The sequence below is a fragment of the Enhydra lutris genome, unplaced genomic scaffold (assembly GCF_002288905.1).
Source record: "Enhydra lutris kenyoni isolate GAN:26980312 unplaced genomic scaffold, ASM228890v2 scaffoldscaffold38, whole genome shotgun sequence".
NCBI classification, from domain to species: domain Eukaryota; kingdom Metazoa; phylum Chordata; class Mammalia; order Carnivora; family Mustelidae; genus Enhydra; species Enhydra lutris.
In genome coordinates this window covers 8817714-8883313 of record NW_019154122.1, presented here as the reverse complement: position 1 = coordinate 8883313, position 65600 = coordinate 8817714, and the positions used below count along the sequence as shown (strand labels likewise).

Sequence of the window (65600 nt, the reverse complement as noted above, 5' to 3'; positions counted from 1 at the left end):
CTGGCCCCGTCGGTGAGGGAGGGAACCTTCAAGACAATGCAGCCCAGTACACACCCCCCCCAACCCCGCATGTGTCTGTCACTTCCTGGAGACCCAGAGTGAGAACCGCCCACTTGAGCCACTCAGTTTTAAGTCATTAAGTTTGGGGGTGATTTGTCACCCAGCAGTACGTACCTAGGAGGGTGACACAGGTGGATAGGACAGATAGTGACGGTCCTTCATGCTGATGGGCTTCTCAGTTTTGTTTTGTTTTTTTTTTAAGATTTTGTTCATTTATTTGAGAGAGAGTACATACAAGCAGGGGGAGCAGCAGAGAGAGAGGGAGAAGCAGGCTCCCCACTAAGGAGGGAAATACAAGGGAAATACAGGGAAATACAAATCAAAACCACAATGAGATACCACCTCACACCAGTCAGAATGGCTACAATTAACAAGTCAGGAAACAACAGATGCTGGTGAGGATGCAGAGAAAGGGGAACCCTACTACACTGTTGGTGGGAATGCAAGCCAGTGCAACCACTCTGGAAAACAGCATGGAGGTTCCTCAAAAAGTTGAAAATAGAGCTACCGTACAACCCAGCAATTGCACTACTGGGTATTTACCCTAAAGATACAAACGTAGTGATCCAAAGGGGCACGTGCACCTGAATGTTTATAGCAGCAAGGTCCACAATAGCCAAACTATGGAAAGAACCTAGATGTCCATCAACAGATGAATGGATAAAGAAGATGTGGTATATATACACAATGTAATACTACGCAGCCATCAAAAGAAATGAAATCTTGCCATTTGCAACGATGTGGACAGAACTAGAGGGTATTATGCTGAGCGAAATAAGTCAATCAGAGAAAGACAATTATCATCTGATCTCCCCGATATGAGGAATTTGAGAGGCAATGTAGGGGGTTTGGAGGATAGAGAAGGAAAAAATGAAACAAGATGGGATCGGGAGGGAGACAAACCATAAGAGACTCTTAATCTCACAAAACAAACTGAGGGTTGCTGGGGGTAGGGAGGTAGGGAGAGGGTGGTTGTGTTATGGACATTGGGGAGGGTGTGTGCTATGGTGAGTGCTGTGAAGTGTGTAAGCCTGACGATTCACAGACCTGTACCCCTGGGGCTAATAATACATTATATGCTAATAAAAGTTAAAAATTTTTTTAAAAGCCTACTGATGTCCAAGTGGAGAATTACGATACTACGAATCCTGTCATTTGTAGCAGTGGTACTCGTAATGGAGGTGATGGTGACAGTGTCATTGGGGCCACTAGGGAACCTCACTTTCACCTCACTAAAACATCTTTCCCAACTGGGGGCTCCTTCACGTACTGCCTGACCAGCCTCAGGCAAGTCACAACCTCTGAGGGTCTGTTTTTTCCTCTTCGGTGACACAGGGATGCTCACAATACTTACCTTCCGGGGTTTTGTGACATTTAAATGAGATAAAGCATATAAAGTGCCAAGCTCCGTTCCAGGCACAAAGAGAGAACCAGTGTTCACTCCTGGTCATGATGGCGTCGCCTTGAGCTATGACCGCACTGGCTGGCCTCAGGGAACATGACAGTCCAGGTGGAACAGGATATAAATTCGCTGCAAACGTGGGAAACACGGGGCTCTCATGAGCAGCCCCCTCCCCTCCTATGGCCCCACAAAACTCTTGGGATCCTCCTGACAAAACTGTGGCTTTCCTCAGGGGGACCATGGCAGGCCACCCTACTACTAGAGGATTAGTGGCCAGGGGGAAGCGTATGGCACGGTCAGCTTCGGGGCCTCCCTCCGCTGCAGTGACTACCACAAGCCCCCAGTCTTGTATTCACACGGCTCTCCGGCTTCATGAGTGGTTCCCCTCAGTGAGAACCAGAGAAGCCCGGAGCCTCCTGGGCCCTGTCCTGCTCACCTGGCGCCACAAGAACAGTGCCCTCCTGGGGTCTGAGAAGCCCCCTCCTTCCTCCTGAGAGCTAGGCAGGAGCCCCCTGGAGGAGGCTGCCGATCTAGGCAACCCTAGTTGGGTCCCCCTCCTTGGGCCCCCGCAATCTCTGGGAGTCAAAGGTGCCTAGAGGGTGGCCTTGTCCAGAGAGCTTGAAAACAAAGGATACTCCTCAGGCATTAAGAGTGGCTTCCTTAGGACTCCGAGGGCATTTTATCTTATTTTTGCTTTTTTTCTGCATGTAGTCCCTACCCTCCAATGCTATAAACATATTTATCTGCAAAGCCCAAAACCTGATCACTGGAGACCCCTGCACCATGAATGATTAGAAATGACTCCCTTTATTTTATTTTTTAAAGATTTTATTTATTTATTTGACAGACAGAGATCACAAGTAGGCAGAGAGGCAGGCAGAGAGAGAGGAGGAAGCAGGCTCCCTGCCGAGCAGAGAGCCCGATGCGGCACTCGATCCCAGGACCCTGGGATCATGACCTGAGCCAAAGGCAGAGGCTTAAGCCACTGAGCCACCCAGGCACCCTAGAAATTACTCCCTTTACAGGGTCCGCAAGCTACTCTGCAGTTTGCCCTGGGCTGAGAGGTTTCCCAGGATGCAGGACTTTCCATTTTAGACGGGGAGAGACCAGGCAAACCAGGACTGAGTTGGTCCCACTGCTATTATGAATGTATCCCCAGAGAGCGGTCTCCTGTAAGCTCCACGCCAGCTCTGTTTCTATTTTTGTAAACAACGGACACACATTTGTGTGTAAAGAAAACCATCAAAATTATTAAAAAAAAATAAAACCGCAAAACCTGGCACCAATCAGGGGAGCAGCCACAGATATAATCAGCAGCAGATGGAAGCAACCAGAGCAGGGAGACCTCATGGGAAAGGCCGGCCTGGGAGGGGTGCCTGGGGGGGCCCAGGGAGGAGGAGCAGGCATGGGGTCTGGTGATGGCTCCTGGGAGGGACCAGGAGGGCTCCACGCTGATCGGGGCCATTTTTTTCCACCTACCTCCTGGCACGTTCACTGCCTTCTTGCTCTTCTGTAAAATGGACTTGAACCAGACCGGGACCCCCTCTACAATTTTATAGAAGCCTAGAACACGGGGGAGTTGCATGCGCTGTTCATGACTGCGCCCGAAGCGAGGGAAAGCTGGCACGTGATTTCAGCCTTTTAAGTTTATTTTACAGAGAACTGTTCACCTGAATCAAACTGATGCTCTTATTTTAAAAGCCAGTGTGAGGGGCGCCTGGGTGGCTCAGTGGGTTAAGGCCTCTGCCTTCGGCTCCGGTCGTGATCCCAGGGTCCTAGGATCGAGCCCCGCATTGGGCTCTCTGCTCACCAGGGAGCCTGCTTCCCTTCCTCTCTCTGCCTGCCTCTCTGCCTACTTGTGATCTCTGTCTGTCAAATAAATAAAATCTTAAAAAAAAAAAATCCAGTGTGAAACCACAGCCATGAGCATGTGGTCGCAGGAGGGACACCGCACTGCCAAAGGAGCAGGTGGCCCTCTCTGGGACTCATCACCGCACACAGGCTCTCTGTCCATTTGTCTGTCTGCTGGCGGCCCTTTGCCATCAAGGGGTCACGGGCACCGGAGATTCCAGAGAAGATTGCTGGAGAAAAACGTAAAAAAAAAGAAGGGTGTGGCTGTTAAATTCACTGTGGTTTGTGTTTGCTCAGTTCTGGGGAGGGGGGTGGGGGGGTTAGGGGTGCAGGAGCCGTGATTCCCTTGGGGCAAAGAAAAATCCAAGCCCTGGACTGCAGGCTTCCACCAGGATTTCAAAGGAGCCCGGCGCAAGACCGCCTGGCGGGAAGGTGAGCTTAGGGACGCTTCCCCAGCCAAACCCCGGGGCCCTTTCCAGCACAGCTGCTGCGTGAGTCACCACCGAGCAGCTGATCCTGGCAGCACCTTGGGGACCCAAAGAAGGGGCTGGGGGGCAACTGTCCTTTTTTATCCCAGCATCAGCTGTCCTGAGCCAGACAGAGGCACCACAGAGCAGGCCACAGCTGAAAGCATGGCCAGATGTCAGAGAAGGTCAACGGGGAAGGCAAGCTTGGGGAGGCTGGGCAGAGGCCCCCCGCAGCTCTCGGGACAGCAGCGGGAGCAGGTACACGTGTCCAGTAATGGGCTCCAGGACTGGCACACTCGAGCAGGCAGCTGTCTTCTGGTGCAGGTGGCCCCAGCAGCTGCAGAGGCCCCGCTGAAACCTTGTCATTCTCCCGGCCTGGGGTGTGCCGCGTGCAGCCAGGAGCACCTGCCACACACGAGCAGGGTGGGGACAGGGGACAGGTGGCCAAGGGCATTCATCCTTTCAACAAATGTTCATGGAATGACAGCAACGCTCGCATTCTCAGCAGCCACCAGCTGAATGTTTATTTTTATTTGAGAAGGTAATACACAGTCTTTGTAGGAATATTAGAATACAGGAGTGTACCCAGTAAAACAGGAAAGTCTCCCTCATTTTAAGTCTCTGATCCCACCTTCCAGAAATAATCACTGTTAAGAGCATGGTGGATGGTCTTCCGGACTTTACGTACATGACTATATCATATACCTGTGTACGTTCATACAGAATATCTTCTAGCCAAAAATAGCATCTCACTCTTCATGCCGTCACTGAACATGGTATCACATTTTACGTCTCAGTCCATCCCTCCAGGTCGTCCTTTGGGACAGCTCAGTAATATTCTTTATTATGACCATAACGAGTGATGTTGTCATCTGTCCCCTATCGTCCCCTCTCCCGTGGCTGCCATGAACCCACCGGACACACACTCTCGCACGAGAGCCAAGTCCCTGCGCTGTGGAGCTCCAGCAGCAGCACTGAGAGGCAGGGCTGGCCTGGTGAAGGGTTCCACGGACACTGCTAACCGGACACCGATAGCCAGCCTCTGAAAGCAATGCAGCACAGTGCCTTGCAAATATGCCACCGCTGGCTTAACCCTTTCAGGGCTCTCGATCCCCCTGAGAAACAAATGAAATCGAAACACCTGCCCATGCACACATTCGGCTCCTGGTGTTTGGGTGTTCGTAGGCCCGTGGCCCTGAGCCCCAAACAGCAACCTGGGCTAAGAAACCCCCCAGGTCCGTGAAGAGCTGTGGTAACATCCCGTTCTCCTGAAGGTCACCAGGGATCCCCAAGAGAGGGCCACCTGATTCGCCTGAATTTCAGGAGGGAGAAAGCCAGAAAATGCCAAGCCCCACTCTGCTCTGCTGGGTCAACCGGGTTATCTGCTTGGATGTGGCCCGCAGGCGACTGCAAATAACGAACTACCACAAGTCCCGGCGACTAGTGCAGACTTGGAAGGGTCAAGGAGCTAAATAATAATGAGGTGACAACTACATGAATCCCTATCTCGGTGAGTTTCAGCAAACAAGACTCACACCCACGCCCTGAGAGCTACGAACTGGCCACGGTCTGGAGAGCTGGCAAGACCTCAGGGATGGTGCCTTACCTGTGACCTCACTGCCCTGAGGACACAGCTCCCAGCCCAGTCACCTTCCTGAGATGGGGTGGGGTTCAAATAAAGTAAGAGATGGGGAGACTTTTTTTTTTTAAGATTTTATTTATTTATTTATATGACAGAGAGAGAAATCACAAGTAGGCAGACAGGCAGGCGGTGTGGGGGGTGGGGAGCAGGCTTCCTGCTGAGCAGAGAGCCCGATTCGGGGCTCAATCCCAGGACCCTGAGATCATGACCTGAGCCGAAGGTGGAAGCTTAATCCACTGAGCCACCCAGGCGCCCCGGGAGACGTTTTTTTAAAAAGCCAAAATCTGGGGCACCTGGGTGGCACAGTCAGTTGAGAATCTGACTCCTGGTTTCTGCTCGTGATCTCAGGGTCATAGGATTGAGCCTGGAGTTGGGCTCTGCACTCAGGATGGAGTCTGTTGGGGACTTTCTCTCCGTCTGCCCTTCCCCTCTCTCTCTCTCTCTCTCTCTCACTCAAATAAATCTTTAAAAAAAAATAGAAATAAAAAGGCAAAAAACTCCTTTATAAGGAAAAACAAACAGTTGGAACAAAATGAGGGGGGAAATAGGCCAAAAAAAAAAAAAAAAAAAAGAAGAAGCTGTCCATATTCACCTAAAAATTTTTTTTAAGAATACTGGAACATAAGAAAAATTGGTAACTTAGAACTTCATTTAGGATTCGCAGACTCCAGCTGTCCAGACTCCAGTAGCCCCAAACTTGCTGATCTAAGAGATGCTGGTTTGTTTGTAGCCAAAATTTCCTACAGATCAGTGGTTCTCAAGCGGGGTCCCACCAGGGGACACCTGGCAATGTCTGAAGACATTTTTGGTTGTCGCTACTCAGGGAGAGGCGTACAGGCGTCTGTGGGCAGAGACCAGGGACACCACTAAACTCCCTCCAGCACCCAGGATGGCCCCACAACAGAGGATTATCTGGCCCCAAATGTCAATAGTACTGAGGCTGAGAAGCCGTCCTCTAGTGACGACAGTGGAGTGACAGGCCCCAGCCACTGGTTGGAGAAAGGGCCGCTGGGAAGAGCCTGTGGTGTCCTTGGCCATCTTCCGCTCCTCTTCCTCTGTCTCCCGTCATTTGTCTCCAACGTGGAAGCTGCTAAGAGCCTGTCGGCCACCAGTGAGGAAAGAGTAGACCCACGACAGGCCACAAACCCCTTTAAAGAATGACAGCCGTGGCTGTAGGATAGATGGGGCCTCGGCTGCCGTGGGCCCAGGCCACTTCCTCTGTGGGCAGGAAGGTTTTGGTGTGAACGGTAAAGCAAGGTGAGCAGGGGAGGGGCCCTGGCCCTCATCACACTTTAAAAAAGAGTTTTTTCCGGAGGAAATTGAAACAACCGGGAATCTGTTTGTAAAACCCTTTCTGCGAAACAGCATTAGCGACCTGTGAAAACATGAGCACGGGGAGGTCTGTGAGCGCTCTCGATGGAAGTAACATGGCCCATGGGTGGGAATGGCCACTGACCCAGCCCCGTCTCAGTGCCAGCTTGTACTCTGTGTCTAGGAGTCTGTTTCTGTCTGTTGGTTTTATCTTTTAGATTCTATACACGAGTGAAACTATACTATTTGTCTTTCTCTAATTTATGTCACGTTGGGGGCCTAATACCCTCTAGCTCCATCCATGCTGTCCCAAACAGAGAGCACGCATCCTTTTTTACGGCTGAGTAATATTCCGTTGTGTATCTATACCTCGTCTTCTTTATCCACCCATCTGTGGATGGACGCTTGGGCTGCTTCCGTATCTTGGCTGTTGTAAATGATGCTCCAGGGCCGGGCAGTGGGGGGATGGGCAAAATAGGCGAAGGGGATTAAGAGGTAGAAACTTCCGGGCATGAAAAGTACGGCATAGAGAATATGTCGATAATATTGTAATAACTTTGTATGATGACAGAGGGCGACTACACTTATCATGGTACACACGGCATGATGTACAGAATGGCCAGCTCCTATGTCGTACACCTGAAACTCACAGAACATCGCTACGTGTGTCAACGACACTTCAATAAATACATACGTCCATACATAAAAGCTTAAGAACTACTTTAAAAACCTGCAGTCTCCTCAAGTTGGGAGGGAGGGTGTTTAAAGAAAAATATCTCCACTGTAAGTTTAGAAAACTCAAAATTCAAAATTTCAAACTTCAAAAATTCACATAGTTCCAATCAGATTGAGGGGTTCGCTTAAGGACGAGTTGAAAGAAGGGATCAGGCCCCGAGGGACTCCCAGCCTGACCCCGCACGGCCCCCCACTGCCTCTGAGGTCACCGGCCCAGAGCCACGGCACACGGGGCCCCCTCAAGTCCTTCACTTGCTTTTCCTTTGTCCTTGGTTCTGCTCTGCAAAGCACAGAGCCACAGCCTCCCCAGGAGGAAGGCATGACCCCAGCCCTTCTAGAACCTTCTCATGACACAAAACAGCTGAGCAAGTGGGAGAGGCCCACGTGAGCTCTGAGAACCGTGGAGGAGGCAGCTGTTCTGAGCAGGATTCCACGGAGGGAGGCTGGGGACCCATCAGGCCATGCTTCTGCTCTCTCACCAGGCCCCCTGCCCTGAGAAGGGCATATATTGAGGAAATCATAATTCTTGAGCGTCAAGCCTGAAAGAGTACATGGTGGGGTGAAGGGTGCAGGCCCCATGACCGCCTTCAGGAATGCCATGCTCTGGCCGCTGCGCCATCCTGCCCTGCCCTGAGGACTGGCCCTGCCATCGGGGATCCCAGCGTCAGCCTGGGACCTCTGAGGAGCCAGGAAGGCAGCCCTCTGAATGGGCCAATGTCACCATAACAGTAACACCTTGCAATTCAAAAGAAGCAGAAGCACCAACTCTCCCGGCAAGCCAAGGTGCACGAGGACCCTCTGGTGTGGGCCCGGGGCCCTGCTGGACCCTCCCGCCTGCCCAGAGGACGACTCACGCGCCTCCCAGCCGCCTTCCCTCTCCTCCCCCAGAGGGAGGCCACACTCACCCTGAGCAGGAGGGTCTGCAAATCTTCAGAGTGAGCCCACTGCTCAAAAACACCATCCAACGTCTCCACGTACCAGGAGCCGCTCTTGGTATCCCTCCAGGAAACAAAGCCTGCAGAAGCAGACAGGCTGAGCTTTACTGGGGAGCCCTACCCCCCAACCATGTGTGGCCTCTGGGCTTGGGCCCATTCACACTGCCCGCAGGAGCGGCCCACATCTCTGCCTGCGGTCCGGGTCAGGACCTAACCTCACTCTCACCACCACCTTGGGACTCCGGTCGTGATTCCTGCTTTCCCGGCAAGGAGAACAAGGCTCTGAGAAGTCACATGACTCACCCAAGGGCTGAGAAAGGAAGGAGACTAATGTGTTCACACCTGCTACATGCCAGTCACCATTCTCAGCGAGGCACTACCCACCTCGAGAATCCCCAGGACGCCCATTGAAGTGTGACTGCTATTCCCATTTTAAAGATGAGAAGACCAAGACAGGACCAAGACAAGAGAGAGGCAAGTGAGGCCTACAAATCCAAGAGCAGGTCCGCCCTTAAATTCTGCCTCCTCAGCGCCTTGCCTGCACCGAGCTGAGGCTCAGAGAGGCCAAGGAACTTGCTTAGGGTCCCTCAGCAAGAGGGAGAGCCAAGACTCACACCCATGTCTTTCCTTCACAGCACAGCTGCTTTGAGGGCAAAGCAGGGGACCCACCAGCTGGGAGGAGGTACTCTCCTGATGCACTTACCTGGGAAGGTGGAGTAGGACACAAAGATGTCACTGGGTGTGGGCAAACTAGACACGGCATCCAGCTGGTCAAAGGGGCCTGGGCCTTCCTGGAATGGGACAGCGTCTGACTCGGGGTCACTGCCTAGGGTCCTGTCTTCGGGGGAAGCAGAGGCCACCTCAAACCCATGGTCTTTCTGCTCTGCAGGAACCAAAGACAGACACACCACTCATCACTGACACCCACAGGCCAAAGCTCCTGCTCCTCGCTTCCTGGTGACATCCGGCCTGCCCCAGCCTGAGACCATCGGATCCCCTCTGGAACCAGGGTTCCAGGGCTGAGCAAACCTCAGCAAGAAACAAAAACAGAAGCTTTGCCTTTCTTTTAATTTGGGGAGGGGCAGAGGGAATGGGAGGGAATCTCAAGCAGACTCCTCACTGAGTGTGGAGCCCGATGCAGGGCTCGATCTCATGACCCTGAGATCATGACCTGAGCCAAAATCAAGAGTCAGATTTTAACTGACTGAGCCACCCGGGTGTCCCCCAACCTTTACTTTTTACTATGACAAAAGTTGTACACATTCATTAGGAAAAATGGGGGGGGTGCAGAAACTTTTTTAAAAAGCTTTAAAAACAAGTTACAAGAGTTACACCCAAGAGAACTGAAAACGGTATTCCAACAAAACCTTGCACAGCAACCGCATTATTCACTCACTTCCCTCACTTCCCCGTAAGAATAAACACACAGCAGGCACCTGGGTGGCTCAGTGGGTTAAAGCCTCTGCCTTTGGCTCAGGTCATCTAAGGGTCTTGGGTGCGAGCCCCACATGGGGCTCTCTGCTCAGCAGGGAGCCTGCTTCCCCCTCCCACTCTTGGCCTGCCTTTCTGCCTACTTGTGATCTCTGTCAAATAAATAAATAAAATCTTAAAAAAAAAAAAAAAAGAAATAAACACAGTGGGAGGAGGAGCTGAACCCTCCGCACGGAAAATCCACAACCCGCAGCACACTGCTCCCTTCTGCCTTCTCAGCATGAGCCCTGGAAGTCTGAAGAGGGGCGGCCCCAAAATGACCAGCTCGGCCCTGCAGAGGCCGCTTGGCTCCAGCCAAGTGCATGGGGCCAGATCACGCTGTATCACACTACCCCCTCCTGACAGGCCACACCAGCGCCACCAACTTCGAGGCACATGTCTCTGCCTTGGGGCATGCGCCACCTCTGACGGAAGGGGCGTGGGACTTGTCAAAGGATTTTAAAACTCTTTGAAATTGTAACAACAGTGAATTTTGCAAAAGCAACCCAAGATTCACCAAAATCCAGGGCAGATGTTCAAATGCCTGTAAACAAGGAGACTCCCGATTGTGTCCCCAGATTGTGGGCGGGTCAGCATTTCTGTTCTCGGTCTCCCTACCGCCCCCATGTGGCCACCGCGTTGCACACAAGGTCCACGGCCACCTGGGCAGAGAGGGACCGCAGCTCCAAAGGCAGCCTCGCAATCACGCATTCCAGCTCTGAAACCTTGCTGTTTCCACGGAGTTGGGTTTTCTTTTGTTTTTTGGGGGTTTTGTTTTTAGTGAAGGGAATCGATATTATTTAAAATTTTGCTCAAAATTTTGCTATTTCAAAATCAAATAATCAGGATCCACAGAAGATGCAACCATGCTGTGGGCTTTGTGCCAGGCTGGGGGGACCTGGCTGACCAGGGGGCGAGGCCATCTCAGTACAAGGACAAAGTGCTGTGAGGGCAGAACAGAGGCTGCAGACCTCGCGGGCCCGCTAAGGAGTCGGGAGAGTGACCCTGCTGCTGAGAGGGGACAATGAGGACGCAACGAGCCGGGAGACCAGCTACCTGTGACCTTCCCAGCAAGCTGTGTCCCAGCTCAGCCTTGTCCATGGTTCCCTTGCCCACCTCACCTTTCCCTCTCTTCGCACAAGAAGGAAGAACCATTTGCTTCAGAGCAAGAACATTGGCTGACTACCTTTGGGATCGTAATAAAAACGATGAGTGGGAGCAGATTTCTACAACCCCAAGAGCAGCAGCCTTTCCACCTTCCTCTTACCATAACTCTGAGGTAACTGTGCTGGGGACAGGGGGCAGGGGGCTCCTAGGCGACACAGGGTCCTCTGGGGCCAGGGGGACGGGGAGAGTCCAGGTCTGCAGCTACAAGAATGAACCAGGCACCGTGTTAAGTGCTGTAATATGCAAGATATTTCATAGCGATGCTAGGAGGTTCTGTTCTTATCCCCAGTTGCCAAGGCTTCTAGAGATAAACCAGCCCATGTTTGTGTAGGAAGCAAGGAACCACCAAGACGGAACCTGGCATTCCCAGTCACTCATGGTCAAGTTACGAGCATGGGTCACAACCGTGACCTGATGCAATTCCAGTCAAATTATAAATTCCAGGGGGCAGAGACCCTGTCTACCCTGTATCCCCAGCACCTAATGCACAGCCGGGTATCACAGCTCACAGTAATTTTTACTCAGTAAACACTTACCAGATGTCATGTGACCAGAGCCTGCTCTCCTAGACAACCCACACCCCCTCACCTGACCCCACCAACGTGGAACAATATGGGACAGATGAACACATTCAGAAGAATATGCTGCTGGGGCGCCCGGGGGCTCAGCGAGCTAAGCAAGCGTCCATCTCTAGGTTTCGGCTCAAGTTGTGCTCTCAGGGCCCTAGGATAGAGCCCCAGTCCAGCTCCCCATTCAGCAGGGAGTTTGCTTGTCTCCCTCTCCCTCTGCCCCTCCCCACCCCCTCCTCATGTGCTCTCTTTCTAAAAAAAAAAAAAAAAAAAAAAAAAAAAATATATATATATATATATATATATATATACATATACATATGTTCATATATGTGTGTATATATGTTTATGTGTGTATATATATATATATATATATACACACATAATATTATGAATCTCCAATACCTGGGCCCTTGGGAATTCTAGTAATTTGGCTCTGGCCTCCCTTTCTCTGGGACAGTATTAAGAGGGTCTAGTTGAGGCAGGTTGAAGGAATGATAAGGAAAATGTAAGAGGTTTTTTTTTCTCTCCCCTGCTTTGTCATTGCCAAGTCTCTGGAATTGAAGCCACCGGAGCTGAAGGAGCCCCAGAGGCTCTAACCTCCACAGGCCAGACAAAGCTGAGGCCTACTCGAGACAAAGGCAGGTGCAGCCGTTCGGGCAAAGGGGCCATGTCTGGGACCCTCTGACCGCCCGGATAGACCCCTTGGGCATCAGGAGGGGCTGGAGAGGAGGCGGAGGCGGCTCCTCCCACTGGAGTCATCGGCGGGGAGACTGAGGACCTGCTTACCCCCACCGCAGGCCTGGATGAAGAAGAGCTTGGGCTTCCCTCCCAAGCTGGGGCAGCCGGCTCCATTGAAGATGTTCACAATTCTCTCGATGGCCACAGGACATCCGTCCGTGCCATAAACAGCCCCTGGGAACTGGCGGTGGCTGGCCTAGGAGACCAAGAATCCTGGTTACAAAACCAAAAAGCCGGGGTAAGAATCCAACACACCCTCCAGTGGCTTTGTGGGGCCAAGAGTTTAGAAGGTCCCAGCCAGGGGCACAAGCCTAACTCAGACAGAGGTTGGTTCTGGATGGATCCAGCCAGTCTACATTCTGGAGGTCTCAGACTCACGTGCCTAAAAAGGCCGAACTGGAGAGTGCAGCCCGCTTCTTCTAGATCGGCGGTTCTCAAACTGTGGTCCCTGGACCAGTGGCATCAGCATCACCCGGGAACCCATAAGGCTTCCTGAGTCCTGGGCTCCCCCAGACCAAACTCAAAACGTTGGTGGTGGGGACCAGCAACATGGTCTTTCAGGAGCCTCTGATGCAGCTAAGCATTGAGAACCACTGTTCTGTTCTTCTCAGACTTTCTGCATGTGGGGCCCTGTCAAAGTGCAGGCTCTCCATGAAGAGATCTGGGGCAAGGCCTGAGAGTCTGATTTCTCGTGAGTTCCTGGTGAAGACCGCGCTGTTGGTCTGGGGGTCACACCACAAATGAAAAGGGGGCAGTCCCTGCCCAGCTACAGGCTGGAGTTTCGCTCTGTAAGGATGTGGCCTAGTAAGGCCAGACCACTGTGGTTTTCCAAGAGAGGCTGGAAAACCCTGATTTCTATGACAAAGTTCCCAATTTTGAAAACACTATGCAACCCCCTGCGGGACTACAGGCCTCCTTTCTGATCTGTCTAACCCTCACATGAAAAGATGAGTGAGGGACCTGAGGCCCAGGCACGGAGAGGGGCTGGGCCACAATGACCCAGCACATTAATGGCCAAGCCCAGAGTGGATCCCAGTGTCCTGACACCCAGCAAAGGACCTGGGACCACGGTGAGCAGGACAGAGGGAGGAGCTGGGAGCTCCTGTGTGCTATACCCGGCTCTGAACAAAATCCCGGGTGGGAGCTCTGGTGAGCAGAACCTCTTTCCCTCTCTCTCCCAGATGGCTTCTCCCAGGAACACGGCGCCCTCCCAGAGGAGGAGATTCCAACTCCTCAGAGGGCCAGATGGCTCCCAGGAAGCCAACAGGGGAAAGACAGGGCCCCATGGCTCTTCCCACAAAGCCAGGACCCAGGAAAGACCGGGGCTCTGTCATGGCCTCTCAGCTCAGCCTCCCTCTCAGCTCGGGGGCCGCTGCCCAAGGAGCCAGCACCTCTACCTGACAGCCGTGGGAGAGGACGACCACCACGCAGCAGTCCAGGGCGCTGTGGTCCCGCCGCGCCAGCTCCACCAAAGCCTGGACCATTTGCTACGAGAGAAGGTGGCAGATAAGGCAGAGCACGGACAGATCGGGTCCCCACGCCAGGCCCACCTGGGCAGAGCACTTCCCCTGCTCCCGCAGCCAACACTGCCGTAAGGCCTGCCCTGACAGTCACAAGAGCCACCGTTCCTGGCGACAAGGTGCTGGGCTCGGGCATGGCTCATTCACTCCTCACAGTGACCCGAGGAGGAGAATCCCCTTCCTGCTGTCTGGATGAGGAAGCTAAAGTCCAGGAGACACAGGGGAGGACCCGTCTTCAACCAGGTTGCCCGGAGGCTGCGACCCGACCTGGGACCCCCCGGAGCCACACTGCCTCTGCTGCTGCTCCAGTCTTCAGGGCTCATCTCGGGGAGTCGCTGGGCTTCGTCGGGTAGGTCGTGGGACCCTGCCCCACCCCGCCCCCACCTCTCCCCGTGGACCGTGACCCTACCTTGGCCGTCAGGTCGCACTTCACCTCCACCATGAAATGCAGCAAGTGGAAGCGTTGACGCAGCTTCTCACAGTCGATGTTGGAGCCGGTGCGGGCCGTGAGCCTCGATTCGAGGCAGAAGTTCACGTTGTTGATGATCAGGCAGTGGCCGCAGGGGTCTGCGTTCAGGGCGTAGGCCTGCCCAAGCACAGGGACTAGTGTCAGCAGGGTGCTCGCTGCCCCCCCTCAGGAGAGAAGGCGAGCCCCTGGTTTTCATGCGTGCAGCTGGCAGTCTGGAGAGAGGGGAGAGAAGAGGGGTCTGCCCGCCCTCTGACAGGGCAGCAGCATCTACACCAGGCATTCTGGGGCAAAAGCACACAGACTGCAACCCAGACGGGCGTGAGCGTGTGTGGGAGGGCACACAGAGAGCAAACCTGGGAGAGAAGACCAGTTCCCACAACGGCCCTCAGCTTAGAAATCCAACACCCAGAGGCATTCGCCCTAAAAGGACCAGACAGATTGTCCATCCAGGGGAGCCCCCAAGAACTGTGTGGGTGGCCCCTGCAGCAGACAGACCCGTGGCCCGGCCTGCCCTCAGGATGGACACCACTTCCCAGCCAGGCTCCCCGGGTCCTCAGGAATCCTCCCTCACAGCAGCCCGTCCTTTTTGTCACAGTTTAACACTATTTAGACAGAGGTTATTTCTTTGTGTACGTGGCCTCTGCTAGGCTGACAGTCTAGCACGAGGACTAGAAACACAAGGGGTCCACTCCCAGGATCGTGGCATGGAGCCCAGGACCGGCACGCAGGACTCACACAACAAGTGTTATGAGTGAGAGTGACTCGGTCCCACAGCCGATTCTGACAGCCACCTCACGTGAGGTCTGAGCCCCCAACTTCACAGTCAAGGGAAGAGCAGGGAGGCTTGGACAGTCGGCTCTGGGAAGAGCTGTGCCAGCGTCAGGGAGCTGTAGAGGGCCTGGGACCCTCCCGCCAGCTGGGCTCGGTTCCCTGGGCTCCTGGGACAGCTGCAGAGGGAAGGACCTGGGATGTGTAGAGCAGAAGAGCCCAAAGCCAAGGCAGCTGGCCCCAGGTCACAAGAAGACTCACCAAATCAGCATTTTGCTTGGAAATCTCCTGAGCACCTGGAGAGAGAGAGAAGACATGAATGGCTGGCCCAACAGGGGCGGGGCAAGGGTCTTTAAGTATAAAAGAGCAAGAATTTGGGGAACATCAGGCAGTGCTAGTGGGAGACCAGGGGCATGGCCACCTTGCAGAACGGCTCAGAAGTCTCCAGTGAGGTTGAACACACACCTACCCTCTGACCAGCAATTCCATTCCCAGGTACAGACACAAGAGAAATGAGTGCGTGAGCAGAAAACAAATGGGCTGTGGATGATCGCCGAAGCCTCATTCCATTTTTTCCTTAAAGATTCTATTTATTTATTGGAGAGAAAGAGGGCACGCGTGCACAGCGGGGAGGAGGAACAGCGGGAGAGGGAAAGGGAGGAGCAGACTCCCCGCTGAGTGCAGAGCCCAACGCAGGGCTCAATCCCAGAACCCCAAGATCATTACCGAAGCTGAAGTAAGATGTTTAACCGACGGAGCCACCCAGGCAACCCCACTGAAGCATTACTCTCTCTCTTTTTTTTTTAAGATTTTATTTATTTGACAGAGAGAGAGAGAGATCACAAGTAAGCAGAGAGGCAAGCAGAAGGAGAGGGAGACGCAGGCTCCCCACTGAGCAGAGAGCCCAATGCAAGATTCGATCCCAGGACTCTGGGATCATGACCTGAGCCGAAGGCAGATATTTGATGTTTAACTAACTGAGCCACCCAGGCGCCCCTAAAGCCTTATAGTCTTAATACCCAGAACTAGAAATAATCCAAATGTTCCTCAACAAGTTGATGGATAGACAATTTAGGAAAAAAGCCATACACGGGAATGCTCCACAGCCTGAAAAGGAACAAGGTACGGACACATACGACGCTGTGTTGTTATGCCAAGGAAAGGAGTCAGAAGAGTATACATGACGTGATTCCATTCACATGAAATTCTAAAACAGAAAGGCATAAGGGAAGCTCTAGGAGAGTGGACACTTCCTTCTGTAGAACCCATGGAGCCCAGCACCCAGAAAGTCCTCAACAAGTATTTGCAGAATGAATATATGAGTAAAGGTGATCATTTTTCCTTCAGTGTCAAATGATTTTTCATTTTGATTAGCAAGAAGAGCACTGACCACCAGCCTGTAAGGTAGTAGAATTTTTCTTCTTAAACAAAGAGAACTTGGTGGCTATCTCTGAGTTGCCGTGCAAGGTGAGCGGTACTGGAGCCTATTCTCGTGATCCCACAGTTGTGCCATTCATTGCTCACAGAGGGCTGGGACTCCTCACTGGGAACTATTCTCTCAAGAGTTTTAAAGCCATGCCAGAAAAGCATTCACGTCCCATTTTTTTTAACTGGAAGTGGTTTTACCTGCCTGAAGAATCCTATAGTTCACAGCCTTAAATCTGGATCTATCACTCATTTCCAAATTACTGCAGCACCCCGACAATATAACTAGTAAGTATCCACAACTGAAGAATTCTCTCATTCCCCAAATTAGTAGTATCGATCCATAAAGCGAGAGAGGGACATCATCAAAATGGCACAAATAAGAGTGTTCTACTATCTTCCCCGACAATGAACACCAATTTGACTACCATCCACAAGTGAGACTGCCTTTGTGTAAGCCCGGGAATCAAGCAGAGATGTTCCAAAACACCGCTGGTACAAAATAATCCAAGATTGGATGCACTGAAGAAGCCAGTCAGCAAGGACTCCTTCAAATGACTCCTCCTTCAAGTGCAAAGCCAACACATGACTTCAAGAAACATGAGAAATCAAGGAAATAGGACACCACCAAAGGAGCACAATAATTTTCCAGAAACTGACCCCTGAGAATAGAAACCTGCAATGTGCCTGACAAAGAATTCAAAATCACGGTCTCAAGAAAGCTCACTAAGCTACAAGAGTACACACAAAGACAATTCAACATCATCAGGAAAATAACACATGAACAAAAGAGATAGAAATCATAAAAAAGAACCAAACAGAAATTCTAGAGCTGAAGGATGCCATAAATCAAATTAAAAATGCAACAGAGCATCAATATCAGACTCGATCCTGCAGAAGAAAGAATCTGCGAAGTAGAAGACAAGTCTTTTTAAATTATCGGCAGAGAACAAAGAGAAAAGAACAGAGAAGATGAAGAAAGCCTACATGAACTATGGGTTATCTTGAAAAGAAACGTCTATGCAGTATTGGGGTCCCAGAAGAAGGAAGAGAGGGAGAAAGGGGCAATAAGCTTATTTAGAAAAATAATGGCTGAGAACTTCCCACACCTGGGGAGAGATCTGGATATCCAAGGTCACTAACCTCATAGGTCCAACTACCCACCAACCACTCTCTTGGTACTCACATACATCACTGAATCGTCCAGAGCCACTGTCCACTGGCCTGGGCATCTCTGGTCTGAGAACCTCTGGCCTGAGCTTGGCTGACCAGAGCTGCTCAGGCCCCAGCACCACTGGAGCGAGTTTTCCGGGAGTCGCCTTCGATGGGCCTTGCTTCCCTCTGAGATCCTCTGGTGTGAGGCCCATTGCTCCAACCACCACAGGCATGGGGTTCCGGGGTCTGACGACCTCTGGATTCTGCTTTTCTGCTTGCCGACGCGCTCTCAGGACTGAAGCCAGTTTGTTCTGGTCTGTGTCCTCTAAGCAGGAGATGAACAAAGGAAGGGCCTGACTCCCTCGGGTCTCTAGATCTATGACGAGCTGCCTGGCCTGATCGCTCCGAGACCCTGAGCCTGCATGCTGTTTGGAAAGAAAGACATGGCACTATTATCCACACAATGTCCTGTGACTCTCACTTTGTCACCCCCATTTCCCATCTAGCATAAGTCTAAACAATCGGGCACGTGTGCAAAACTTGTGTGTGCAATTACACTGAGTGTGTGCCACCTGCCAGCCTTTGCTCATCTATTCATTCAGTATTTTGGAGGCATCTCTGATGAGCCCAACACTGTGCTAAGTGCTGAAAATACAGCAGTGGACAGTATCAGTCCTCAAGCAGACATCTAGCGGGGGTTGCAAACACACGAATCAACGGTGACACACCAAAGAGAGAAGTATCAGGTGGGAAAGCACGTGAGCCTAGGAGGGTCCAGGGGAATCCAACTCAGACTTGGGAAGCCAGGGAGGCCTCCACCATGGGATGTAAAGCTTTGCTGAGACCCCAGAGAACATTAGGAAGTGAAGAGTGAATTCAGAGAAATAAGAAATGTAAGCTGGAATGGGAGACAGTGGTGCGGGGTGAGGCCTTTGTGTGCGCACGCCAAGAAAGCTGTGAGGAACCACTGGTGGCTCAGTGGGTTGAGCCTCTGCCTTCGGCTCAGGTCATGATCTCAGGGTCCTGGGATCGAGCCCCGCATCGGGCTCTCTGCTCACAGGGAGCCTGCTTCCCCCTCTCTCTCTGCCTGCCTCTCTGCCTACTTGTGATCTCTCTCTCTGTCAAAGAAATAAATAAATTAAATATTTTTTTAAAAAAAGAGAGAGAGAAAGAAAGTGACAGAGTCAGATCTGCCTTTTAGAAAAATTACCCCCGGGGCAGGGTGGACAACAGAAGGGAGTGAGCCACAGCCAGGTCAGGTAGTGGCAAAGATGGTGCCGCAGGAATGGGGAAGTGAGTGGACAGACCAGAAAAATCAAGAAGGAGAAAGCACAGGATGTGGGCACTCACCAGGTGGATCGTAAGGTGCAGGAAGGGTTGAGGTTAATGGGTGTCAGGATGGGGGAGCTCGTCACTGACACAGGGAAAAGAAGGAACAAGCTTATCTGCTCATTGTCCTTTGAGACCCAACTCTGGCCAAGTTCCTCAGGATCCACAGGAATGAGACCCACCCTGGGCTCCAATGTCCTACAGCAGCACTGTCCAAGGGAACTTTCTATGATGATGGAAATATTCTTCACCTGTGCTGACCAAGATGGCCAGCATTAACCAACATGGCTCTTGAGCACTGGGGTCCAACAACTGAGGAACAGAATTTTCTATTCTATTTAGTATTAATTACTTCAGACTTACACTTAAATAGCCACATGTGGCTAACAGCTACTATACTGAACAGCACAGACCGATAATGTCACTGAAAAGATAATCCTCACTAACAAAACAGATAGCTATGGGCCTTTCTCTCAACATTTACAGAACACTCACAGTAAGACAGATGCTGTGTTAAATGCATCATTTCATCTAGTCCCCCTCAACAACCTTAAGGGGTAAAATTACAATTATCCCCACATTAAGGATGAGGGAAACTGAGTCCCAGAAAGGCACTGCAACTTGCTAATATGTGACAAAGCCAGGATGAGGACCTAGATCCATGTGGCTCAGCCAAACCAGGTGTGGCAAAATGGTGGCCTTGTCGTTCATGTGATGTTCTTTTAAAAATCTGAATTTAGGGTGCCTGGGTGGCTCAGTGGGTTAAGCCTCTGCCTTCGGCTCAGGTCATGATCTCAGGGTCCTGGGATCGAGGCCCGCATCAGGCTCTCTGCTCAGCAGGGAGCCTGCTTCCCCCCTCTCTCTCTGCCTGCCTCTCTCTTCTCTCTCTGTCAAATAAATAAAATCTTTTAAAAATAAATAAAATAAAAATCTGAATTTGTCGCTAACATTTAAAATCAGGGAATTTAATATCAAAATCAGGATTTTCAGCTTCTCTTTAAAAACCTGGCCACACAGGGCCAGCATTCTGGAATGACCACACTGAGCTGGAGCTGGGGGGCTGCCCACCGCAATGCCCACCCATTGGGCCTCTGTGGGCATTTGAATTTGTATCTGAAGGCACAGAGATGGCCTTCAACCATTTCCACTCTTTAGTACAGGCCACAGAGCAGATGCCCATAAGACTTCTTTTAATTTATTATTATTCACTGATAATTTTTCATATGACCCTTATCCTATTAAAGACTTCCTCACTAGGTCAGGTCAAGCTCCTGGATGATGATGGAGGAAACCGACACCCGGTCTGCAAGCAGCCCCCAGGCCAGAGGCCTCCGGAAAGCCACTCACACCTCCTGGTAGGAAATACCTCCTGGACTCCCCCTGCTTTTAAAGAGAACCTCGCATATTTATTTTGTCCATTCCCTGCATCAGGCCCCTCACCTCCAAAACCCCTTAGGAAACAAACTTAGCACAGGAGAGGCTGGCCAAAGTGGGCAGGGCACAGGCAGCTAGGCCCTGGCTCTGCACCTGACCTTAGAGTTCCACATCCATTAGCTCATTTGGTTCGCACGCTACTACCGTTGTAACCCAGTTCAGAGTCCAGGAAACTAACGTTCGAAGACGATCAGTGACTTAGCCAGGGACCCAGGCAGTGTGACTCAACCCCTCCAGCTGGGTGCCCTGAACCTCCACGAAAAGGAACAACACAGGCCTCCTTCCCGGGCAGAAACACAGTGCTGCTGCAGCCAACAGGGTTGGCTGCTGGCGGGGCGGGGCGGGGAATCACTCTCTCCAACCCTGGAAAAGGCGTTTGGGATGGCACGGTTCCGCTGGACGAACCAGTGGGCTCAACGCCGCGAGGTAAAAGGGGGTTCCCACAGGACGATTCCCCAAAGGGGATGGGCACTGGGGGCACAAATCGGAAGGAAAGAGTGGGAGCTTGGCCTTAAAGTCATCCTGAGGCTTCAGCAACCCTCTCCGCGCGGCCCCCCTGACCCCAGCTGGGACGTGAAGTCTGCGCGCGGAGCGGGAAACTGGGCGCACCTGAATGTCCTCGATCATGGCGGGCGTGAAGAGCTGGTGGGTCACCAGAACGTCCCAGAGCGGGGCCACCTGCAGCTCGTTGACCAGCTGCACCCGGCACCGCCGCAGGACCTGCCGGTCCGCCTCGTCCATGGCAGCCAGACGGCGGGAACCCGGGCGACCTCGGTCAGCTTCCGGGCCTCCGCCGCCGCGCCCCGCCCGCAGCCCAGGACCCGCCTTGGGACCGGCCCCCGCGTTGAGCCCCGCCCCCTCATCCCCTCGGCCCCGTGGGTCCCGCCCCCAGGCCCAGCCACCGCACCACCTCCGCCCCAGCGGCCCAGCCTCCGCGCCCCGCCCCCAGGACACACCCCCGTGCCGCCGCCCCGCCCCGAAGGCGTACCCTGCGTCTCTGCCCCGCCCCCAGAGCGCACCCCTAGTCCGCGCCGCCCACCCCCCAGCCAGAAGGCACCACCACTCCGCTTTTACAAAAACTCGGGAGGCAATCACACTGCTGGTAAGCGGGACACCCATACCTGGAGCCATGGTCTGTCCCGCCCCATTCAAGCCCCTCGCGGGTACGGTGTCCTCTAGCCCCCTCCCCACCTGTGATAAAACTAATTCTCCTGCCCTAGTCCCGTGCCCAGATGTCGTCGTTTACTGTTCCAAACTCGCCTGTCTCATCCAACCAAGGTCTTAAATTCCCCCTCTGCCCTCCGTCCCACCCTAGTACCGCCTACAAAGAAAAAAAAAATTAAAAAACACCCAAAACTGGCAGAAATCTCTCCGAACTCCCAGTTTGTACAGCTCACTTCCACATTTCAAAAATAATTGCTCCTGTTTGGGGCGCCTGGGTGGCTCAGTGGGTCAAGCCTCTGCCTTAGGCTCAGGTCATGATCTCAGGGTCCTGGGATCGAGCCTTGCATCGGGCTCTCTGCTCAGCAGGCAGCCCGCTTCCCCCACTCTCTCTGCCTGCCTCTCTACTTGTGATCTCTGTCTGTCAAACAAACAAACAAATAAATAAATAAATAATTGCTCCTGTTTATTGAGCATTTGCTAAGTCTCAGCCACTGTGCTAGTCACTTGACGTTGCGTTATCTCACTTGACTACAATCCTACCAAAGGAATATACCAAAAAGTGTTCCTTTCACCCATCTTATAGACCAGACTCAGGGAAGTGGTCTCCGTTCAAGGTCCCAGAGGTAGTAAGAGGCACAAGGCAGTCAAAATTCAGACCTGAACCCGACTCAAGTCCACCTTAGAATCCATTCTCTGAGTCTCAAAACCTCAGCCCCATTCATTCGTTTATTCCACAAATATTTGTTAAGATCCTGCCTGTGCTGTCTACGCAGGCACCGAGAAGATCTAGGTGAACACAATAAAAGGCCCTACCCTTAGAAGCTTACATTCCAGTGGGAGGAGACAGACGATGACAATATGAACAAATATAAGAAATATAAAAGATAACATAAAGAAATAAAAGATACAGTGTATTGGTGATAAACGCAAAGAAAAATGTTTTTAAATAACAGAAACAGGGCGGGGGGATATGAAATCTCTATCTTTATATCCCCAAGGAACCTATATCATCGGCTCAATGAAAGTGTACCTAATTGACCTGTGACTTCACCTCTCCCTCCCCGCCACACACACACATCTCTTTCCTGTGCTGAGGCCAGTCCCTGGTACATTCTAAGGCGGAGCTCGCTTTGGTAGGTAAATTTGGGAGTCCTGGATTCTAGGCGTTGGGCAAGTCCCTGCCTCTCTCTGGGCCTCAGTCTCCCCATCAGTATAAGGAGGAGTCGGACTAGAAAGGCTCCCCAAGGTCCCGTCCAACTCTGACGCTCTAGGATTCTATGAATAGGGTTAAAGAGAACAGGGACCAGCTATTGCTTCCCCACCCTAGCAACTGTTGCCAGACGAGGGCCATCTCCTGGTAGGAGGGGAAACTCCTCCCTGACTCGGGGAAGTCTTTGGGGCATCCCATCATGCATCGCGACTTTGCCTCTCTAGGAGGCACGTTTTGGCCTCTTTGGTCACGATCATCCCTTTGGATCCAGCCAAAGAGCGCGCCTCGTTTCTATGGCAACCGCGCCAGGTCCACGCGCAGACGGCGGGTAGCAAGGGTCAAAACAGATTCGCAAAGTAGAAGCCGTCGACCCGTTCAGTCCGCGCCTTCGGTGAGCCGAGCCTTTAAGTGTCACGTGACCCCTCCCGCTCGTTCCCGCCCCCCTCCCCTCCCCAGGTCCCGGCCAGCGCTGGTGCGGACCGGAGGCTCCCGGCCCGGCGGACTAACTGGAGCACCGACGCCGCAGCCGGTTGGGCCGGTGCCCTTTCCCGGTAACTCCTTCCCGGCGTGACGCGCGGAGCCGCGGACGCGGCGGGGCCGGGCAGGCTCGGGGATCTCCCGTCAGTTCCTCCTCGTTCCCGGTTCCCCCGGGCCCGGGGGAAACTGGGAGCCGACAGGGCCCTGCCCAGGGCTCTCGGTGGGCGGCGGGGGAGGCGGCCGTCTCCTGGAGGGTTGCGACCTCCGGCGGGAGCTCAGACCTGGAGCGTGCCTCCTGGAGCCGCTACCTGGACTGGGGGATACTGCCTCGGGCGGTAGCCTACCTGTTGGGCAGGTGATTTCTGCCCCGAGGCGGGCACAGTCGAGCTCGAGACTGCCAGCCAAAGAACTTCACAGCCCCCCGCCTCGGGCTGCTCACTGGAGGCGACTGACACGGTGGAATAAGGCAGCGATTGCACTGCGTGATAGGAAAAATAATAAGTATCACTTTCTGACTGTTGACCCTATGTTCAGTAAATCCTTTACATACATTTAACTCCCTTGTTTATCCTTTCAAGGTGTTATTAATTCACCTCCATTTATGAATGACACTGAGGCTTTGCAAGTTTAAGTAAATTGCCCAAGGTCATAAAGTGGTGGAGGACAGATCCCAATATGAGTCTGTTCCAGAGCCTGTGTGCCTAACCAATAGCTACCTCACCTTCCCGAGTTTCAGCGCTCTGTGCGGGGTTTTATAGGACAGAATCGGTTATAGGTTGCCTTAACAAGAAAGAGACTGATTTGGTTTAGGATTTTTGCTCAGTATGCATGCAGTCCTAAAAATTGGCCATCAAATGGGTCAATTTTGTGAGCACTCCCAGGCACTATTGAGACTTCCGCTTGTCAAAATGCACCGCTGTTAACAGCTTTGCCTTCCTTAAGTCAGGTGTCACATTAGACACTTGAACCATAAAACTTGAGTAATTCATGAGAAGTCAAGATAAATATGACCCTTGAAAACTCAACGTATGATAGAACAAAGATCATACTTCTGGACTGTAAATGTCCGTGCAATACAGCACTACCTTGTTCAGTAACCAACCAGGATTCTTTCTGAACCCACAGTGAATTCAGTTATGGCACGCCCCAGACATGGATCTTTAACATTTGAAGACCCTGCCTGGTCTACAGCTTTTGCCATTAACCTCCCTTCACATGGAAAACTAAATTTTTTCTCACCAGCTTTTCCTCATCTTTGGTCTCTTTTTTTTTTTTTTTTTTTTTGGTCCAGTGGGTGTGGTGAGAAAGAATAGATTTGGGGTACACAATGTCATAACCGTCGTCTTTTTTTTTTTTTAAGAGTATCTCACTTTCCTACTTGTACTTATTTAACCCCAAGAATGTCACAGCTATTGAGTTTCATAGTTTTGCACCTGGCAAATCTTACGATCTCATGAATTTATTTAGCATGTACTCAGTGAAGTGTTCTTAAGCCACTTATTTTTTAAATTTAAAGTATTATTGTCAGACTAAGTGAAACAGTGTGTTTGAGATGTAGTTGCCTTGATTTTCCTATGTATATTTTCCCACATTGGCTTATCATTTCTTCATCTCATTCATTTTCAGTCATTTCTAAAGCTTTTCTAACCCAAGGAGTCTGGAAAGTTGCTGTTAATTCTTACTGCTCATCTTTCCATCTATAATAGTTCTTATGTATGGTATGTTCAAAAGTAGCAGCAAGATGATTGATTTTAAAAGACCTGGTCAAACAGATTGACACGTTTCCTGCCAAAGAGCTTTTGTTGGTTTTGTTTTTCATCTCTATATCTTACCCCTTTACCTAAAAAAGTAAGACTGTCCAGGTTTCTACCACTGAAACTTATTGCCTCTTCAATCATTTCAGCTCTGGAAAGGAAGAGAAATGGAAGTGAAAAAGTTGAGCATTTCCTGGCAGTTCTTGATAGTTCTGGTTCTGATCCTGCAAATTCTGTCTGCGTTGGATTTTGACCCATACAGAGTCCTAGGGGTCAGCCGAACAGCCAGTCAGGCTGATATTAAAAAGGCTTATAAGAAGCTCGCCCGGGAATGGTAGGTGAAACAAAGAAATAGCAGTTTAATATAAACTAAGCAGTTTTAGCAGGGGAATGAAGCCTAAATTATGGTTAGCTTTTATTTGTCTCTGTTTCTATGTTCAGTAAATATACATCTGTCTAAAATATTTTACTGGGGAGAACTAATGTTCATGTTATTCTATAATTTTTAGTGATGAGATCCAAAGCCTGTGTTGCTGGGAAACCCCCTTTTAAAAATTCTTTGGCGTAAAAGATTACCCTAGATGCTGCTAGCATATTGAATGTTAATGTAGAAGGGAGCTTTAGTTTTAAAATATATATGTAATCAACCATAGGTCAGGTAACCATCCCCACGCTGTGTTATTCACAAAGTAACTCTTTGTAAGTGTCACTGCAGAAGGGAACATCCTCCAATCCTGTTTTCTAAACTATTTATGTTAAGCTTTCAAAAAAATTTAGAGTAAGAGCTTTTTGCCCTCAGCTTTACAGTATTCAGGAACCGAGTACGTTACTCTTAAAAATCATCATTTTGTAGAAATGTAGAAAAATCATCATTTTGCCTAGATAGGTTTTGTATTTGCTAAAGAATATATGTGAATTAGCAGGATAGCAATAAATTTAAAACCTACAGACAGATGTCAGCAGTTTTTTCCACCAATGCTTTGGATGTGCAAAAGGAATAGAAGTATCTGGATTGTGTAGCTGGAGGGGAACAGCAGGAGGGGAGAGGATGGGAAGGGCACAAGTGACTAGAAGCTGGGGGAGCCAGTCATAGATATAAAAGCAGGTTTGGGATGGGAACGATCATCGCATACCTACTGCATGCTAGGCTCCCAGTTCTATGTTATTTATCTAATTTATACCTTATAATTACGCTATGAGAGAGGTATGCTGTCTCTCTTACCTGGGGGTAAATCTAGGCTCACCGTTACAAAGTCTTTATTACCTCTGGGCCCCATAGCTTGACCTGCGCCAATAGGTAGTTGATTGCTTTTTTTACTTTTTAATCCCTTACCCATCTGAGTAGACGGAAGAGTGAGTGGGTTAGTGCTGGGGCGGGCAGGAAGTTATGCGGGAGCAAAGCTGCCACGTGCAGATGACATTGCATTCTGTGTGTGCCTCTGCCTGACACCATTATTCTTCAGTGAAAGAAGGAGCTTAGTTTTAAACGGGTTGCGATAAAGGTAAAATGTAGTTTAAAATACAGTGTTTTGAATACATAAATATTTTAAACCAAACTCCAATCACAGAGAATCCAGAATTCAGTACTAAAAACACAGTCTGATTACAGTGTGGCCTCTTTCCAGGGACTCTCTTTGCAACAAAATTGCTTTCCACATTGTTTCAGACTCTTGCCTCTTTATATTTAAAGCAAAATACCTAAATCTGCAATAAATTCGAAAGGTAGCCTCATTCTTTTGGACAGGGTACGGGCTTTTGGCAATATTTTAAAAGCAGAAGTGATCGCTTGAGTATGTGGGATTTATTAAAATGTACAACTTTGACTTTTCTGTCTTCCAGAGCTGAAAAGGGTGTTATGCTATTAATTAAAGGAGTCATATGCTTCTCTTCCTTAATTACATTCTCTCTAGGAGTCATTCATCACCTCAGAAGTATAGGGAGTATCATCCAGGGAAAGTCTAGCATTTTACTTCACCTTTGTATTTTCACTGTGTTACTCCTTGTTGCTGTTTTGGCAACGGCACTGTTTTATCCCTATAACCTTTGGTTTCATTTCATGACGGCTTCATGGGCACTGAAATGAGCCATTTCCCTTTCCTTGGTGAAATCATTTCAAGTCACTTTTTCCTCTCAGAAAAACTATGTTTCTCTCCTAATAATTAAGTTTTCACATAGGTGCTTTCCCTTTTATCATCTACACTGGCCCGATAAACACCCTGACACCCCAGGAAAAAGGAGTCCTAAAGTTTGATCGGAAGCAAATGAGTATTAACATGGTCAGTCACTGGAACAGTAAAACGATTTGTCTACGACTTTTCTGTATTACTTTTTCTACAGCCAGTAGATACCAAGTACAGTATTTTCTTCACTCCAGGTTTAAGGAACGGGTATCATATTGCGGTTGGTGACATATTTCCTACATACTGAAAATAGTATTGGGCAGTTCTTTCCTAGAGCCGGATTTATCCTTCCCTACATGTTTGCCACCTTGTGGTAGTGTCCTGCAATTAGGAAAATATTCCTTATAACCTGAAACTGTCTTGTGGTTTCCTCCCTGTTCTCTGGCCTTGGTTTTGTCTGCGTCAGGATCTGTGATTCTAACCCAGCCGCCCTCACAGCCCTCTCCTTGGTTCGGTCTCCTCAAAAGCCCCTTCCAATCCTTCTTCCCCTACCACATTCTATATGTTCAATCTTCGTTTGTGTGATTGCATCATTTTTCTCTTTTCAGCCTTCAGCTTAAGTCTGAATATTTAAAACATTTTTTTTTTTTTATCATCCAGAAACATGCTTTGGAACCACCATCTTGTTTCCTTAAGTCATACTCTTTTCATTATGCCCAGCTGACATTTTTTTCCCACTAATACCCATAATAAGAACTAGATAGTTAAGGGAGGAATGATGTCTAAATTCAACAGCCAGCCATTTGCAGTTTATTTTTAGAGAAATCAGAATATGTGGTTTAATTCATTCAAACATGTTCCTGCCAGAATAAGTTGATCAAGTTATAAGTTTTCTTTATTCCAATGTACTTGGTGCTGTTTTTAGTAGTCATTTGCTTCCCGGTGGATGGTTTCTCTTTCCTGAACCTTTGCTAGAGGAAATTTACTAAAAGTTAGCCAAAGTGATTACGTAAAGAATACACTCTGTATTAAAGTCTCTTAACAAAAAGAACATTGAAAAATCAGTTGGTATAAAACGCTGACTTAGGTCTTGGGGGATCCTAAGGAAGTAAAACCTAGCCCCTAGTTTCAGGACTTTAAAAATCTCTAAAACTGAAATTGGCATAAACACGGGTATATTACAGAATAACAGAATAATCAATGACCACAAATGGATACAGTTGATTGCCAGCTATGGAAAATAGCAAACATTATTTCTAACAGAAATTTAAATCACCTTGCATAAACTACAGATTTTTCTCACCTCTTAAAACAGAGGGCCTGGAAATCATTATCCATTTATAGGCAAAAGGCCACCTTAGGCAAAAAGGGACAAGCAGGGCAATAACGAAACTGAAACACTCTCATTTGAACATCAGGAGCCAAATGCTATTTGGAACATGGTTGTCACTAAATGAGTTCACGGTGTGTCAGAAGAGCTGTTTCCTATGTCTCCCTGACTGGTCAGAAGAAATCCCTTCCTAGATGACATTCTAACGTTGAAATGAACTGCCCCCATCCTAGGAAGAGAAGTCAGCTCTTGGGGCTCAGTGACATTAGCCTGGAGCCAGCTTCAGCAGTGTGTAGGAACCAGGTAAAGACATGCCCACAGCACACCTTTCCTCTGTGGGACGCTGCCGAACTCCCTGGTGCTTTGAAATTGTGCCCCGCTGAAGCGTTTTGGGTAGAAACAGCCGGTTCCAAAGTTTCACTTAATTGTGATGGTCATGGGAAGCAACTGATTGCTTCTACCATTTATTTTTAAGAAACCGTCTTACAAAATGGCCTTGCATTCGCCTCTGATGTGGTGAACTGTGTGTACAGGATGTTAATTGTGTGTAAAACGTTGAATCCACGCTCACTGCCTGCCCGTTTTTGTTTCAGGCATCCTGACAAAAACAAAAATCCTGGAGCAGAAGACAAGTTCATCCAAATTAGCAAGGCTTATGAGGTATCGTGTCAAACTTGTGATGCATCCATTAGCTTTGATAAAATACTCTTTAACTGGCCAGTTTTGTAATGACCTCTCCGAGAGGGCACATACCCCCAGTGTCCTTGACCTAGTTTCTAGATGATGGTAAAGAAAGCCTATTTAGGGGCGCCTGGGTGGCTCAGTGGGTTAAGCCTCTGCCTTCGGCTCAGGTCATGATCTCAGGGTCCTGGGATCGAGTCCCGCATCAGGCTCTCTGCTCGGCAGGGAGCCTGCTTCTTCCTCTCTCTCTCTGCCTGCCTCTCTGCCTATTTGTGATCTCTGTCTGTCAAATAAATAAAAATCTTAAAAAAAAAAAAAAAAGAAAGAAAGCCTATTTAGCCACATCCAATATGTTGAAATCGGTGCCTGAATACTTCTTCAGCTCTTTAAAAAAAAAGTGGCCTATTTTAAAGGCTTTAATTGGAATTGCAGAATTCTCAGAATTCCTCAACGTAGGTCTCTACTTCCTTTGTCGAAACTTTTTTTTTTAAGATTTTATTTATTTGACAGAGATCACAAGTCGGCAGAGAGGCAGGCAGAGAGAGAGGAAGAGAAGCAGTCTCCCTGCTGAGCAGAGAGCCCGATGTGGGGCTGGATCCCAGGACCCTGGGATCGTGACCTGAGCCAAAGGCAGAGGCTTTAACCCACTGAGCCACCCAGGCACCCCGAAACTTTTTTATCACGTGCTCATCTCAGCAGCATATGTACTAGAGCTTATATTAAAGAAAAACTGATGGGCCCGTATTTATTAAAGTGACACAAGCTTCCAAGTACGTGGAAACACAAGATTTTCAACAATTTTCCAACACATCAGCTTAAGTAGCTTGGTCTGGAATGTGCACAAAAGAGAAGTCCACGGCTCCCTTGATTTGTGTCGGGTGATACTCTTTGAGTACAGCGCTTGGCTCATAGAATAGGACCTCATCCTGAAACAGCTTCTCGAATTTTAGACTTCGAAGTTGTTTCTAAGTTAAAACAAAGGTCACGTGCAAGACCCTGCACTCGGTGCTGTGGCAACGTGTTGGTGTTCGCAGCTTGTCCTGTCCTGGTTGGAGTTACTCCAACTTAAGTGGCATGACCTAGTCCATTTTTTTATGGTCAACATTATGTTAAGTTTTATTTGCTTTACTGATGTGTCGATACTTTGATAACACAAAATCTCTAAAGGCAAGACGAACACAAGGACTGAAGTCTTTTGGTCTTGAAATACTGGATGTTTCTATTGAGAGAAAAGTTTCCTGGTATGTTGGCGACTGCTCTCGGAATGTCTAACCGTGCTATAGCTTTACGTTTCTTTTCTTCCCGTGTCTTCCATGCTGCTCACAGGATAGTCCTTTGGGTGAAAATTTTTCCATTTCATAGATTTCCTTTTTTTTTTTTTTTTTTTTTACTTTCCTTATAGATTCTTTCCAATGAAGAAAAGAGATCCAACTATGATCACTATGGAGATGCCGGAGAGAACCAGGGCTACCAGAAGCAGCAGCAACAGCGAGAGTATCGCTTCCGCCATTTCCATGAGAATTTTTACTTCGATGAATCCTTTTTTCATTTCCCTTTTAATTCTGAGCGGCGGGACTCCATCGACGAGAAGTATTTATTGCACTTCTCGCACTACGTGAATGAAGTGGTTCCAGACAGCTTCAGGAAACCTTACCTCATCAAGATCACCTCAGACTGGTGCTTCAGCTGTATCCACATCGAGCCTGTTTGGAAAGAGGTAGTTCAAGAACTGGAAGGATTGGGTAAGATCATTTTATTGGCTGGAAGGTGTCTGTACAGAAGAAGGTAACATTTATATCTTGAATTGTATGGGCTCCTGGGAAGAAGGAACAGTGAGATTTCTCCTCAAAAGTTCACATGACTGGGGGTTTTTCCAAGGACACATTTTCAGAGAAAGAAATGTGTCCGCCACTCTTATTTTTTACTACTAATTTGAAGCCTTGACCTAGCCTTGAAGCCTCTGTATAGTTTCCTAACATCAAGTTGGGGGAGACTAATACATAGGAGAAGTTAAAAAATTATTGGTTGAACAAAGCAGCCCTCAAACATCAGTTTTGATGCTTGGAGTTGCTAGGGCTGCCTTAACAAAATACCATGAACCAACAGAAATGTATTTTCTCACAGTTCTCAAGGTTAGAAGTCCAGGATCAAGGTGTTGGCAGGTTTGTTTTTTCTCTGAGGCCTCTCTCCACGGCTTGCGGGTGGCCACCTTCTCCCTGCCTGCCCACGTGCTCGTGTCTCTCTGTGCACATTTCTCGTGTCTCTCTCTTTCTGTGTCCTCATCTCTTCTTACAAGGACACCAGTCGTACTGGATCGGGGCCCAAGCTGACTACCTCATTTTAACTTAATTACTTCCTTAAAGGCCCTATCTCTAAATACAGTCACATACCGAAGTACTGGGGGTTAGGACTTCAACAGATGGATTTGGGCAAAGAGCCACAGTTCCATCCATGACCATAATGATCATGCCTTACCAGTCTGGATCACAGATTAGCCCTTCCTGTGTTCATAGTTACACTTGTGCAGGGAAAATGCCAGCAATCCAGGCCGGGTATTTATTTTAACGACTCTTAAAAGTTGGAATTAAAAGTGTGTGTGTGTGTGTGTGTGTGTGTTGTGTGTTATAGGCATTAGCAGACCTCTCCTTGAGTAGCTAAGAAAGGCCAAACTCAATCATAGGGACCAAGGGCCGAGATGTCTCTGGAGAGAATGTACCCATGAAAACCATCAGTTCATTTATCCTAAAACAGAAATTTTCAACCTGTGGTTCAGAAGCAATCCAATTTGCCAAAATGCTTTCATGAGATTGAGTAAAGAGGTTCTTGGAAGAAGATGAGGAAATAAGTTTAGCACAGTGTCACGCACGTGGTGGGCAGTCAGCAGATGCTTGTTGGTGGTGCATAATGAGAGAACAAGAGGCTGAGATCAGCCGGAAGCCCCTGGGTTGAACAGCTTCTTCATCAGAAAGCGTAATGGCATTTTATGCCACACTAGGTGGTATACTGAAACCTCTTTAACCTCGTTCGTCTAGGCGCCGACATTCAGACCCAGGAGCAGAACAGAAACATTAAACCAAGTGCGTAAGTTAGGACGGCAGTGTGCCTACACCAAACTCAGGTCAGAGCCAACGTTCTATTTTTTTTTTCTAAGATTGTATTCATTTATTTGACAGACAGAGATCACAAGTAGGCAGAGAGGCAGCCATAGAGAGAGAGGGGGAAGCAGGCTCCCCGCTGAGCAGAGAGCCCGATGTAGGGCTCGATCCCAGGACCCTGAGATCATGACCTGAGCTGAAGGCAGAAGCTTTAACCCACTGAGCCACCCAGGCGTCCCCAACGTTCTATGTTGAACGTGCCCGGTGAACAGTATGAGGGAGCGAAGCACAGGGGTTACCTGTGTCCCATCCGTGGGCTTTGGACTCACACAGACCAGCGTCAGCATACGTCCTGCTCCAGCGGGCCCCCGGCTGTGTTCATGTCTGAGCTCTGTCATTTACTGTCTTTGTGTCCTTGGACAAATTACTTGACACACGTTTCCTCATCTCTAAAACGGATGTAATAATGTAATAATGTCAAACCAGATTTGATACAAAGATTAAATGAGAAAAATATCTATTAATTTCTAATTTATATTAAACACAAATATAAAGTAAGCCTTAGGGAATGGCTGACAAACCAGGTTTTCTGGTTTACCAAAGTAAAATTTTTTTAAACACTATTTTATAATTTTTTTAAAAATCATTTTCAAATACATGAGTCTGCTTTCTTCAACTCACTGACTAGCAGGCACCAACTTCTGACTTATGTTTAGCGAAGTCTCACAAGGTACTTCGAAGCTGGATGGGAAACAGAGGGAACAGGGCAGCCAAAGAAACAGCGTCCATGGGAAAGGCAGTTGCAGGATGTGACTTGGGTGTAGCTGAGGGGGAGGAAGCAGGAAGAGCTCGCTGGGACCAGGGAGTAAGGAGCCTTAAAGTCCAGGCTCGAGAAGCTGGACTTTATTTTACAGTATGTAATAAGCCAAGAAAAATTGTCACATGGCGGCGTGATTTAATCACATCCATGGTTTAGGAAGCTGTTAGAGCTGCTTGAAGGATGGATTGAAGAGGGTCAGAAGAGGAGCCAGGGAGGTCACTGGCCCTAGCAGGACAGCAACCACTGGCCCAGAGTAGGAGCAGAGGCAATAGAGAGGTGGACAAGTGTAAGATACTTGAGAGGTAGGATCATGGAAGTTGAAAGACCTGGCTCCTGGAAACCATCTGAATGTGAGAAATGAAGAAAAAGGGAGAGAGGGGGTCAAGATGGATGCTGCATTCTGACTTGAGCCAGTGGACAGGCAGACAATGCAGGGAAGAGCTGGATTTGACAAATTCTAAATAGTTCTAAATAGTAACTCTGGTTGGACTGCGCGTGATGACATGAAAATAATATTAGCTCATATTTACGGAGAATTTAATGTACGCCAAGCACAATTACAAGTATCAACTCCTATGAAACAACAGCTGTTTAAGGCAGGTGCTATTGTCATCCCTCTTTTACAGACATGTAGCTCATGTTGGGGACTTTGTCAGGGTCCCACAGTTGGCGTTCAGCAAATCTGGGCTTTGAGCCCCAGTAGTCTGACTGTAAGTCCATGCATTGTGTGCCATGCTGTACCTGTACCGCCTTTTAATGACCTTAAATCTTCGATGATGGAAGATCTTGCTATTCTTTTGGGTCGTCGTGCTGTTTGATTGTAGTAGGTCAGGACTCAAGTGACAGGGATGGAAGAAGCTGAATTTAGATCCACAGAAGTGACGTTTACGGAGGGTTCAGTCCATTCCCCCGCTCCACCCCCAAAGTTCCCTGGAAGGCTGGTTTTGACCAAATGTATCAGATAAATTTGGTTTATAAGCCACTTTCCTCTTTGGAACATTTGGTTTAGTGGAAGATTCCCAACAGTCAAAGTCCACTTGGTTACAGCTGGGTGGCAGCACAGTGAGATCCTTACGGCCCATGTGGCCATTTCCCTGTCCCGGTGAGGCAGCACTTCCCTTTCAGACAGATACTGCCCGAAATATTTCTTTCTTTCTTTTTTTTTTTTTAAAGATTTATTTATTTGAGAGAGTGAGCAGGGGAAGGGGCAGAGGAAGAGAGAGAATCTGAAGCAGACTCCACGCTGAGCCCAGAGCCCGATGCGGGGCTCAGTCTCACGACCCTGAGATCATGACCTGAGCCGAAACCAAAAGTCCAATGCTTCGCCAACTGAGCCATCCCCTGCCAAAAATGTTCCTATTCTGAGTTAATAGGAAGAGCAGACTAGGGCACCTGATGGGACCAGTCAGTAGAGTGGGTGACTCTTGATCTCCGGGATGTGAGTTGGAGTCCCATGTTTTGTGTAGAGATTACTTTAAAATAAAATCTCTCAAAAAAAAAAAAAGAGAAGAACAGACCATCTTAAAGATCAGCCGAGGGGTCTGGGGAAGCTCGGACCTTCTCTGAGAACAGCGTAAAGTGCCTGGATTGCCGTGGATGGATGAAATAGAACAATTCTACCCCGGGGGAAACGTGGCAGCTAGTTAGGTGGAATCCACGGCCACGCAGCGTGGTAAAGGCTAGTCTGCAGATGTAGCCCACGTGTCTGGACAGCCACCCTGGGGAGGAGGACCAGAGTAGTCAGTGCTGCCTTCAACCTCGAGGAGTTTACTGTCTAGCTGAAGAGAAAATATGTACCCAGAGAATGCACACTTGGCATTTGCGAGTACAGAATCACATTTGCAATTACAGAATAATGGAGCGCTGCTGGAGTGAGTGGGGGATAAGAAAGAAAGCATGTTCTCATTGTACACTCTCTTCCTGATGGACCAAGTACTGTGTTGGCTGTTAATGTATAACTTATAGTAGTTTTTATTGAGCTTCAGTTGTTCGGCATTGTGCTAGGTGCGTCATAAGGATTGTCTCTATCCCCAGAGCAACTCAGTGTGGGAGAGACTGTTACTATCCCTGTTTTCCAGATGAGCACACCGAGGCCCAGGAAGGTTAAGGAACTAATCAAGGCCACACTATCCACAAGTAGGCATGCTGGGATACAGACCCAAGAGCACGGCTCTAGGGGTCACAGTTAACCACCATGCCTGCACGGCTTCAGAAATCAGTAAAACGTGGCCCTTGCACCAGCAGACTCAGGTGGGAGACACAGGTGAATCATCGCAGTGCTCTACGTGCTCACCGGGAGGGGTACAGACAGCGACCAGGGTGTCAGGGAGGTTGCGAGTCTTAAAAAATCAAATACCACTTTAGGGCAACCCAGTTTGAACAACCCTGCAACATATTCACCATGACTTCTCATTGATTTTTGGTAAAGATTTATTTATTTATTTTAGAGAGATAGAGAGTGTGAGTGTGAACAGGGGAAGAGGGAGGGAGAGAGAACCTCATGCAGACACCTCGCTGAGCGTGGATCCCAGTATGGAGCTCAATCTCACAACCCTGAGATCATGACCTGAGCCAAAACCAAGAATCAGGTGCTCAACCGACTAAGCCACCCAGATGCCCCATGACGGACCTCTTTTTTTTTTTTTTTTTTTTTGACAGAGACAGACACGGCAAGAGAGGGAAGACAAGCAGAGGGAGTGGTAGAGGGAGAAGCAGGCTCCCCACTGAGCAGAGAGACTGATGTGGGGCTCAATCCCAGGACCCTGGGATCATGACCTGAGCCGAAGGCAGATGCTTAACCCACTGAGCCACCCAGGCGCCCTACGACTTCTTATTTTAAAAGAAGGAGCAATTCCTCTCTTTTTAAGGAATTGTTAAGTATGCAATGATGTTACACTGCCTAGGAAAAGGGTCTACCTAGATACTAGTTTTTTAAAAACTTGCTTTAGCTTATTGTCCTTGATTTAGTTCCATTTCACATTATTTGCCTCTTAATAATTTCTTTATCGATGGGTTTGTGTTTAGTCAGATTGAACGCTGGCCTGTTCCTCCGGTTGGCTCTGTACCATTCCTTAAGACACGTGCAAAACTTGAAATAAAGATGAACGTGTCTAGAGGCACCTGGGTGGCTTAGTGGGTTAAGCGTCTGCCTTTGGCTCAGGTCATGATCCCAGGGTCCTGGGATCAAGCCCCATATCGGGCTCCCTGCTTAGCAGGGAGCCTACTTCTTCCTCTCCCACTGCTACTCCCCCTGCTTGTGCTCTCTCTCTCTCAGATAAATAAATAGCATCTTAAAAAAAAAAGAATGTGTCTACGTTATAGAGGAAAAAAGAAAGAATTTCCCTAAAAGGTGTGATACATGTTTAGGATCATCTCATGGAAGTTAGTACAATTGGTACCTCAAAATAGAGGTGCGACGTGGACATGTTTAGTACTGTACAGAAGGAAGACTTCTTACAACCTCAAAAAGAGAAGGAAATGCTAGAGTTTTTAATTACCCAGGATCTGCAAATTAGCCAGAAATATCAATCCGTATCAAAATCAAATGTTTCTGAAAAAGGTCCCATCCGCTTTTCCTTTCTTTTCAATTCACTGCTCATGTTTTCTGGGTCTAGGGCTTGTCCCTCTGTCCTCTAGCCAGGCTGTGCTCAATCAAGATAAGGATACGTGGACTTGACTCACTGTTGACCTAGCGGAGCTTGCTTTATGGACCCTGAACTGTGAAGTGTAGAAAATTCGAAGGCAAAGGACAGTGGAGACTGTGTTGGTCTCTGTGACTCAGAGACCCCAAGTCCCCAGCCGTTACTGGTCACTTCCGAACCGGAGTCTCCATGGGATAACAGTGCTGCCCACTTTTCTCACTCTTCCTTCCCAGCTTGGGTGGCAAGGGTGGAGGGTTTGATCTGGATTCTTTTTTCTTAAGATTTTATTAATTTATTTTTATTAATTAATTTAGTATTTATAAATAAAATCTTAAGACTTTATTTATCATGAGAGAGAGAGTGCACATGTGTGTGCAGCAGTGGTGGGAAGAGGCGGAAGGAGAGGGAGAAGCAGATTCTGTGCTGAGCACAGAGCCTGATGCGGGGCTCTGTCTCAGGACTCTGGGATCATGACCTGAGCCCAAGGCAGATGCTTAACCAGCTGAGCCACCCAGTGCCCCGAGATCTGAATTCTTATTAAATCTTCTCAGGGGGAAGATACCACCAATTGAAACACCAAGTATTTATCATTCTTTATTCTATTCTAATCCATATGCTAGTTCATCTATAGAAGAGAGGTAAAATTATTCCGGAATTTAGAAGTGGGATTATGATAGTAACAGTCAAAGTCCTTTGCAGAAATGGTCCAAGAAAATGGCCTTTATAGATTTGGAAACACATTTAACAACGCGGTTGTATGTAAGGAGTTGACAGTAATTTAAGAAAAAGAAATGAAGCCTAACCGCTTGTATTCTGTTCTAAGCAGGAAAGAAGCTATACTGATTGGGGGCGGGGGGTGGGTGGCAGGAGGACGCCAGAGAGAGCCAGGGTTTGCTGAGTGTATCCCACTGTGCAGGAGGAGATCAGCCCCTCGAGGCAAAAATCCCACCCCCACAGACACAGTCTTGGTCTCAGGTTTCACCATGGTCTGGATGAAATAATACTTAATAATAACATTTGTAATTAGTTAGGTCACTACTATATTCCAGGCTTGGGGTTTAGGTTCTGTTTTACGTTACATGATTTAGTCCCAACAGAACAACTTAACCTTCATTTTACAAATGAGGAAACAGACACAGGGAGGTGAAACGACGTGCCTGAAGTCACACAGGTCATGGGGAGCAGAGCTGGTCTTGAATCTGGATCTGAGTGTGAATACTGATTTGTAATTCATTGTGGGTTTTTTTTTTTAACTGAGCGCCTGCTAAGTGCCACGAACTGTTCTAGATATTAGGGATGCAGCAGTAAACAAAATAAGCAAAACTCCCCGCGCTCCGAGAGCTTCTGTTCTCGTGAGTACACACCACTAAGTAAATCACAGAGCACAACAACGGGAGCTGTAGCCTGGTAAGGCAGGAAGGGCACCAGAGAATGCCAGGCCCAGGTGACAGGCTGCAACTGGGCAGACAAGGAGGGCCTGGCTGAGGAGGCAGGGAGCCCCAGGGATATCTGGGAGAAGAGCAGCGGGAACAGCAGATCTTTTCAGTTTCCCTTTGCTCTCAGGACTGCCTTCATCTCTCGATCCAACTCCAGGCCCACCAGCCACCTTTCTGATTACTAATTCTGGTCTGTGTATGTCCTGAAACCTGGCAGAGGGCACCCTGAATGGCGCAGTTACTAGAAAGGTGTCTGCCTGGGATCGGATAATGAATTGGCGTCAGGTCTGTGTAAGATCATTTAGGGTGAGTCAGTCTCCAAGAAATCGATCTCTCCAGTGTCCGGAACCTAGGGTGGCAGAGGTCAGTCTCTCAATCCAGGAAGGAGCCAGGCTTCGCCCTCAGATGGGCCTGGGTTCAGACCTCGGTCCCACTGCGCGCTAACTGTGATGCCGGCTCAGTTGGCCTCTGCTCCCCGGCCCGGGGATCATAAAGGTAACAGCATGACCACTGGGGATGTTGGCGAGTATGAAAAGTGATCATGTCTGTAAAGCTCTTGCCGCGCTGCCTCACCTAGAAGGGGTTCGAGACGTGGTCGTTCCACCCTTGGGCCTTTGCTGTGGGGCCGCTCGACGTCCCTAGGTGATGTTCTTCTGACTTTACATAAGACCAAACCTCTCAGTGTATGTGCCTGCTCTATTGTTCTTCTCGCCAAATTTTCACACGCACTTGAGTTCGTTGAATGGAACTATTCGTAGTTATCTGTAATACCTGTAGTGTGGTGTGATGTCATGTACTAGATCTGGCACATCCTCCAGCTTGGGTTCTGGTTCTGCAGTGCTGTCGGCTCCACGAACTGGGATCGCGTCATCTCTCCGAAGCTCACTCTTTGTCTGCAGCAGGAGGGGGTGGACCATGTGACATCCAGGGTTCCTCCTTACCTGCCCTCGAGATCCTCCAAGGGTCATAGTTGGTGCCCTGTAGATAGAATTGTTTCATCTTTCATTAATGCATTAAGCTCGTGATCCCTGCCATTTACCCAGCAATTCCATTTTTTGAATTTTTTTTATTTTTTTATTTTTTTAAAGATTTTACCTATTTGACAGACAGAGATCACAAGTAGGCAGAGAGGGAGAGGAGGAAGCAGGCTCCCCGCCGAGCAGAGAGCCCGATGCGGGGCTTGATTCCAGGACCCTGGGATCATGACCCGAGCCGAAGGCAGAGGCTTTAACCCACTGAGCCACCCAGGTGCCCCCATGTTTGGAATTTAATTAGGAAATCACACATGTGCACAAAGATACGTGCACAAAGATTTGTACACAAAGATATACAAGGGTACCCATTAAAATATTCCTTGTAATAGTGAAAGCCAAAAGCGACTTCAGTATTCAGACAGACTGATGGCGCGGTTTCCGTGAGCTCCCGCTGCGTGCCACGCTCTGGCCTGGTGCTTGGGATACATCCGTGAACCGAACCAGGCTCCCTGCCTTACGTCCTAGCAGGGGCAGACAGACAACAAGCAAATGACAGAAAAAAGCAAAGTATGTGGTTTGTTAGAAGGTGGGAAGTGCTGTGGAAAAAGGGAAAGTGATCAGGTTGAGGGGGATCCCATGGTGGGGGGGGGTTCGAACATGGTAGCCAGGTGGGCCTCATGGAGAAGGGCTTGGAGTTGGCAAAGGAGGGACTCAGCTCAAGAGATGTGGGGGAGGCACGCACTCCAGGCGGAAGGAACAGCCAGTGCCAGGCCCTGAGGCAGGAACGTGCCAGCGTGTTTACAGAAGAGAAGGATGCTGGGTGCTGAAGCAGTGTAAACGAGGAGGAGGAGGAGAGGGAGGTCAGCAGGGGACCAGGGACCAAATTACAAAGGGCCTGTTGCCCTTCATGTAGATCAGCCTTTACTCTGAGTGAAATGGGAAGTCTTTGCAGGGTTTGGACAGAGGCGTCCCATGATCTGCGTTTGTGTGTTAGAGGAGACAGTGTGCTTAGTATGTTGAGAACAGGCCACGGGGAGACCAGGAGAGACAGTAACGTTGCGCGGGTGTTGCACAACCAGGGAAGAAAGATGGTGACTCAGAGAAGAATCTAAAGAAAGTGGAGACAAACAGATTCCTGGCGCGTTTTGGAAACGAAGCCAACAGCACTTGCTGACAGATTGGACGTGGGGTGTGAACAGCGAGAGGTAGAAGATGACTCGGGTCTTCCGTGCAAGTGATAGGAGGGAAGGAGCCCTGTGGGTGACCAGGGGAGGCCTGCGTGGGGTGGGCCTGGGGGAGGAGAGCAGGAGTGGGGTTTGGGAAATGTTAAGCTTGAGAAGTCTGTTGGGCATCCAAGAGAGGACTGGTCCTTGCTGGCTAAGAATATTTCATATACCTCGGTGTTTGGCAGAGGACCTGGCTTGCCAGATACCGTGGTTGGAGGAAGGAACAAGGAAGTTACTCAAGCATTAAATGAGTATCAGATGCCCCTGTTTTGTAAAGTGTGTGTGTCCACACTCATGTTAGTGTAAGAAAAAGTACAGGTAGATACCAAATTATTAACAGTATTGTATGGGATTTGACTTCTGAGTGATTTTTAATTTCTTTCTCTTTTTGAGAATGTGTACTTTCTAATATCTGTCTATACAAATTAATTTATATAAAATGGAGAATTTCTCTGAAGAGTGAGAAGACTGACTTCTCTTGATAAATCATAGTTATTTTTCCATCCATTGCCGAACCCTTGGATTGTTACCGGTCTTTTTCCTTGTGAATAGAAGCACCGTGAGCAGATTGCTTTCTTTTCTTTTGAAGTATTTTCTCACGATCTCCAAAAATTTGAAATAACAGGACTCAAGGATACAAAGATTTGTAGCTCTTAAATATTGTCAGATTATTCTGCAGTAATACAACTGAACCGATTTAGAATATCAGCAGTGAAAAAAAAATGCTCATCGGTCTATTAGGAAGGATACCCTCCCTTCCTAGGTCAGGATTTCAACTGCATGCCAAAAAATCACTTAGCAGCATTCCTTCATCTACCATGGGGGCATAAAAAAGCCTCATGTAGGTCTTCCACACTTTGCAGGTGTAGGAATCGGCGTGGTCCATGCTGGGTACGAGAGACGCCTGGCCCATCACCTGGGAGCGCACAGCACTCCCTCCATCCTGGGAATCATAAATGGGAAAATCTCCTTCTTCCATAACGCGGTCGTCCGCGAGAACCTGCGACAGTTTGTAGAGAATCTTCTTCCAGGGAACTTGGTGGAGAAAGTAAGTACCTGGCAGAGCAGTAGGTTACCAGGTGCCTGGGACCGCTGGCGGCCCTGACCTCTGTCTGTGGTCATCTCAGACCTGAGGACAAGGTCGTGTGTTAATCACTCAGCTGAAATCGTCTCAATGAAATCTGTAGGAGACTGAAAATTGAAACAGGGCAGAAAGACTGAGAGACTCCCTCCCTGTTAGTAACCACTGGACACACTTTGACAGTGGTGGGGATCTGAGCTTGAAGTGACAGCAACTCTTATTTTCTAAACCAAAAATTAGATTACAACATGGGATGAAAGATTTCTTTCTAACTCATGTGTTTTTTCATTTGAAGGTATTTGTCTTATGAAAGGATTCAAATTAGGTTACATTTGACTGTATATTTAGCAGTCACATCCGTGGAAAACACAAGATTCCACGAAGTCAAACATTTTTGCAACTTTTCAGAACTTAGTGTAAGGCAAGGATGAGTCAGTTTCACAAACAAAAATTGCACTAAAGCCAGGCACAAAGAGCACACACTAGTTTATCTTTATACTTAAGAAGCATTTTTCCTCCAGGATCTCAGATTAGGGATCAAAGGAGCTAGAACAGGATTCTTGTTTGCTTTAGCGATTCATTCCTTTAACTATACCAGAGAGAGCGAACATACCAACAATTCCATCTTCTTTCCACACGCACTATGCATAGACTATCCCGCCAGGATCATTATCCACAGAAGAAATACTTGTTGGAGGCTCCTAGAACGATCACAGGTTGTCTGGATGGGTCCTCAAACATTTATGAAATACCTATTCTCCGCCAGTCACTGTGATGTTGAGGACTCTCTTCAAGGAGCTCCCAGTCTAGTGGGTGCTTATTTTCATCTGATCTGCCGAGAGGCTGCCCGAGAGAGCTGGGAGAGGCTGCTTGGCAGAAACAGTCCCGGCACTAAGTTCGCCAGGTGAGCAGAGAAAGGGAATGAGTTGCAGGCGGACAGAGGTCCAGGACGTGAAACAGTTAGCTCTGTGTGAGGTAGTCACCAGTGAGCAGGAGAGGGTTTACTGGCATCTCACTGCCAGGGCCTCTGAGAGCCCAGCCGCCCTGGTCAGGAACTCGGACCTCGTTTGCAGGTGCTGACACACTGAAGGGGGCTGAGCTGAGAGTGAAACGACCAGATTGAGGTTTACTAGAGATCATCGTGGAAGCAGAATGGAAAGATAAACCTTCTTTAACTATGAAAAATTTCTAGGAAAAATTTTTATTTATCCATGTTTTTTATATTCTCAGTAGGATTATTTCAGCCATAAACAGGGAAGCACAACAGTACCAATTCGCGTGGTAATAAATGAAATCGTGTAACGTATAGACTGAGTGGGTCCCCTTATTCTTTTAAGTCATTTTAAAAGAGGAATCACGGCATTATATTCCACAGGTTAATAGATGAATAAGGACAGTCTGTAACAGATTAAGAAACATGTCTATAATTCAGAAGTTTGATTTTTTTAATAACATGCCCAGTAATTATCCCAGAAAAGATTGTTGATTTCAGTCTGTCGGACTGGGAACATGAAAAGATGAAATCAGTAACTATTCTTTTAAACCGTTTTAGTCAAACAAAGACAAAAAAATGGTAGTCTGCATTTTTTATTTCTTTTTTTTTTTTTAAGATTTTATTTATTTATTTGATAGAGATCACAAGTAGGCAGAGAGGCAGGCAGGTGGCGGGGGGAGCAGACTCCCTGCTGAGCAGAGAGCCCAATGCAGGGCTCGATCCCAGGACCCTGAGACCACGACCTGAGCTGAAGGCAGAGGTTTTAACCCACTGGGCCACCCAGGCGCCCCTGCATTTTTTATTTCTTATGAAACAGTGTTTTACGCTTATTTGATTTTGTTTCATTACCTCTTGACTACATTATAATGCACTTGTTGGGAACTGACTACTGAAACCAACCTCCTCTCTTCCATTTAAGATTACAAATAAAAATTACGTCCGATTCCTCTCCGGCTGGCAGCAAGAGAATAAGCCTCACGTGCTTCTGTTTGACCAGATGCCCGTCGTACCGCTGCTGTACAAGGTATATGAGGTGCTGGGGGAATGTTTGCTCTTTTTTTGGTGGAAGGAACTTGTGGCCTGCTTGTCCTTTTTGTGAGTAAGAGCTTACTCAAAGAGAAATGTGTGAAGACCAGAAATTTGCCTTAACCACCGTACACTGAGCACGTCCTGATGCCATTACCGTGCGGGTGCGTTCCACACACATACCAGCCTAGAATCTTTGGATGAGCCCAGGGGTATAGATAGCATCCCTGTTTTATAGACCCAAGATACCGAAGCTCTGAGAGGTTGTATAACCTGTGCCCACGGTGACCCTCCACAGCACTTCTGGCTCCTCCCCCAGCCCCGTCAGCCCCGCGACATGAGATGGGAGAGCAAAGTGTCCCGCCTAACGGTTCTCACCCTCACTGCCACCTTCCATAATTGAGGTAATTCCTCAAACACTCCATGCCTCCAACCCAGTGTGTATCTCAGGAAACTGAATATTTTTCTCCATCGGTGAAAAAAAAGAAAATTCACTGTGTTTAGCTTTCGGGGTACAGTTTTCAGGCTTGAAATGCTCTAGAATTCCTCCAAGTGCACGAGCAGCCCGAGTGGGGCTGTACAAGCTAGGAGTCGTCTCCACCCGTGGTGTGAACGGGTCTCTCTTGGTTTGTGTGATCCTACCACCAATTAAATTTCTTCCTCTCTTACACCCTAACAGCTGACTGCTTTTGCATACAGAGATTACTTGTCATTTGGATACGTACACGTCGGTCTGAGAGGGGCCGGAGAGATGAGAAGACAGTACAATGTCAACGTCTACGTCCCCAGCATCTTGATCTTTAAAGAACACATAAACAAGCCTGCGGACGTTATCCAGGTATGTGGGAGTCGCCCTGGCTTGCGGTCGCCCTCCCATTGTGTCGTGGGCCTTTAGAAATAAACGGTGACGCTGAACAGAGCCAGGGAGAAGGAGAAATTCGTTTTTCATTTCTTCCTTCAAAGGCACAAAATTTAAAAACAAATTTGGTTTTTATCCAGTTTGGGTCTGTTTTACTCAAAAAATAATCTTTTGGCAGAAAATAGGATGGTGTTGATGCCCCGGCCTGAGGGAAGAAGATAGGGGAGTTAGTGTTTCATGAAGACAGTTTCCATTTTGGAAGATAAAAAGGTTCGGAAGGTGGATGGGGGTGATAGCCGCGGAACAGTGTGAATGTACTAAATGCCACAGAATTACGCACTTGGAAAGGGTTAAAATGGTCCATTCTTATTATATATTTTGCCACAAAAGTAAAATAAATAAGAGGGGCACCCAGTTGACTTAGACATAGAGCATGTGACTCTCCTCTGTCTCGGGGTTGTAGGTTCAAGCCCCACATTAGGTATAAAGATTACTTAAAAATAAATCTTCAGGGGTGGCTGGGTGGCTCAGTCGTTAAGCGTCTGCCTTTGGCTCAGGTCATGATTCTGGAGTCCTGGGATCGAGCCCCACATCGGGCTCCCTGCTCCGTGGAGAGCCTGCTTCTCCCTCTCTCACTCCCCCTGCTTGTGTTCCCTCTCTCACTGCGTCTCACTCTGTCAAACGAATAAATAAAATCTTTAAAAAAATTTTTTTAATAAAATAAGAAACAGTCATCACCTTTTATCTCTAAAGTGATCCTGTCAGAAAATCAATAATCTTATTCTAAAATAAATTTAAAAATTAAATATAAAACAACAAAAAGGAATGAAAGAAAACCATAGTAAACTAATTCAGAGAACTAAGTGAATATCTGATCTTAAGGTAAAGAAGGGTTCAGGGCGCCTGGGTGTCTCGGTCGTTAGGCTCGGGCCATGGTCCCAGGGTCCTGGGATGGAGCCCCACGTCAGGCTCCCTGCTCAGTGGGAAGCCTCCTTCTCCCACTTCCACGCCCCATGCTTGTGTTCCCTCTGTCGCTGTCTCTCTCTCTGTCAAATAAATAAATGAAATCTTTAAAAATAAAAAAGATAAGGGCTGAAAATCTTGTTGGAAAATCTTAATTTGTGTATTAAGTTTAAAATTTGTATGTAAATACTTCAAAAATTTTAAGTTAAACAATAAGCTAAGGAAAATACTTACAACCGATCTAAAAAAGATTATCTTTAATTTCTCATGAGCTTCTTCTAATCAAAGAGATCAACACAAAACTTCCTGAAAGTGATTGCTTAATGGGTATAGAGTTTTCTTTCGGGGTGATGGAAATGTTTGGGACTAGAGAGAGGTGATTGTTACACAACACTGTGAATGTACAAAATGCCACGGAGTGATATTTTAAATAGCTAATTTTATGTTAGGTAAATTTCACCTCAATTTAAAAAAATTTTAATAAAATTTCCCAAGCAGGGTAGGCTGAGAATATGAATAAAATTCTGAGAAGAGACTTAGGTGACTAATAATCACTTTTAAAAATTAAATCTGGCTAATCAAGAAAAGCCAGTTTAACATTTTCTTCTCCTCCCATCATGTTGTTAAAGATTTTCAAAGAGAAGATACTCAGTTGAGAGTAGAGAGAAACGGGCAGTCTTTTACGGAGCTGGAGGAAGCTTCAGAAGTTTTCAGAAAAGCAATTAGGTGATAAGAGGCCAATTGCCTGGATTCATTCGCGGAAAGAGTACTCCTGAGTACCTCGTATGGGCCAAACACTGCCCTGCGCTGGGGACAAAGCCCTGAACAAAGTCACCTAAATTCCTTGTTCCGAGGTCTACCATGTGTTCTAGTGGTGGGACAGAAAATGGGCATAGCATCACTCCATGGTGGCCTGTCGTAAGGGGAGAAGCGCAGAGGGGGAAAATAAAGCAGGAAAAGGGAATGGGGAGTTGGGAGAGCAGGTTCACATGTTTTAAGGCAGAATGACCGAGAAAGGCCTCACTAAGAGGCGGCTTGCGTAAAGACCTAAGGGAGATGAGATTACCTTTTAGGAATCTGTCCTCAGGGAAAAGGAATTCAGGCCAAAATTACAGAGACATTATCATTTGTAACCAGTTTCACTGGGGGAAAAATATAAGTATCCAACAGTAGGCTAATTATTGGTGTACACCAGACAGGGACTACTATATAGCTGTTGAGCCATTAAAACGGCAGTTCTGGAATACTTATTGATGGGGACAGTTTTCCTAACATAATGTTGAAAGGAGCAAGTAGGATACAAAATTGAGGCGCAAGTCTGTAGCAGGTCTGAACCCTCTCCCTGGTCATCTCAGACCCGAGTTCCACAGTAGTTAACTAATAACGCAGACAAAATCACTTAGATGAGGTCTGTAAGAGAATGAAACTTGAAGTAGACGTAACACAGACTGAAGGATCTCAGTAGATATCAATTCTAGACACACCTAAACACTGATCTCAATTTTGCGACGTGTGTGTGTGTGTGTGCGTGCACGTAGGAAAAAGCCAGAAATATCTCTTGATGGCAAAATTACATATTATCCTAATACTTGGGTTTTCAAAAAATCCCTTTCATGAACGTGTATTACTTTATTTCTTTAATGTTATTTTTAGTTTTTTTGTTTTTTTGTTTTTTTTTTTCTAAAATTTTTTTTCCACATAATCTCTACACGCAACATGGGGCTTGAACCTGCCACCCTCAGATCAGGAGTCAGCATGTGCTACCAACTGAGCCAGCCAGACACCCCTATATATATATATATATATATATATATATATATATATATATTTTTTTTTTTTTTTTTTTTAAAGCAGTAGGAAGCCTCTGACTCATCCTCTCTTAAAGGAAGCTAGAATGAGAAGTTCTCAAAAATCGCTTATTTCCTTCACTCCATAAACATTTTGTTTCCTGCCTGTTGTGGAGGGAATACAGAGGAGTTCTGACATCCAGAGTTAGTCTTTGTCCTCACGACTCCATCAGAGGAGAGAGGCCTGAAGGCATTTTCCATCCACCAGCCTGGGTGACTCACTCCGATGTGAACATAGGGCAAGGGCCCTTGAGGCTGGACTTCGGGAAGGACATGGCGTGAGGCAGAACCAGATGGGGGAAGGGGACAGTGAAGCGAGAAGGGCAGGTTTAGAAGAAGGTAATGAATTCAGCTGTGGATGTACAGAACGCGAGCGCCCTACAGGAAGCCTGAGGGATGGTGTCCACCGGACGGTGGGATGTAGGGATCCAGGTCTTAGTGGGCTGGGGAGGGAGATCTGTAGCTCCTCAGCGAGTGGTGAGAGGCAGAAGTCCCCAGTGGGAGGCCATCTCCCAGACATTGGTAGTAGGTGAGGGGAGGAGAGAAGGGGGCCAAGGACAGATTTCTGGGCAACCGCAGGCGGTGCCCTGCCCCGTGGCCGCCGAGGAGCTGAGAGAGTCCTGAAGAAAACATGCCGGCGGTGAAGAAAGGAAAAGAACTTCTCAATTCAGGATTTATCTATGAAGACTTCGGAAATCGCTTTTCAGGAATAGCTTCTCCTCTTGAGAATGATTCATTTGTCCCTTGGGGGAAGTCGTAACTCAGATACATTTACAGAATTACTGGCACAGGGGCGCCGGGGGGGCTCAGTCGGTTAAGCATCCGACTCCTGATTTCGCCTCAGGTCATGATCTCAGGGTTGTGAGATCGAGCCCCGCACCCAGCTCGGTGCTGTGGGTAGAGCCTGTTGAAGATTCTCTGTAGCCCTCTGCGCCTCCGTCCTCCTGTGCACACACACACGCTCGGTCTCTTGCTCTCTTAAAAAAAAAATTACTGGCACAATGGATGCTTTTCCAGTTTGCTCCTGTGGGTCTGAAACCGGCGCCGCCCCACGGCAGGTCACTTAGTAGGTGACACTGGCGGCCCCGCTTGTTCCGTGGCGCACTGCTGAATGTGTTGTGTTTGGTCTGCAGGATTTATGGCCACGTGCAAATTTCTTGATTCTTTCTTCCCTCGATGTGCATTTTGGGGCTTTAGGAGCCATGTTTCCATGAACATGTGCATCTCAGTCTATCTGGGTTTCTCTAGGACAGCAGTTTGTACAGGTTCACAGACCCTGGGGTGAGGGTGAAAAGTCTGCGAGATCAAAACAGTCTTCATAATAACATAAAGACGTAATTTGTCCTTTTGCTCTGTGTTGACACTTATGCTGATGGTACCTGAGCCGTAGTGGGTGAAACTGCCAGAGCGCGGCCCCATGTGCGGCCCCGTGCGCAGCCCAGTGTACCAGCCAAGTCACATCCCAGTGCGTAAACCCAGGCCTGGGCCCCAGACCACCAGTAAGCAGCTGTTTTTCACTCCTAAGCACTCACCATAAACACAAACAGAAAGGGGCATCTGGGTGGCTCAGAGGGTTAAGCCTCTGCTTTCAGCTCAGGTCATGGTCTCAGGGTCCTGAGATCGAGCCCTGCACCGGGCTCTCTGCTCAGCGGGGAGCCTGCTTCCCCCTCTCTCTCTCTGCCTACTTGTGATCTCTGTCAAATAAATAAATAAATCTTAAAAAAAAAAAACCAGAGAACAAAAACAACAACAACAACAAAAAAAAAAAAACAATAACTTACCGCTTAATGCCCTTGATGAGGCAGTAACAGGGATTTATTTTATTTTATTTTTTATTTATTTGACAGACAGAGATCACAAGTAGACAGAGAGGCCAGCAGAGAGAGAGGGGGAAGCAGGCTCCCTGCTGAGCAGAGAGCCTGATGCGGGGCTCGATCCCAGGACCCTGAGACCGTGACCTGAGCCGAAGGCAGAGGCTTAACCCACTGAGCCACCCAGGCGCCCGTGATTAATTTTATTAATAGTCTGGCCCTCGAGTACTCATCTTTGGGGTGTCTTGAACATCCTGTGTGACAAAATGGGAAGTGGACAGGAAACATGCTGCCTGGGAGAGTATGAAGGCTGTTGTTGTCTGGTGGGTAAGCGTTGGTGTGATGACTTAACTCAGGAGTGCTGGGTTTTGAGCTAGCGCCTTCTTTAACGAAACGTTATTTTTACTTGAAAGAATGACTGACCGACAACTAGGATTATTCCGACTTGGGTTTGGGGCAGATAGTTCCTAAACAGTGAGCACAGTGAGTCTAGCACTTCAAGGGAAGCAACTCACAGTATTTGTTGCCAGTGATAAAATTCAGGCTTCCAAGAACATTCGAAATTTGAAAAATTTTTATCAGCCATTGTGAGCTTCTCAAAACTTATGAGATTGGTTCATCAGTGTGGTGTGCTTTTTTTTATATGTATAATAAAATTCATCAGCATTTGGAAGATCGGTGAACCAATATTTTCCAAATGACCAAATGAGTAAAAGATCCATTTTCAGGGCAAGGTGATCAGTGAACTTGAATTTAACAAAGTACTTAAAGTTCACTGAGTCCAGGGGTGCCCGGCTGGCTCAGTTGGTAGAGCCTGTGACCCTTGATCTCAGGGTCATGAGTTCAAGCGCTATGTTGGGCATGGAGACTAAAAAACAGAGCGTAAGTGTGTTCTGGGACCAAAACGTTTTGGGAACCATTGCTTCCTGGGTATGTCTGGTTGCAAAATCGCTAGGTCCTGGGGTCTGCACATCTCCAGCTTTTCTAGGTTATGTATTTCCCAAAGTGATGTTACCAGTTTAGAGTTCGGCCAGTCACGTGTGGAAGTCTCATTGCTGCACATCCTCGCCTACACTAGTTCAGTGTAATTTCTCGAGTTGACTGATTCATGGTCTCTCGTTGTGATTCTGCCCTGCGTTTCTCTTCATCACAAGGAAACTAATGATGGGCCTTTTGGGTTTCCCCTTTTGTGACAGGTCAAGCGTCTTCCCCATTTTTTCGTATGGAATTGTCTGCCTTTTTGCTAATGATGTGTAGCTAGTGATTTGTACAACTAAAATCATGCAGCATATACCTCTTGTGTCTGGCTTTTGTCAGCTTGTTTTGTGAGGTTCAGACCTGTTGTCTGTGTCTTGGCGTGGACGGGCTACAGTGTTTCTGTCCTGGCTGCTGCTGACGGACTTTGTTCTTCCCAGTTTATAATGATTTGACCAGTGCTGCCACGACCGTATTCTTGCATTTCGTGTCTTTCTGATGAATATATGTTCTTACTTTTTTTTTTTTTAAGATTTTATTTATTTATTTGACAGATAGAGATCACAAGTAGGCAGAGAGGCAGGCAGAGAGAGAGGGGGAAGCAGGCTCCCTACCAGCAGAGAGCCCGATGCGGGGCTCGATCCCAGGACCCTGAGATCATGACCTGAGCTGAAGGCAGAGGCTTAACCCACTGAGCCACCCAGGCGCCCCTGTTCTTACTTTTAACATATTCACTCCTCTCAACATTTTCATTTATGATTGATTCGTTCTGTTTGTTTACTATTTAAGAAACCTTCCCCTACATCAAGGTAATAAAGAAAATCCCTTCATGGAGCATCTAAAAGCTTTGTAGTTTGACTTTTTTACTTAGGTATTAGCCATTTGGAAAAAGTCTCTATAACTCACAGAGCAAATCCTCCCACTTTGTTTTTTGGATTTTAGGAGGATGGGGAAGTTTCTTCAAAAGCATCTTGGGCTATTCTTGGTCTTTTGTACATTTTATATACGCATTACATTCTGTCAAGTTCCATCAAAGCAAACAAGTGTGTTGGGATTTTACTGATTTTGTACTGAGTCTTGAAATCAGGGTGGGGAGGGTTGCCTGTGTGGCTCAGTGGTTAAAGCATCTGCCTTTGGCTCAGGTCATGATCCCAGGGTCCTGGGATCGAGCCCCACATCAGGCTCCCCGCTCAGCAGGAAGCCTGTCTCTGCCTCTCCCACTCCCACTCCCCCTGCTTTGGTTCCTCTCTCGCTGTGTTTCTGTCTGTCAAATAAGTCAATGAAATCTTTTTTAAAATTTAATTAAATACAAATAAATAAATTTGCAGAGAATACACATCTTGACAAAATTGAGCCTTCCCACCTATGAGTGTCGTATATATGTTTTCATTTGTTTAGGTGTTCTGTCATATACCACTGTAAGCTTTTGTCATTTTCTCTGTGAAGATCGTACCTTTTTTCCAGCTTATTTCTTTCTTTTTTTTTTTTTTTTAATTTATTTGACAGAGAGAGATCACAGGTAGGCAGAGAGGCAGGAAGAGAGAGAGGGGGAAGCAGGCTCCATGCTGAGCAGAGAGCCCGATGTGGGGCTCGATCCCAGGACCCTGAGATCATGACCTGAGCCAAAGGCAGAGGCTTAACCCACTGAGCCACCCAGGTGCCCCCAGCTTATTTCTTGATACCTTGTATTTTTTATGGTATTGAAAGGGTGTCTTCTTTACTACATTTTCTGTTTGCTGGTATTAAGTAATACAATTAATTTTTTTTAAGATTTTATTTACTTATTTGACAGGCAGTGATCACAAGTAGGCAGAGAGAGGGGGAGGCAGGCTCCCTGCTGAGCAGATAGCCCCATGCGGGGCTCGATCCCAGGACCCTGAGATCATGACCTGAGCTGAAGGCAGAGGCTTAACCCACTGAGCCACCCAGGCGCCCCATACAATTGATTTTTTACAGATTTATTTTTAGAGTGTGCTTATGAGTGGGGGGAGGGGCCGGGGGAGAGGGAGGAGAATCACCAGCAGACTCCTGGCTGAGCACAGAGCCTTACAGGCTGGAACCTACAACCCTGGGGTCATGGCCTGGGCTGAAACCAGTTGTCAGATGCTCAACCAACTGAGCTACCCAGGAACCCCAAGACAACTGATTTTTAAACACTGACTTTGTGTCCAAAAACCTTGCTAAACTCTCTTCCTGATTGAAATAATTTATCTGTACCATCTTTTGGGCTTGCTAAATACACAGTCATATCATCTGAGATTAATGGCAGTTTTATTTCTTTTTTATCCAGCCCTTATTTATTTCTTTTTCTTACTTTATTGGTGACCTCTGGTATGACATGGAATAGAAAGGTAGTAGGGACGCCTGGGTGGCTCAGTCAGTTAAGCGTCTGCCTTCGGCTCAGGTCATCATCCCATGTGCTTGGGATCCGGCCCCACATCAGTCTCTGTGCTCAGCGGGGAGTCTGCTTCTCCCTCTGCCTCTCCCTCTGCCTCTCCCTCTGTGCTCTCTCTCTCAAATAAATAAAATCTTGAAAGAAAGAAAAAACGAAAGAGAGAGAAAGAAGGAAAAAGAAAGAAAGAAAGAAAGAAAGAAAGAAAGAAAGAAAGAAAGAAAAGGAAGAGAGAAATGTAGTGATGGAGGGAGGGCCTGGGTAGCTCAGTCGGTTGAGCATCTGACTCTTGATTTTGGCTCAGGTCATGATCCCAGGTTCCTGGGATCGAGCCCCGTGTCAGGCTCCACGCTTGGCAGGGAGTCTGCTGGAGATTCTCTCTCTCCCTCTCCTTTTACTCCCCTTCCCCATCATGTGCAAGCATGCACGTTCTCTCCCCTCACCCAAATAAATAAATCAACCAACCAACCAACCAACCAACAAATAGAATCTTAAAAAAAAAAAAAGAAATGTAGTGATGAGGTCATCCTTGTTCTTTATCTCCATGTCCCCAGTATGATGCTTGCAAAAGGCTTTCTGTAGCCACCCTCATCAGGTTACGGAAGTTCCCTTCTATTTACTGCTGACCTGAACGGTATTAGTGTTTATCAGATGGATTTTTCCATTTCCATTTCCAGCCATTGAGATTATCCTGATTTTTCTTCTTTCTTTATTCTTTCCTCTTCTAAAATGTGCTAAATACATTAATTCATTTTCTAAAGTTAAACCTGAGTTCATCAAGATAAGTCCAACAAGATCACAATTCGTATTATGCTCTCAGCGTATTGCTGGGTTCAGTTTGCTAATATTTTGTTGAGGATTTTTGCCTTTGTGTTCAGAAACGAGGTTGACTTCTGACTTTTCTTTCTCCTGATGCCTGTGTGAGGCTTTGCTTCCTGAAGTGAGGTGGGAGCGTTGTCCCTTTTTCTATTCTCAGGAAGACTTTATGTAAGATTGGATTGTCCTCTTGAAAGTTTCATCAAAGCCATCTGTGACACCATCTGGGCTTTGAGTTGGTGTTTAAGGAAGGATCTCTGACTACCGCCAGTTCACCTTCTTTAACAGTTACGCAACTATTTAAGCTTTCTATTTTTTCAGATACTGCTGTATTTTTCTAGAAATTTTTCTATCTCCTCTAAATTTTTGAATTTAGGTGACTTTTTCTTTTAACTTTTACAACATAGCTGGTGATTCCTCCTTGTCACCCTTAGTAGTGGTTTTTTGTGCTTCCTCATTTGCGTGATGGGTTTTACCAGAGGTTTGTCCATTTTATTAGCTCTTCCAAAGAGCCAGCTTTGGCTTTGTTAATTCTTTATTTCTTTTCCTTTTTCTATGTTTGTTTTGCTTTGTGGATCTCTATTTTTTTTAAAGATTTTATTTATTTATTTGACAGAGAGATCACAAGTAGGCAGAGAGGCAGGCAGAGGGAGAGGAGGAAGCAGGCCCCTGCTGAGCAGAGAGCCCGATGTGGGGCTCGATCCCAGGACCCCAGGATCATGAACCGAGCCAAAGGCAGAGGCTTAACCCACTGAGCCACCCTGACACCCCGTAGATCTCTGTTTTTATCTTTATTATGTCCTTCTTTCCCCTTTCATATTTTTGCTGTTCCTTTTTTTTTTTTTTTTAACTTCTTGATTGGGCATCTAGGTCATTAAATTCTTTTCTGTTTTATTCGTTGTAACATTACCCTCCAAGTATGGCTTTATCTGCACCCCAGGGTTTATAAACAGTACTTTCATGAGTCATTCAGATTCACAGGGCATCTGGGTGGCACAGTTGGTTAAGTGTCCGACTCTTGGTTTTGGCTCAGCTCATAATCTCAGGGTTGTGAGATTAAGGCCTACATCAGGCTCCACGCTCAGTGGAGAATCTGCTTGAGATTCTCTCTCCCTCCATTTGTGTCCCTCCCACTCATTCTGTTTCTCTCCCTTTCTCTCTCAAATAAATAAATAAATACTTTTTTTTAAAAATTCAGAGTATTTTCCTAATATCTGGTAGGCTCTTCTTAGATAAGTAGGTGATTTGAGTGTGTTCCTTAACATGTAGAGATATTCTTGTTGACATTTTATATGGATTTCTAGGTTGTGGTCAGACAACCTGCTGGATGTATAATTTCAGTCCTCCAAAATGCACAAAAATTAGTGATAACAAAGTGGCCATGATATAGTTTTATAGTCTGCCTTTTATACTTAGTCACTTTGGAGTTTATTTTTATTTGTTCAGTTTGCTCTCCATCTTAAAGCGAAGTCGGTTTGCCTGGAATTCAGAATGACCTGTTAGGGGCACGTGGCTGGCTGAGTCGGTAGAGTGTGTGACTCTGTCTCAGGGCTGTGAGTCCAAACACTGGGTGTGGAGCCTACTTAAAAATCTTTTAAAAGGGGGCGCCTGGGTGGCTTAGTGGGTTAAAGCCTCTGCCTTCGGCTCAGGTCACGATCTCAGGGTCCTGGGATCGAGCCCCGCATCGGGCTCTCTGCTCAGCGGGGAGCCTGCCTCCCCTCTCCCTCTCTGCCTGTGTCTCTGCCTACTTGTGATCTCTGTCAAATTTAAAAAAAACAAAAAAAAGGCTCTTTAAATCTGCCAGCATATAACCATATACAAAAATACTTCACTGGAAAGTACACTTGAATTTCCTTTGACCTGAAATAGCTCGGTCGTTGTTTCCAGCCCTGAACTGTTGAAATAGATCACCAGTGTTTATTTACTCACACGGCTCTGTCTTGTTTGATGTATAACTTAGCCTGGGTCAGTTCTTTTTTTTTTTTTTTTTTTTAATAATTTTTTTCCTTGAGTATAGTTTACATACAGTGTGACATTAGTTTCACATATACAAGAAAGTGATTCAGCTTCTCTGTATGCTGTGCTCAGCACGAGTGCGGCTACCGTCTGTCACCGTACGCCGCTGTCACAGTATCATGGGTCCACCACATTTTTTTTAAGCTTTGAGTAAAGCCCGTTTGCAATGCGAAAAGGGCATAAAAATCAACTGTTTCTTGGTTTTTCTGCAGGCCCGAGGTATGAAGAAACAGGTCATTGACGACTTCATCACCCAAAACAAGTATCTGCTGGCAGCCAGGCTTACCAGCCAGAAGTTCTTCCATGAGCTCTGCCCCGTGAAGCGGTCTCACCGACAAAGGAAGTAAGGATGCCAGGCTCTGCCTCTGCTTGTCGCCGCAGGAGAGGGGACATGTCACACTTCTCTACCGGGCAATTAAACCTCTGCCTGTGATGTCAGAACTTAACTCTTTATGTTAGTAGTGGGGTGTACAAGTATCCAGGGTGCCAGCCTGGCCCCGGGGGGGGTCAGAGAAGATCTCCCTCATTCATAACCCTTTAGCTAAGGCCAGAAGGATGAGTAGACTTTAGCCAGCTGTCAGGGAGAGCCTGGGTCCCTCGGAAGAAGTCTGGATATGAACATGTCGCTGTTTCCCGTAGAAGGTTCCATGCAGAGCAAGCCTATGGAGACCTAGGGTAGGGGGCTGGGAAAACACTAACTTTTGGAAAGTGTAGGACCCTGAGGAAATGTCTGAGGAAATGTTGAGAGAATTAGCTGGTAATGGGAAGGCTGAGGCATACTTATTCATACAGAGTATCTAAAAAGTCTAGAAACACAAAGGAAATATTTATTAGACCCCTTTCAGATTAATCAGCCAGTGGCTTTAAATGTAGAACTTTTTCATCGTGCAACGTGTCTAGGTATGGAAGGAAGGAAAACATTCTAGTCATCGTATTCGAAAATATAACTCCAATATTGTTTAAAATGGGAAAACTTCCCTATGTTTCCAGATATTTCTGATTCCTTTATAAGACTAAGGGAGAAGAAAGACTTGAATTCGATATAAAGAAGAATTTCATGGACTCAGAGATTGTGTACACGGCTTTCAGAAACTATCCCAGATCCATGCATTTCTCACCTTTTTTACTACCGCCACCTCTGGAGACCCCCAGGCTAGCCTCCCAGCCAGGCTCTGCTTCCGTTCCGTTCTCTTCCCCTCTTGTGCCGTCCAGGCGGTTCTCCACACAGCAGCCAGTGATCTTCCTGGAACTGTGTGCTGGGTCCAGTCTCTCCCCATCCAGGGCTCTTTGCACTTGAGGTTCTCTCTGCCTGGAATGCCCTGACCCCTTTCACCATATGGCACAGCCCGTTCAGGTCTTTGCTCACCTCTGAGAGGTGACGTGTTCCTGTGCAATCCGGCTAATGGCCCAAGACAGATCTGACCAGCTCTGCCTGTTGTGGAGACACTTGAACAGCCGGCTTCTGGAAGGATTCAGAGGCCTTTGCCACAAAAGAAATTCCCAAGTGTGATAACGTTTGGTTTGGGGAAGCTGTCACCAGTCTAGAAGAGAAGCAGGTCACTGATGACTTGGAAATCGTCTCTCGTCAGAGACTTCTGACGTACAGCTTCCATTAGTAAAATGTATTCGCTTCTGTAAAACGGGCGAGCCTCTTCTTCACCTTCTCTTGTTCTAGCCTCAGCCTTGGAGATGGATTATAAAGTCTTCTCTTCTGTCGTTGTGCAGGTACTGTGTGGTTTTACTGACCCCCGAGGCTACCAAGCTGAGTAAACCCTTTGAGGCTTTCCTGTCCTTTGCCTTGGCAAACACACAAGACACAGTGAGATTCGTGCACGTCTACAGCAATCGGCAGCAGGAGTTTGCCAACACCTTACTACCAGACAGTGATATGTTTCAAGGAAAATCAGCGGTGAGTCATGGATTCTCTTCTTAGTCCAAGCTCTTGACACACTTGTGGCACCTGACCTCTGTTTCTCCCTTCTTTGACAGTTTTGAATACAGATTGCAAGAAATCCAGAAAACTCTGAACCTATTTTGAAGACCTACTCTTGAAACAATCTTTTACCCTAGTGATTTCACCTCCTAGATTTTCGGCATTAGATCTTCCCAAAAAGCGTCTTTCTTATGAGTAAAGGTTCAAGAGCAATCAGTTCTTTTCAACAATTTTTTTCCCCATGGCAGGTGTAGTCTTAGAATACCTAGTTTGTAAGGGACACCTGGGTATCTCAGTTGATTAAGTGTCCAACTCTTGATCTCGGGGTCTTGAGTTCAAGCCCTGTGTTGGGGTCCACGTCCACTACTTGAAAAAAAAAAAAAAAAATAGAATACCTCATTTGTAAAATCTTCCTTAGGCTTCCTTAGGCAGTAAAATCTCCTTCCTTCTGCCTCTTTCACTTCATTTTAATTGATCTCTCTTCCCTTCCCCTCCTTTGTCATCACTCTACAGAAGCATTAAATTCTTCCCTGTCTTTGTCATCATTTTGGTAATAATGGAAAATCATTCTAAAAAACTCAAAGTTCCTTATTACACTTTTAAGTCAGAAGTTACAGGAAAAAGTCTACTCACAAGAAAGAGCTTTAACTTTTAGTAGAAACTTTGGAAAGTCATCATGAACATGGTGTCCTTTGTCAGAAAGAACTTAAATCTCGTGCACGTACTTTATACCCATCCATATTCCTGTTCAAGCTTATTGGTGCCTTCACTGGATCCTTTTTACCATCCTCCTTGAGAAAAAAAACAAACAAACTTGAAGACTTGTAACGGTTTCCGGCCTTTTCCCCCAGGTGTCTATCTTGGAGAGGCGCACCACGGGAGGAAGGGTGGTGTATAAAACGCTGGAGGCTCCCTGGACAGGGAGTGAGAGCGATAAGTTCACACTTTTGGGCTACCTCGACCAGCTGCGCAGAGACCCAGCTCTGCTGTCCTCGGAAGCTGTACTCCCGGACCTGACGGATGAACTTGCACCTGTAAGCATGTGGCCCAGGAGAGGGGGCACCGGGCAGGGCTGGCAAGCTCCCAGAGCTGGAGTAGAGGCAGGCAGCACGCTGTGCTGGGCGAGGACCTCTCTGCCCCAGGCTCCGGGGCTCAGCCCTCACCATCCCACATTTTCTCTGTCCCTAGATCTTTCTCCTCCGGTGGGTCTACTCTGCTTCTGACTACATCTCAGACTGCTGGGACAGCATATTTCACAACAACTGGTAGGAGTATTGCTAGATGGAATTTCTTTTTCTCCATCGATAGCAGAACCACTGTTTTTCTCTTGAATCTGTCTTTCTTTGATTCCAGTGTATACTCAATACAGGCAAGTGGAAGAATGTTTACATGTTTTCAACGACTGTTCCCTTTATCTTTTTTATTTTTTTTTAAGATTTTATTTATTGGGGACACCTGGGGGGCTCAGTTATTAAGCATCTGCCTTCAGCTCACATCATGATCCCAGAGTCCTGGGATTGAGTCCCATATCTGGCTCCCACTCCCCTTGATAGTGTGCTCTCTCTCTGTCAAACAAATAAAGTCTTTTTAAAGATAAATAAAGATTTTGGAGCGCCTGGGTGGCTCAGTGGGTTAAAGTCTCTGCCTTTGGCTCAGGTCATGATCCCAGAGTCTTGGGATCGGGCCCCGCATCGGGCTCTGCTCAGCAGGGAGCCTGCTTCCTCCTCTCTCTCTCTGCCTGCCTCTCTGCCTACTTGTGAGCTCTGTCTGTCAAATAAATAAAATCTTAAAAAAAAAAAGGATAAATAAAGATTTCATTTCTTCATTTGACGGAGAGCAGCAAGCAGAGGGACACGTATTTGCTGACCGCCCCTTAACCACTGGGCCTGTCTTCTACATCGCTGCACCCCTGGTGCCCAGCCCAGGGCCTGACACACATGGAGGCCCGTGTAGAGATGTACAAGCCAGTCAGTGAGTTAACCAGAGAACGAAGGGCTCTCCCACTCCCACCCCCAATAATACCGTGAGCTCCTGAAGGGCAGAACCACATCTCATTCATGTTTGTGATTCCTGGCACCCGGCACAGCTCCTGAAAAATGGCAGGCCTTTGAGTGTTTGTGGGTGAATAAAATTTTAGAGCACCAGTCCTCGAGAACGTCGTGAAGGGTCAACATTTTCTTCCTCCTCCACCCCTCTGGGCCACGGCTGAATTATTCCAGCCGGGGAAAAAAAGTAACAATAATCAAAGTAAGGGAAACATTTCCACAGACTTTCTAGTCACCACCCTTGATATCAGAATGTTCTTCCACGTTCACAGCATAAATCCTGTCATTTCCTTCTGCGGAACTTACCAAGCACACCTTATTCTATTGAGACAAGATAATCAGACTCTTAGAATAAGCAATCTGAATTAAAACGGTGAGGGAAAATCTCGTTTTCCCCACCCCCATGCTCACCCTCCCAAAAAAAAAAAAAAAAAAAAAAAAACCTTACTTGTATGAAACCATAACCGTGTTTATTGATATGAAAGCCTTTTGGTTTGGGGTTTTTTTGGTTTTGCCTGAGCCACAGAAAAGAAACCCAGTATCATTCACGGGCAGAGCTCAGCAGCCCATCTGGGGCTGACCAGAGTTTGTTAACTCCGTTTCAGGCGGGAAATGATGCCTCTCCTGTCCCTGGTCTTCTCTGCCCTCTTCATCCTCTTCGGCACCGTCATCGTTCAGGCTTTCAGGTAAATGGCTCCGTGGCTTCCCAGCCCGGTTTCTCAAGGGTGGGCCCCAAACCTCGGGGTTGTGTGTACTGTTTCTTTCCTAAAACTCCTTGTTTCTTACTTTAGTGACTCGAACGATGAGCGAGAATCCAACCCTCCAGACAAAGAGGAGGCCCATGAGAAGGCCGGGAAGACCGAGCCAAGCTTCACCAAAGAAAACAGCAGGTTTCTCTTAACAGGACACTAAACCCCCCCGCCAGGCAGGAGAGCCACAGGCCGCAGAGTCCAAGAGCACAGTGTTCGAGTACCTAGTGTCTGTCAGCTCTCTGGGTCCCCTCCTCATGTGTGAGATGGGAATTTAGGGAAGAGTCAGCTGCTGGGTAGTGTTTACTGAAACCCCCAAGGCCTTTAGACACAGGACCTACTTAGATGCTGCTCAGTGCCTCCAGGCCCTCAGTCTCAACCATGGTAATGGGGACAGGAGGCAAAGCAGGTCCGAGTTGCTAGATGACCCAAAAGCAGAGAAGCCTGTGTCACCATAACCATGCGGCTCCCCTTCACCCTGTCCTAAAGCCGCTTCTCCACCAGCCGCACCGCGGCATCCGAACGGCCCTCTGTAGGCCCAGCACCACCAAGCGGGGACCGTCCCCATCCTGCCGACGTGTCAGGCTCCAGAACATTAAATGACATCCCTAGTCTGGTTGGAACGTAGCATTTTCTTCCTCTTGTTTCTTTTCAAAGTAATGGCATTCCCCTGTCCTGAGACTGTCTTAATTCCTCGCTGTTTCTCCACAGCAAGATTCCTAAAAAAGGCTTCGTGGAGGTAACTGAGCTCACAGATGTAACCTACACCAGTAACCTGGTCCGCCTGAGGCCAGGCCACATGAACGTGGTCCTCATCCTGTCCAATTCCACCAAGACCAGCCTCCTGCAGAAATTCGCTTTGGAGGTCTACACGTTCACTGGGTAAGCGCGTGTGGGAGAGAGGGAGAGGCAGAGGGAGGAGGGGACCGAGGAGAAGGTCGTCCTTTCCTCTTTGACCATGAGGGGCTTCATGCATGCGATGAGATGTCGGCTGTGACCTTTCGAGCCCAGAAACCAAAGCCATCACGAGGGGTCCTTTCTCCCCTCAACTTCGTGTCCTGGTGCTTCCAAACAAAGGAGGTTGACTTCTTCCCTGAGCATTTCAGGGAACTCTGTCCTCTAGCTCTCATGTGTTTTCCTGAAGCCAGGCACTGAGAGTCATGCAGTGGCACCCAGCACGGGGTCCGGAACAGACTCTGACAGCTGTCGCAGAACCCCTCACGTCCCACAGGAATCTTCCATTCTTCCCGATTGGGGCCCCGTCTGACACACAGTGTCCCTCCTAGTATTTGAGATCTGAAGAGATCTTTGTGTTCCCCGCGGTTCAGGGTGCCGGGCTGTGCACTAAACGTGCTGTGTCCTTCCACCAGGAGCAGCTGCCTGCACTTCTCCTTCCTGAGTCTGGATAAACACAGAGAGTGGCTGGAATACTTGCTCGAGTTTGCGCAGGACGCAGCCCCGATCCCCAACCAGTACGACAAGCATTTCATGGAGCGCGACTACACGGGTTACGTGCTGGCTCTGAACGGCCACAAGAAGTACTTCTGCCTCTTCAAGCCCCAGAAAGCAGTGGAAGAGGAGGAGGCCATGGGGTCCTGCAGCGACCTTGACTCTTCCCTCCACCTGGGCGAATCTCGAGGGAAATCTTCCTGTGGCCTTGGACCCAGGCCCATCAAAGGGAAATTGAGCAAGTTGTCCTTATGGATGGAGCGCCTGCTTGAAGGCTCCTTACAGAGGTTTTATATCCCATCATGGCCTGAGCTAGACTGAGGGAGCTCAAGAGAGACTTTAACTCTTCAGGCTTTTTAATAGGCCCTTGGGAACAGGTCTTTTCAGGACTCCACCTATCACCACGGACAGAGAATAGATTCTAGATTATTCTTCCAGAACAATGACTAGAAGAATCTTTCCTTTGTCCTGTTCTAACCTAGGAGTGAAAAAACACCTCAAGTTGAATTCCCTAGATCAAAATATTTTGCTTTGGGTTTTTTTCCCCTTCATTTGAATGCCGCACTATTTAAAGTAGACTGCTCATCCCCTCTTCCTTTGTCATCCCTGTCCTATGCTCACACCGCCCTCCCCTGTCCTGTCTCTGTGCTGGGGGAGAAGCACAGGGCTCCAGGCAGCAGCAGGGCCTGATGGAACCCCTCCAGACTGGAGCGCTGGTCGGGTCCCCACTCCCACCCCCGCTGTGCTTCCGCCCCGGCGCATGCTGGTATCGGTGGGACCGACAGCCCACACAGCAGCTTCTAGGCCCTGCATCCTGAAAGAGGCCTGGTTCCAAGCAATCTCACATTTGGTCCTTTTTCCGGTAGTCAGTGGCTAAAAGTGTATTTGGGGGGTATCCCCCTGCAGCAGCTTGTCAGCCACGGTTTTACAAGGCTAGGGGCAATTGGGGGTCCTGCACGTGAGTTTGGTTTTCTTCCCGAGACAGGAGAAGGGAGGGCTGAGCAGTGACAGAAGTGACCCCTTGGGGTGTCCCCATCGGCCGCCTCCCCAGCACTCAGCGTAGCCAGGGAGGGATCCGCACGGCAAGAAATACTGTAATGACTTTGAGCCATTTACGTGTCTGTCTCACAAGCCTTTCTGCCTCTGTCAGTTTTAGGGTATGAATCTTAGGAGCCATAATTTGTAGTCTCGTTCTCTGGACGTAGAGATAAGCTGCTATAAGCCAGTAGATGTTAAACTCAAGACACCTACCTTATGCCCGCCTGACAGGCGTCAGGCTCCAGGAACCTCTTCCCTCCGAGGGTGTCTCTTTAGTAAAATACCAGACATGTCTTTGTATCAAGGAACTTAAAGATTTCTCAACAATGTATTTTGAACACTGTTACCCCCAAAGTCCTGTAACTTTGAGCCCTCTTTTGTGACAAGTAAGCAAAGACTTGTTCTAGAATCCTGTTTGGCAAAAGGCTTCCTTTGAGCTTCTGGCCTATATTGTGGTTTCTCAGTTGCTTTCACTCTTAACTCACAACTGCTTCACCGGTAACAGGGTGCGCCCTCCTGCCAGCACCCCGGCTTCCAGAGCCCCAATGTGCCGTGGACCACACCCGCCAGTTAGTTTGCATTTTGGGGGGGGTGGGGTGCCAAAACCACCAGTGGAGTTTGAATAGCCTTAGAGAGCGACCAGTTCAGATGTCAAAGCAAATTGCCCTTTTGTAAAGCGAAGTGTCAGAATCAGTGATGGGACGTTGACTCAGTTAGTATTTCTTTAATCATCAGTGCTAATTTATTTATTTATTTATTTTTTTTTTTAAGATTTTATTTATTTATTTGACAGAGAGAGATCACAAGTAGGCAGAGAGGCAGGCAGAGAGAGAGGAAGGGAAGCAGGCTTCCTGCTGAGCAGCAAGCCCGATGCAGGACTCGATCCCAGGACCCTGGGATCATGACCTGAGCCGAAGGCAGCGGCTTAACCCACTGAGCCACCCAGGCGCCCATCAGTACTAATTTAAACTAAGCCATTTGGATCCTTAATAATTCGAACACTGAGCTACAGTAGCAAGTAATAAATTATTGAAGCCCAGGAATTCCTGTCGTTTCCATGGAGTCTATAGCTTTATTTAAAAAAAAAAAGAAAAAGAAAAAAAAATCACTGCCAGGCTTTCCCCGCCCCCTGAGATGCTTACTCTGGTCACTGTATCTCCTGGCACCTGGCTCAGGCAGGCATGATGAAGGGATTCATTTGGTTCCTTGATGCACCAGCCTCAAAATATTTTCTGGGTCTTTTATGGCCAAGTCGCTGGTGTGAGTTGTGTTCTGGTTCAGTGGTGGGTTTTTAATTTCTGGTACCAATGGGAGGGATCCGTGACCTTAATTTCTGAAAACCAAAATCTCCCCAGATTTGTTCCTTTTAAAAATGTTTCTCATTAAAATAAAAAGCACCTTTAGACAGAAAGCTGCACCCTCCATTTGTATGAAGAAAGGAAAGTGAGAATAGAGAGGATTTAAAATATTCGTGAATTTTGCAGTCCAAAAATTGTCTCACAGGTCTGTTTGGGGTTGGAAGACATGGCCCCCGAGAGGATGCTAGGAAGGTTCTACTTTAAAGTGAACTTTGCTCTTGACCACCCAAGCCTTTCCTCATGAATGTTTCCATGAATCTTTTTACTTCTGTGTCAAATGTATGAGCCATTGACGTGCTCAGCCAATGCCACCATTTCTCCTTCTCTCATGTGTAATCACACAGACGTAATTTCGGTTTTAAGTTCATTTCTTGGTCTTTGAATATCTTGAGACTGACAACATTGTTTTATTTTTAGAAGTAGGCTTTTCTGGTTGATATCACCTATGTATCATGTTTGGCAGCTGGAGGTGAAAACTGACCTAAAACAAGTCTTTGTAGAATATACACCTACTTAACAAATTTTTTTTATCATTCAGGTGCAGGTGGCATAATTTGTCTAAGAGATTGTCAGCTCTGAGTTAGCAGCATTTCGGTGAACAGGACTGCCCTGACTTCTGCTGGGCACCACGGTTTCTCTCTCTCTCTCTGCCATCACTTACTGACCATGAAAATTTGGTCGTAGTTTTCAAATCAATAGGTTGATTTCCTCCTCACTCAGTACATGAACGCTTTCCTGATTTAAAAAGAAATGAAATGTGAATTTTTTTTAAGTGATTTGCTCTGTTTGGGAAAAAGATTAGAAGCAAACAGTCAAACTTTTTTCCCAAGTAAAATTCTTTAAAAGCTGATGCAGAATATCTTTGCAGATGAAATATCGCTCCCGTCCAAATGCCTGACCTTACCCCTTGAGAACAAAGGCAGTGTGGCAGCTGCTGAATCTGTCTGTTCCGTTTGTGAAAGAGAAGGATGGAACTTCAGAGACCGATCTGAAAAGAAGGTGAATATTTTGCACTTTTGATACTCTTAGGAACAAATAACTTATTTGGCAAATGGTGTCTTTTTTTATGTTGTTTTTGTTTTGTATTGTGAACAGGCACTGAAGCTGATGTTATTTTTGTTTTGAGAATACTACAGACTGGAAAACAGAAATAAACTATTTTAATGTGTGATGATTACGTGTCGCTCTTGCATTGGGAGACGATGATCTGCTCGCGGACACATTACCGACGCAAACCGAATTTGCGCGTAACTCAACCCACGCGTGAATCTTCGCAGCCAATTTCGGGAGTTACTGTCACGGCACATCAGCTCCAAGAGTAGATAATGCAAAACTGAGGCAGGGAGAGGGTTAAGGAAATGTCCCCAAGGGCTCTCTGGAGGCCACCCGATGTCTGGCTGAAAAGACATTCCGTGCATCCCATGGGCTTTTGAGCAGGAAGTTTCTTTATTAGGATCTGCATGTTACTTTCATTCAAACTTCTTGTTTATGTTCATGGTGGTCCTAAAACCCAGATACAGCCCTGAGTCCCTCAGGAGGAGCCACCGTGTAAGGGAAGAAACTGGAGAAATACGGGGTTGTATACAGTATTATGTCATAGGGCATTTTTTATTTCATTTATGCAATTTTTAGATCATCTTGAACCAGAGGCTCCTTGGCTCCCTTTTCCCCTTACTCCTCCAACATCTTTCATCAAAACAGTACAGTGCTTCTCTAGTTTTAGTTGTTCAAACTCCACAGAAATATTAGCTGTTGGATGAGGCCTCTACTGAATGCCCTGATTTTATAGCCTCCGGGGACAAAGTTTTTTTTTTAAGATTTTTATTTATTTATTTGATAGACAAAGATCACAAGTAGGCAGAGAGGCAGG

The 65600-nt window shown here is 47.6% G+C and overlaps 2 protein-coding genes across 5 annotated transcripts; one reads left to right on the top strand and one right to left on the bottom strand.

Moving 5' to 3' along the window:
- Positions 1-5999: 5999 nt before the first annotated feature.
- On the bottom strand, positions 6000-21210 carry LOC111154673 (caspase 9). 3 transcript variants are annotated; one of them, XM_022514479.1, is made up of 10 exons: positions 21060-21210; positions 17942-18112; positions 17719-17866; positions 15369-15403; positions 14280-14456; positions 13748-13837; positions 12399-12546; positions 9107-9286; positions 8374-8483; positions 6000-6797 (listed from the first exon to the last, which is right to left on the bottom strand). In XM_022514479.1, the coding sequence occupies exons 1-10, from the start codon at positions 21189-21191 to the stop codon at positions 6708-6710; spliced, it is 1281 nt and encodes a 426-aa protein (XP_022370187.1). In that variant the 5' UTR covers positions 21192-21210; the 3' UTR covers positions 6000-6707. The 3 variants fall into 3 exon arrangements, with proteins under 3 accessions (XP_022370187.1, XP_022370186.1, XP_022370185.1); XM_022514478.1 differs by having other exon boundaries at positions 17719-18112; XM_022514477.1 differs by lacking the exon at positions 6000-6797 and having other exon boundaries at positions 7183-8483; positions 17719-18112.
- A 2075-nt stretch (positions 21211-23285) lies between these two features.
- On the top strand, positions 23286-63117 carry LOC111154672 (DnaJ heat shock protein family (Hsp40) member C16). Of its 2 annotated transcripts, XM_022514475.1 has the most exons (15): positions 23286-23375; positions 25205-25389; positions 29099-29165; positions 30589-30928; positions 41242-41426; positions 43373-43477; positions 44159-44317; positions 55371-55501; positions 56884-57067; positions 57943-58125; positions 58280-58356; positions 59742-59822; positions 59928-60026; positions 60597-60767; positions 61256-63117. In XM_022514475.1, exons 2-15 carry the CDS (start codon positions 25223-25225, stop codon positions 61653-61655), a joined length of 2349 nt encoding a protein of 782 aa, XP_022370183.1. In that variant the 5' UTR covers positions 23286-23375; positions 25205-25222; the 3' UTR covers positions 61656-63117. The 2 variants fall into 2 exon arrangements, with proteins under 2 accessions (XP_022370183.1, XP_022370184.1); XM_022514476.1 differs by lacking the exons at positions 23286-23375; positions 25205-25389; positions 29099-29165; positions 41242-41426 and having other exon boundaries at positions 30880-30928.
- Positions 63118-65600: the final 2483 nt, after the last annotated feature.

Bases quoted from the DNA above. Each gene is read 5' to 3' on its own strand.
- LOC111154673 (XM_022514477.1), bottom strand. From the start codon at position 21,191: ATGGACGAGGCGGACCGGCAGGTCCTGCGGCGGTGCCGGGTGCAGCTG. The intron at 12,547-13,747 runs GTAGAGGTGCTG...TTGGTCTCCTAG, and splicing joins TCCTCTCCCACGGCTGTCAG to GCCAGCCACCGCCAGTTCCC. The intron at 9,287-12,398 runs GTAAGCAGGTCC...TGGTTCCTGCAG, and splicing joins CATCCAGGCCTGCGGTGGGG to AGCAGAAAGACCATGGGTTT.
- LOC111154672 (XM_022514475.1), top strand. From the start codon at position 25,223: ATGGAAGTGAAAAAGTTGAGCATTTCCTGGCAGTTCTTGATAGTTCTG. The intron at 59,823-59,927 runs GTAAATGGCTCC...TTCTTACTTTAG, and splicing joins GTCATCGTTCAGGCTTTCAG to TGACTCGAACGATGAGCGAG. The intron at 60,768-61,255 runs GTAAGCGCGTGT...TCCTTCCACCAG, and splicing joins GAGGTCTACACGTTCACTGG to GAGCAGCTGCCTGCACTTCT.